Here is a 72,089-nt window from a genome sequence, read left to right as displayed (position 1 = left end):
CTCAATTCCTGTCAATTTTGCATTGAAAAGTCAAATGGCGCTCCTTCCCTTCTGAGCTCTCCCATGTGCCCAAACAGTGGTTTACTCCAACATATGGGGTATCAGCGTACTCAGGACAAATTGTACAACAACTTTTGTGGTCCAATTTCTTCTCTTACCATTGGGAAAATAAAAAATTGGGGGCGAAAAGATAATTTTTGTGAAAAAAAATGATTTTTTATTTTTACGGTTCTGCATTATAAACTTCTGTGAAGCACTTGGTGGGTCAAAGTGCTCACCACACCACTAGATAAGTTCCTTAGGGGGTCTACTTTCCAAAATGGTGTCACTTGTGGGGGCTTTCAATGTTTAGACACATCAGTGGCTCTCCAAACGCAACATGGCGTCCCATCTCAATTCCAGTCAATTTTGCATTGAAAAGTCAAATGGCGCTCCTTCGCTTCCGAGCTCTGTCATGCGCCCAAACAGTGGTTTACCTCCACATATGGGGTATCGGCGTACTCAGGACAAATTGTACAACAACGTTTGTTGTCCATTTTCTCCTGTTATCCTTGGTAAAATAAAACAAATTGGAGCTGAAGTAAATTTTTTGTGAAAAAAAGTTAAATGTTCATTTTTATTTAAACATTCCAAAAATTCCTGTGAAACACCTGAAGGGTTAATAAACTTCTTGAATGTGGTTTTGAGCACCTTGAGGGGTGCAGTTTTTAGAATGGTGTCACACTTGGTTATTTTCTATCATATAGACCCCTCAAAATGACTTCAAATGAGATGTGGTCCCTAAAATAAAATGGTGTTGGAAAAATGAGAAATTGCTGGTCAACTTTTAACCCTTATAACTCCCTAACAAAAAAAATTTTGGTTCCAAAATTGTGCTGATGTAAAGTAGACATGTGGGAAATGTTACTTATTAAGTACTAGATTGTGGCCCGATTCTAACACATCGGGTATTCTAGAATATGCATGTCCCCGTAGTATATGGACAATGATGATTCCAGAATTCGCGGCAGACTGTGCCCGTCACTGATTGGCCAAGGCCACCTTTATGACATCATCATAGCCATGGCAACCATTATGACATCTATGTCAATACTGTGCCTGTCGCTGAATCAGAAACGTAGGATTTCTACGTCCTTTATGACATCATCGTCGCTGTGCCCGTTGCTGATTGGTCGAGACCTGGCGGCCTCGACCAATCAGAGACGCGGGATTTCTACGTCGATACTGTGCCCGTCGCTGATTGGTCGATCAATCAGAGACGCGGGATTTCCAGGACAGACAGACAGACAGAAAAACCCTTAGACAATTATATATATAGATTTTGTGACATATCTCTGTGATTTAATTGCATAAAAATTCAAAGTTGGAAAATTGCGAAATTTTCAAAATTTTCGCCAAATTTCCATTTTTTCACAAATAAACACAGGTAATATCAAAGAAATTTTACCACTATCATGAAGTACAATATGTCAAGAGAAAACAATGTTAGAGTCACCGGGATCCGTTGAAGCGTTCCAGAGTTATAACCTCATAAAGGGACAGTGGTCAGAATTGTAAAAATTGGCCCAGTCCATAACGTGCAAACCACCCTTGGGGGTAAAGGGGTTAAAGTTTTTTTATCCAAATCCGGCTTTAAACCAAAATGTCTCCTATATTATGAGATATAATGAGATCTCCGATTTTTCGAATGGCTGAATGCATTATCAAAGCCATAGGACTATGTCTGAAATTTAAAATTAAACGGTGCATTTTATTCTTTGGATCTCCATTTAGTACATATGGTGGATAACCTCTCTTAGCAAAGCGATGTTTAAGTTCATCAATCTGTTATTCAAAAAAGTTGTCATTATTATTAATTTTGCACAATCGCAACATTTGGCTGTAGGGTAATCCCCTTTTAGTGTGCATTGGGTGAGCACTACTAAAATGTAACAACATATTTGTGGAAGTAGGCTTACGGTAAGATTCTGTGATGATTTTACCTTCTTTTATATTGATTTTAACATATAGAAATTCTATGCTTTTGCCCCCAAATTTTGATGTAAAACGCATTTTTTCTTTATTAACGGTATTAAGATATAATATGAAAAGTGATGAGCGAGTATGCTTGTTACTCGAGTTTTTCCGAGCATGCTCGAGTGGTCTTCGAGTATTTCAGCATGCTCGGAGATTTAGTTTATGTTGATGCAGCTGCATGATTTGCGGCTCCTAGACAGCCTGAATACATGTGGGGACTGTCTGTTTGTTAGCCAATCCCCACATGTATTCAAGCTGTCTAGCAGCCGCAAGTCATGCAGCTGCATCAACATAAACTAAATCTCCGAGCATGCTGAAATACTCGAAGACCACTCAAACATGCTCGGAGAACCTCGAATAACGAGCACATTCGCCCATTACTTGTTATGAACTCTGAAAATTGTTCTTCTGTGTCAGCCCATATCATAAATTCATGATTCACATATCTGAGGTATGTACAGATGTATTTAACCCCTTTACCCCCAAGGGTGGTTTGCACGTTAATGACCAGGCCAATTTTTACAATTCTGACCACTGTCCCTTTATGAGGTTATAACTCCGAAACGCTTCAACGGATCCTGGTGATTCTGACATTGTTTTCTCGTGACATATTGTACTTCATGATAGTGGTAAAATTTCTTTGATAGTACCTGCGTTTATTTGTGAAAAAAATGGAAATTTGGCGAAAATTTTGAAAATTTCGCAATTTTCAAACTTTGAATTTTTATGCAATTAAATCACAGAGATATGTCACACAAAATACTTAATAAGTAACATTTCCCACATGTCTCCTTTACATCAGCATAATTTTGGAACCAATTTTTTTTTTTGTTAGGGAGTTATAAGGGTTAAAAGTTGACCAGCAATTTCTCATTTTTACAACACCATTTTTTTTTAGGGACCACGTCTCATTTGAAGTCATTTTGAGGGGTCTATATGATAGAAAATGCCCAAGTGTGACACCATTCTAAAAACTGCACCCCTCAAGGTGCTCAAAACCACATTCAAGAAGTTTATTAACCCTTCAGGTGTTTAATAGGAATTTTTGGAATGTTTAAATAAAAATGAACATTTAACTTTTTTACACAAAAAATTTACTTCAGCTCCAATTTGTTTTATTTTACCAAGGGTAACAGGAGAAATTGGACCCAAAAAGTTGTTGTCCAATTTGTCCTGAGTACGCTGATACCCCATATGTGGCAGTAAACCACTGTTTGGGCGCATGGGAGAGCTCGGAAGGGAAGGAGCGCTATTTGACTTTTCAATGCAAAATTGACAGGAATTGAGATGGGACGCCATGTTGCGTTTGGAGAGCCACTGATGTGCCTAAACATTGAAACCCCCCACAAGTGACACCATTTTGGAAAGTAGACCCCCTAAGGAACTTATCTGGATGTGTGGTGAGCACTTTGACCCACCAAGGGCTTCACAGAAGTTTATAATGCAGAGCCATAAAAATAAAACAAAATTTTTTTCCCACAAAAATTATTTTTTAGCCCCCAGTTTTGTATTTTCCCTAGGGTAACAGGAGAAATTGGACCCCAAAAGTTGTTGTCCAATTTGTCCTGAGTACGCTGATACCCCATATGTGGGAGGGAACCACCGTTTGGGCGCATGGGAGGGTTCGGAAGGGAAGGAGCGCCATTTGGAATGCAGACTTAGATGGAATGGTCTGCAGGCGTCACATTGCGTTTGCAGAGCCCCTAATGTACCTAAACAGTAGAAACCCCCCACAAGTGACACCATTTTGGAAAGTAGACCCCCTAAGGAACTCATCTTGATGTGTTGTGAGAGCTTTGAACCCCCAAGTATTTCACTACAGTTTATAACGCAGAGCCATGCAAATAAAAAATTTTTTTTTTTCCACAAAAATTATATTTTAGCCCCCAGTTTTGTATTTTTCCAAGGTTAGCAGGAGAAATTGGACCCTAAATGTTGTTGTCCAATTTGTCCTGAGTACGCTGATACCCGATATGTGGGGGGGAACCACCGTTTGGGCGCATGGGAGGGCTCGGAAGGGAAGGAGCATCATTTGGAATGCAGACTTAGATGGATTGGTCTGCAGGCGTCACATTGCGTTTGCAGAGCCCCTAATGTACCTAAACAGTAGAAACCCCCCACAAGTGACCCCATATTGGAAACTAGACCCCTCAATGAACTTATCTAGATGTGTTGTGAGAACTTTGAACCCCCAAGTGTTTCACTACAGTTTATAACGCAGAGCCGTGAAAATAAAAAATCTTTTTGTTTTCCCACAAAAATTATTTTTTAGCCCCCAGTTTTGTATTTTCCCAAGGGTAACAGGAGAAATTGGTCCACAAAAGTTGTTGTCCAATTTGTCCTGAGTACGCTGATACCCCATATGTTGGGGTAAACCCCTGTTTGGGCACACAGGAGAGCTCGGAAGGGAAGGAGCACTGTTTTACTTTTTCAACGCAGAATTGGCTGGAATTGAGATCGGACGCCATGTCGTGTTTGGAGAGCCCCTGATGTGCCGAAACAGTGGAAACCCCCCAATTATAACTGAAACCCTAATCTAAACACACCCCTAACCCTAATTCCAACGGTAACCCTAACCACACCTCTAACCCTGACACACCCCTAACCCTAATCCCAACCCTATTCCCAACTGTAAATGTAATCTAAACCCTAACTTTAGCCCCAACCCTAACTGTAGCCCCAACCCTAACCCTAACCCTAGCCCTAACCCTAGCCCTAACCCTAGCCCTAACCCTAGCCCTAACCCTAGCCCTAACCCTAGCCCTAGCCCTAACCCTAGCCCTAGCCCTAACCCTAGCCCTAACCCTAGCCCTAACCCTAGCCCTAACCCTAACCCTAACCCTAACCCTAGCCCTAACCCTAGCCCTAGCCCTAGCCCTAGCCCTAACTCTAGCCCTAACCCTAGCCCTAACCCTAGCCCTAATGGGAAAATGGAAATAAATACATTTTTTTTTATTTTTCCCTAACTAAGGGGGTGATGAAGGGGGGTTTGATTTACTTTTATAGCGAGTTTTTTAGCGGATTTTTATGATTGGCAGCCGTCACACACTGAAAGACCCTTTTTATTGCAAAAAATATTTTTTGCAATACCACATTTTGAGAGCTATAATTTTTCCATATTTTGGTCCACAGAGTCATGTGAGGTCTTGTTTTTTGCGGGACGAGTTGACGTTTTTATTGAAAACATTTTTGGGCACGTGACATTTTTTTATCGCTTTTTATTTCGATTTTTGTGAGGAAGAATGACCAAAAGCCTGCTATTCATGAATTTCTATTGGGGGAGGCGTTTATACCGTTCCGCGTTTGGTAAAATTGATAAATCAGTTTTATTCTTCGGGTCAGTACGATTACAGCGATACCTCATTTATATCATTTTTTTATGGTTTGGTGCTTTTATACGATAAAAACTATTTTACAGAAAAAATAATTATTTTTGCATCGCTTTATTCTCAGGACTATAACTTTTTTATTTTTTTGCTGATGATGCTGCATGGCGGCTCTTTTTTTGCGGGACAATATGACGCTTTCAGCGGTACCATGGTTATTTATATCTGTCCTTTTGATCGCGTGTTATTCCACTTTTTGTTCGGCGGTATGATAATAAAGCGTTGTTTTTTGCCTCGTTTTTTTTTTTTTTTCTTACGGTGTTTACTGAAGGGGTTAACTAGTGGGCCAGTTTTATAGGTCGGGCCGTTACGGACGCGGCGATACTAAATATGTGTACTTTTATTGGTTTTTTTTTATTATTTAGATGAAGAAATGTATTTATGGGAATAATATTTTTTTTTTTTTTCATTATTTTGGAATATTTTTTTTTTATTTTTTTTACACATTTGGAAAATTTTTTTTTTACTTTTTTACTTTGTCCCAGGGGGGGACATCACAGATCAGTGATCTGACAGTTTGCACAGCACTCTGTCAGATCACTGATCTGATAGGAGTTCAGGCTGCTTCACAGTGCCTGCTCTGAGCAGGCTCTGTGAAGCCACCTCCCTCCCTGCAGGACCCGGATCCGTGGCCATCTTGGATCCGGGGCTCGAGCAGGGAGGGAGGTGAGGAGACCCTCGCAGCAACGCGATCACATCGCGTTGCTGCGGGGGGCTCAGGGAAGCCCGCAGGGAGCCCCCTCCCTGCGCGGTGCTTCCCTGCACCGCCGGCACATCGCGATCATCTTTGATCGCGGTGTGCCAGGGGTTAATGTGCCGGGGGCGGTCCGTGACCGCTCCTGGCACATAGTGCCGGATGTCAGCTGCGATAAGCAGCTGACACCCGGCCGCGATCGGCCGCGCTCCCCCCGTGAGCGCGGCCGATCGGCTATGACGTACTATCCCGTCCAGGGTCAGATAAGCCCAGGGCACCTCGACGGGATAGTACGTCTAAGGTCACAGAGGGGTTAAGGTAGGTGTTAGCAAGATTAGAAATATATTGGTCTTCAAAAAATGATAAAAATAGGATAGCGAAAACACATGCTGCTGGTGTGCCCTTGGCAGTCCCAACTTGTTGCAAGTACCACTTATCCATGAATTTAAAGGCATTAAGACATAGTATGAATTCTAATTAGTGATGAGTAGTGTTGAGCATTCCGATACCGCAAGTATCGGGTATCGGCCGATATTTGCAGTATCGGAATTCCGATACCGAGTTCCAATATTTTTGCGATATCGGGAATCGGTATCGGGATGAAGATTGATGTGTAAAATAAAGAATAAAAATAAAAAATATTGATACCGTTTGATACCGTGCCGCACAAGAGGTTGGTACACAAAATGAGAATGCTTGGTCTGGGGGAAAATGTGTGTAAATGGGTTAGTAACTGGCTTAGTGATAGAAAGCAGAGGGTGGTTATAAATGGTATAGTCTCTAACTGGGTCGCTGTGACCAGTGGGGTACCGCAGGGGTCAGTATTGGGACCTGTTCTCTTCAACATATTCATTAATGATCTGGTAGAAGGTTTACACAGTAAAATATCGATATTTGCAGATGATACAAAACTATGTAAAGCAGTTAATACAAGAGAAGATAGTATTCTGCTACAGATGGATCTGGATAAGTTGGAAACTTGGGCTGAAAGGTGGCAGATGAGGTTTAACAATGATAAATGTAAGGTTATACACATGGGAAGAGGGAATCAATATCACCATTACACACTGAACGGGAAACCACTGGGTAAATCTGACAGGGAGAAGGACTTGGGGATCCTAGTTAATGATAAACTTACCTGGAGCAGCCAGTGCCAGGCAGCAGCTGCCAAGGCAAACAGGATCATGGGGTGCATTAAAAGAGGTCTGGATACACATGATGAGAGCATTATACTGCCTCTGTACAAATCCCTAGTTAGACCGCACATGGAGTACTGTGTCCAGTTTTGGGCACCGGTGCTCAGGAAGGATATAATGGAACTAGAGAGAGTACAAAGGAGGGCAACAAAATTAATAAAGGGGATGGGAGAACTACAATACCCAGATAGATTAGCGAAATTAGGATTATTTAGTCTAGAAAAAAGACGACTGAGGGGCGATCTAATAACCATGTATAAGTATATAAGGGGACAATACAAATATCTCGCTGAGGATCTGGTAATACCAAGGAAGGTGACGGGCACAAGGGGGCATTCTTTGCGTCTGGAGGAGAGAAGGTTTTTCCACCAACATAGAAGAGGATTCTTTACTGTTAGGGCAGTGAGAATCTGGAATTGCTTGCCTGAGGAGGTGGTGATGGCGAACTCAGTCGAGGGGTTCAAGAGAGGCCTGGATGTCTTCCTGGAGCAGAACAATATTGTATCATACAATTATTAGGTTCTGTAGAAGGACGTAGATCTGGGTATTTATTATGATGGAATATAGGCTGAACTGGATGGACAAATGTCTTTTTTCGGCCTTACTAACTATGTTACTATGTTACTATGATATACTCACCCTCGGACGCGCCCTGGTTGTAACCGCTGCAACCGTTCTTCACGCGCTCATTCTTAGGAACGGAATCATGGCGGTTGCAGCGGTTACAACTAGGGCACGTCCGAGGGTAAGTATACCAATATTTATTTTTTTTATTCTTTATTTTACACATGAATATGGATCCCAGGGCCTGAAGGAGAGTTTCCTCTCCTTCAGACCCTGGGAACCATAGAGGATACCTTCCGATATTTGTGTCCCATTGACTTGTATTGGTATCGGATATCGGTATTGGCGATATCCGATATTTTTCGGATATCGGCCGATACCATCCGATACCGATACTTTCAAATATCGGACGGTATCGCTCAACACTAGTGATGAGCGAATATACTCGTTACTCGAGATTTCTCGAGCACTCTCGGGTGTACTCCGAATATTTTTTAGTGCTCGGAGATTTTGTTTTTCTTACCGCAGCTGAATGATTTACATCTGTTAGCCAGCATAAGTACATGTGGGGGATGCCTGGATTCTAGGGAATCCCCACATGTACTTATGCTGGCTAACAGATGTAAATCATTCAGCTGTGGCAAGAAAAACTAAATCTCCGAGCACTAAAAAATACTCGGAAGACAGTCGAGCATGCTCGGGAAATCTCGAGTAACGAGTATATTCACTCATCACTAATTCTAATGCTTCTTGTATGAAAGTTAACCAGTACAAAGTTCAGAATATACTAGATTTTTGCTATAGCATCTATACCTATTTTTAGTGGAATTCTGGTATAGAGGTTTTCCACGTCTATGGTGACTAAAGAAAAGTCATCTTGCCAGTCTATTTCTCCAATAGCTTTCAAAAAGAATCCAGAGTCTTTTATAAAAGATGGTACTTTTTCAAGGAGAGGTTTAAGTAACCAATCCAAGTATTGGGACATCGGCTCTGTTAAAGAACCAATACCCTGAATAATTGGAGGGAATTCTAGAGATTTGTGCATTTTTGGAATACTATACCAATATGGTTTGAATGGGTATTCCGTTAATAATTTTTCTGCTTTACTTTTGGATAGCATACCATTTGTCACGACACAGCTGTCAGGTGACCCGGGACCAGGGGCTTATTCCCTGTCCCTAACACTAAGGGGTGCCTTAGCTTGCCCTGCTCCCCGGGATACTTCAGATGGTGAAGATGCCGGGGCCTCCACCCTTGCCTTATCACCTGAGTTAGCCTGCCTTCTGTTCTCTTCCCCTACTGAGTGAAGAGGGGGCGCTACTGTTCTGCGTAGTACACCAATCTGACAAACAAGGCACCACAAACAAGGGTTAATAGAAAACACCAGGCATACAAAATATTCACTCACATGTAACAGAGGAATGCACTGGGGTGTGAAGGCAGGGGAATAAGCAAAAACAGAGAAGGATAAGGACTTACCACGCGTACAAACCAAGCAGCAGTCAGTAATAACTCCTCCAACTCTCCTTCTAAGGCCAGAGACAGACTGCCATATTTCTCGTGCGAGAATGACGTTGTAAAACTCTTAATGGCTGTCGGCTCTCCTGACCTCCTGACCTGAGCTTGACAGCTGCATAGTAATCCATCATGCCGTCATGCTCGGGTCAGGAGAGGTGCTGGCCAGTCCGTGAAGAGCGGTGCAATTCTAACACGAGAAATACGGCAGTGTGTCTCTGCCCTTATATGTACTCCTCTCCCTCCATTAGCCATGCAGCAAATACTTGCTCTGACAAGGATTTGTAACAGAGCCCATATTATAAAGGGGAAGGGAGTTGCTAAGCGAACTCAGCTGTGCACACAGGGATTTCCAATATGGCCAATTAACCCCTGTTCTGCCAGAAGAAATAAACACATCTAGAATGAAGAAGTGCTTCTTCTCAGCGCCGGAGTAGGAGCAATCAGACGTTGCGGTCGTCTGGCTCCACACTGTCGTGGTAACCCTGTGACAACAGTATCTACATATTTCCTTAAAAAAGATCTTAGTTTATTTTAAAATGTTGGTGTACGATTGTCATTTAAGGGCAGATATGTCTTGCAATTGTTTAGTTGCTTTAATGCATCTGCGATGTAATAGTCTCTTGTTAGTAAGACTAAATTGTCACCTTTATCTGCTCTTCTAAAAATGACATTGTTCCATTTTTTCATTTCCTAAAGTGCGTTGAATTCAACTGGATTTAAGTTTTTTTTATGGTAATTTGTAGTGAAGAGCTTCTACATCTTTTTTTTCCTAATTCTTGAATTAAGTCTATGGCATTACCAGTCAAAATAGATGACATATATGTAGAAGAGACACCTTCCATGAAAGGTGCATATTTTATTGAGGAAGTTATATTTTCAATTATCTCAGGAGGGAAAGTGTCATGATCCCAATGGCAGGGGATCACAAAAGGACAAGCACAAAAACAAAACAAGCTCTAGGGTGATGGAACCTGAGCTGACCGCGATCCTGAACCTAAACACACAACTAGCAGTAGCCGGGGAACGTGCCTACGATGATTCCTAGACGTCTCGCGCCAGCCGAAGGATTAACTTCCCCTATAAGAAGAAACACAGACCTCACTTGCCTCCAGAGAAACACCCCACAGAAATAGCAGCCCCCCACATGTAATAACGGTGAAATGAGAGGAAAGCACATACGTAGTTATGAAAATAGAATCAGCAAAAATGAGGCCCGCTAAAGCTAGATAGCAGAGGATACAAAAGTGAACTGCGCGGTCAGCGAAAAACCCTTCAAAAAACCATCCTGAAATTACTTGAACTCATGTGCCAACTCATGGAACATGAGGAGTAATTTCAGCCCACTAGAGCAACCAGCAGCAAGGAATCACATCTCTGCAAGCTGGACTAAGACAAAAATTAAGCAAAACGTGGAACAGGAAAATCAAAACTTAGCTTGTCCTGAAGATAACAGACGCAGGGAGCAGAGGTAAAAAGACACGCTGATTACATTGATAGCCGGCGAGGAAATGACAAAAAAGCCAGGTTAAATAGGGAACTCCCATAACCTGATGGAACAGGTGGACACCAGAGACCGCAGAGAACACAAGTCACCCAGTACCATCAGTAACCACCAGAGGGAGTCCAAAAACAGAACTCACAACAGTACCCCCCCCTTGAGGAGGGGTCACCGAACCCTCACGAAAACCACCAGGGCGACCAGGATGAGCCCTATGAAAAGCACGGACCAAATCGGCAGCATGAACATCAGAGGCAATCACCCAAGAATTATCCTCCTGACCATAACCCTTCCACTTGACCAAATATTGGAGTTTCCGTCTGGAAACACGAGAATCCAAGATCTTCTCCACAACATACTCCAATTCACCCTCCACCAGCACCGGAGCAGGAGACTCAAGCGAAGGAACGACAGGTACAGGGTGGAGCGCGGTAATTTGCTGATTTGGGAATGAAATAAAAAAATTATGATCATTAGATAAATTTATTTTATATTTTAATCATACTGAACAGTAATGGAATTTTTAAATTACATGGTTTTAAATAGTGTATCTGGCAAATGTCGACCTTCGCTATCCACACACTGCTGCATACGTTTTCTGAAGTTTTCATGAACTCTAACAAGCATGTCCACTGGTATTCTGCCAATTTCAGCTTCAATATTGTTCCTTAGGTCTTCCAAGGTGTTGGGACGGTTGATATACACCTTAAGGTACCGTCACACTAAACGACGCTGCAGCGATCCAGACAACGATCCGGATCGCTGCAGCGTCGCTGTTTGGTCGCTGGAGAGCTGTCACACAGACAGCTCTCCAGCGACCAACGATGCCAGTAACCAGGGTAAACATCGGGTAACTAAGCGCAGGGCCGCGCTTAGTAACCCGATGTTTACCCTGGTTACCATCCTAAAAGTAAAAAAAACAAACACTACATACTTACCTACAGCCGTCTGTCCTCCAGCGCTGTGCTCTGCACTCCTCCTGTACTGGAACAGGAACACATGGGCTACTTGCACAGTGAACAAGTCTGTAAGAACATGTTCACACACCACCAAGAAACCTGAAGACACAAAAGAGAATGGTAAAACCAAAAACACTCAGTTTGAAAAAATGTTTGCAGTAATCCGCAAGTGCTAGTAAAAGATGTAAATAACAGGGTATTTGGTTGATACGTTTTTTGCAAAAAATGTATACTAAGCTGCTCTACCAATCTTCACGGTATACCCATATCAGAGCAGTCCTAACTAATGTATGCAATCCCTATCTGATGTATTTAAAAACCTGATCATCTGTATATTACCTGTGTGAACAGGGTTCAGAGAGGAAAAATCCATGAGTGCATACAGGGCAGAACAGCTTTTGTGCAGCTAGCCCAAGAGGAGTGGTGGAACTCCCCAGTCTTGTAGACACAAGAGAACAATCACGGAAACAGGAACACATGGGCTACTTGCACAGTGAACAAGTCTGTAAGAACATGTTCACACACCACCAAGAAACCTGAAGACACAAAAGAGAATGGTAAAACCAAAAACACTCAGTTTGAAAAAATGTTTGCAGTAATCCGCAAGTGCTAGTAAAAGATGTAAATAACAGGGTATTTGGTTGATACGTTTTTTGCAAAAAATGTATACTAAGCTGCTCTACCAATCTTCACGGTATACCCATATCAGAGCAGTCCTAACTAATGTATGCAATCCCTATCTGATGTATTTAAAAACCTGATCATCTGTATATTACCTGTGTGAACAGGGTTCAGAGAGGAAAAATCCATGAGTGCATACAGGGCAGAACAGCTTTTGTGCAGCTAGCCCAAGAGGAGTGGTGGAACTCCCCAGTCTTGTAGACACAAGAGAACAATCACGGAAACAGGAACACATGGGCTACTTGCACAGTGAACAAGTCTGTAAGAACATGTTCACACACCACCAAGAAACCTGAAGACACAAAAGAGAATGGTAAAACCAAAAACACTCAGTTTGAAAAAATGTTTGCAGTAATCCGCAAGTGCTAGTAAAAGATGTAAATAACAGGGTATTTGGTTGATACGTTTTTTGCAAAAAATGTATACTAAGCTGCTCTACCAATCTTCACGGTATACCCATATCAGAGCAGTCCTAACTAATGTATGCAATCCCTATCTGATGTATTTAAAAACCTGATCATCTGTATATTACCTGTGTGAACAGGGTTCAGAGAGGAAAAATCCATGAGTGCATACAGGGCAGAACAGCTTTTGTGCAGCTAGCCCAAGAGGAGTGGTGGAACTCCCCAGTCTTGTAGACACAAGAGAACAATCACGGAAACAGGAACACATGGGCTACTTGCACAGTGAACAAGTCTGTAAGAACATGTTCACACACCACCAAGAAACCTGAAGACACAAAAGAGAATGGTAAAACCAAAAACACTCAGTTTGAAAAAATGTTTGCAGTAATCCGCAAGTGCTAGTAAAAGATGTAAATAACAGGGTATTTGGTTGATACGTTTTTTGCAAAAAATGTATACTAAGCTGCTCTACCAATCTTCACGGTATACCCATATCAGAGCAGTCCTAACTAATGTATGCAATCCCTATCTGATGTATTTAAAAACCTGATCATCTGTATATTACCTGTGTGAACAGGGTTCAGAGAGGAAAAATCCATGAGTGCATACAGGGCAGAACAGCTTTTGTGCAGCTAGCCCAAGAGGAGTGGTGGAACTCCCCAGTCTTGTAGACACAAGAGAACAATCACGGAAACAGGAACACATGGGCTACTTGCACAGTGAACAAGTCTGTAAGAACATGTTCACACACCACCAAGAAACCTGAAGACACAAAAGAGAATGGTAAAACCAAAAACACTCAGTTTGAAAAAATGTTTGCAGTAATCCGCAAGTGCTAGTAAAAGATGTAAATAACAGGGTATTTGGTTGATACGTTTTTTGCAAAAAATGTATACTAAGCTGCTCTACCAATCTTCACGGTATACCCATATCAGAGCAGTCCTAACTAATGTATGCAATCCCTATCTGATGTATTTAAAAACCTGATCATCTGTATATTACCTGTGTGAACAGGGTTCAGAGAGGAAAAATCCATGAGTGCATACAGGGCAGAACAGCTTTTGTGCAGCTAGCCCAAGAGGAGTGGTGGAACTCCCCAGTCTTGTAGACACAAGAGAACAATCACGGAAACAGGAACACATGGGCTACTTGCACAGTGAACAAGTCTGTAAGAACATGTTCACACACCACCAAGAAACCTGAAGACACAAAAGAGAATGGTAAAACCAAAAACACTCAGTTTGAAAAAATGTTTGCAGTAATCCGCAAGTGCTAGTAAAAGATGTAAATAACAGGGTATTTGGTTGATACGTTTTTTGCAAAAAATGTATACTAAGCTGCTCTACCAATCTTCACGGTATACCCATATCAGAGCAGTCCTAACTAATGTATGCAATCCCTATCTGATGTATTTAAAAACCTGATCATCTGTATATTACCTGTGTGAACAGGGTTCAGAGAGGAAAAATCCATGAGTGCATACAGGGCAGAACAGCTTTTGTGCAGCTAGCCCAAGAGGAGTGGTGGAACTCCCCAGTCTTGTAGACACAAGAGAACAATCACACAGACAGCTCTCCAGCGACCAACGATGCCAGTAACCAGGGTAAACATCGGGTAACTAAGCGCAGGGCCGCGCTTAGTAACCCGATGTTTACCCTGGTTACCATCCTAAAAGTAAAAAAAACAAACACTACATACTTACCTACAGCCGTCTGTCCTCCAGCGCTGTGCTCTGCACTCCTCCTGTACTGTCTGTGTGAGCACAGCGGCCGGAAAGCAGAGCGGTGACGTCACCGCTCTGCTTTCCGGCTGACCGACGCTTATCAACCTTTTTTGTGCGTTTAGAGCATGCTGATATAACATGAGCTGAATCACCACAATAAAAACACAATCCATTTTTCTGCCTATAATTTTGCCGTTCACTTCTGGACTGAATTCTATCACATTGCATTATCTCAGGTGCCTGTTCAGAAGACACCACCAAATGGTGCACAGGTTTGCGCTCCCGTAAACGCCGATCAATCTGAATAGCCATAGTCATGGACTCATTCAGACCTGTAGGCGCCGGGAACCCCACCATAACATCTTTAATGGCCTCAGAAAGGCCATCTCTGAATTTTGCAGCCAGAGCGCACTCATTCCACTGAGTAAGCACCGACCACTTCCGAAATTTCTGACAATATATTTCTGCTTCATCTTGCCCCTGAGAGAGAGCCAATAAAGCTTTTTCAGCCTGAATCTCTAGGTTAGGTTCCTCATAGAGCAAACCCAATGCCAGAAAAAACGCATCCACATTGAGCAACGCAGGATCCCCTGGTGCCAATGCAAATGCCCAATTCTGAGGGTCACCCCGCAGGAAAGATATAACAATCTTGACCTGCTGAGCAGGGTCTCCAGAGGAGCGAGATTTCAAGGAAAGAAACAACTTGCAATTGTTCCTAAAATTCAGAAAACTAGATCTATCTCCAGAAAAAAACTCTGGGACAGGAATTCTAGGTTCAGACACAGGCGTATGTACAACAAAATCTTGTATATTTTGAACCTTAGCAGCAAGATTATTCAGGCTGGAAGCCAAACTCTGGACGTCCATGATAAACAGCTGAGGTCAGAGCCATTCAAGGATTAAGAGGAGGAAAGAAGCAGTCAAGCTGCAATTAAGGCTAGGCAGCAAACACTGAGGAGGAGAAAAAAAAAAAAAAACTTCCTCTGACTACTTTTCCTCCTACTTCAGCCAAAACGATGACCAATTTTTTCGGGCCGGCTATACTGTCATGATCCCAATGGCAGGGGATCACAAAAGGACAAGCACAAAAGCAAAACAAGCTCTAGGGTGATGGAACCTGAGCTGACCGCGATCCTGAACCTAAACACACAACTAGCAGTAGCCGGGGAACGTGCCTACGATGATTCCTAGACGTCTCGCGCCAGCCGAAGGATTAACTTCCCCTATATATATATTACTTTGATAGCCGGCGAGGAAATGACAAAAAAGCCAGGTTAAATAGGAAACTCCCATAACCTGATGGAACAGGTGGACACCAGATACCGCAGAGAACACAAGTCACCCAGTACCATCAGTAACCACCAGAGGGAGTCCAAAAACAGAACTCACAACAGGAAAGGATGTGATAAACCCAATAATAGAGCTGCATCGTTATAGAGTGCTGTATTATTAGATCTATCTACAGTACAGACCAAAAGTTTAGACACACCTTCTCATTTAAAAATTTTTCTGTATTTTCAGGACTATGAAAATGGTATATTCACATTGAAGGCATCAAAACTATGAATTAACACATGTGGAATTATATACTTAACAAAAAAGTGTGAAACAATTGAAATTATGTCTTATATTCTAGGTTCTTCAAAGTAGCCACCTTTTGCTTTGATGACTGCTTTGCACACTCTTGGCATTATCTTGATGAGCTTCAAGCGGTAGTCACCGGGAATGGTTTTCACTTCACAGGTGTGCCCTGTCAGGTTTAATAAGTGGGATTTCTTGCCTTATAAATGGGGTTGGGACCATCAGTTGTGTTGTGCAGAAGTCTGGTGGATACACAGCTGATAGTCCTACTGAATAGACTGTTAGAATTTGTATTATGGCAAGAAAAAAGCAGCTAAGTAAAGAAAAACGAGTGGCCATCATTAGTTTAAGAAATGAAGGTCAGTCAGTCCGAAAAATTGGGAAAACTTTGAAAGTGTCCCCAAGTGCAGTGGCAAAAACCATCAAGCACTACAAAGAAACTGGCTCACATGAGGACCGCCCCAGGAAAGGAAGACCAAGAGTCACCTCTGCTTCTGAGGATAAGTTTGTCCGAGTCACCAGCCCCAGAAATCGCAGGTTAACAGCAGCTCAGATTAGAGACCAGGTCAATGCCACACAAAGTTCTAGCAGCAGACACATCTCTACAACAACTGTTAAGAGGAGACTTTTCGCAGCAGGCATTCATGGTAAAATAGCTGCTAGGAAACCTCTGCTAAGGGGAGGTAACAAGCAGAAGAGACTTGTTTCGGCTAAAGAACGCAAGGAATGGACATTAGACCAGTGGAAATCTGTGCTTTGGTCTGATGAGTCCAAATTTGAGATCTTTGGTTCCAACCATCGTGTCTTTGTGCGAAGTAAAAGGTGAACGGATGGACTCTGCATGCCTGGTTCCCACCGTGAAGCATGGAGGAGGTGTGATGGTGTGGGGGTGCTTTGCTGGTGACATTGTTATTCAAAATTGAAGGCATATTGAACCAGCATGGCTACCACAGCATCTTACAGCGGCATGCTATTCCATCTGGTTTGCGTTTAGTTGACTACCTCTTGAAGCTCATCAAGAGAACCAGAGGTGTCAAACTGCATTCCTCTAGGACCGCAAACAGGTCATGTTTTCAGGAATTCCTTGTATTGCACAAGGTGCTGGAATCATTCTGTGCAGGTGATTAAATTATCACCTGTGCAATACAAGGAAATCCTGAAAACATAACCTGTTTGCGGCCCTCGAGGAATGCAGTTTGACACCTCTGAAGAGAATGCCAAGAGTGTGCAAAGCAGTCATCAAAGCAAAAGGTGGCTACTTTGAAGAGCCTAGAATATAAGACATAATTTCAGTTGTTTCACAATTTTTTGTTAAGTATATAATTCCACATGTGTTAATTCACAGTTTTGATGCCTTCAGTGTGAATGTACAATTTTCATAGTCATGAAAATACAGAAAAATCTTTAAATGAAAAGGTGTGTCCAAACTTTTGGTCTGCACTGTATACTGAAACCCAAAGGACCTAAATGACTGGGTATTTCTCCCTGTGGGCATAAAGTAGAATTATTCATTTTTGTGTCAGCTTGTGAATTACAAAGGTGCATTTTCTAGGTTTAATTTTAATGTCTGTCAGGTCAAAAGGTTCAGGTAAATAAAAGTTGAGTCCTTTAGTTAATACTGCAATGTGGTCCCCTGATAGAACTCTGGTGGTTAGCTTCACAACCTCATTGCCTTGATTGAGGCCAGCTATTTCCTCCACGAGACTTGTTTTCGTTTTGTGCCGACTCCGGCGGTTTTTCCGCCATCTCCTTGTGCATTTCCTAAAGGGATTGGAGTGTTAGTACTTGGGGGTTTCCGTTCATTGCCGACATCTGATTTTGTCTGATCTTCTGCAATACTAAAATACTAGTCTGTAGTCCACAGTGAGTGCCGCATAAATGACTAGCATTTATATTTAAATAATATATTTGTAGTCTATGATAGGGTTGAGCGAAACGGGTCGAACATTTTCAAAAGTCGCCGACTTTTGGCTAAGTCGGGGTTTCATGAAACCCGATCCGACCCTTGTGCGGGGTCGGCCATGTGGTACGCGACTTTCGCGCCAAAGTCGCGTTTCAATGACGCGAAAAGTGCCATTTCTCAGCCAATGAAGGTAAACGCAGAGTGTGGGCAGCGTGATGACATAGGTCCTGGTCCCCACCATCTTAGAGAAGGGCATTGCAGTGATTGGCTTGCTGTCTGCGACGTCACAGGGGCTATAAAGAGGCGTTCCCGCCGACCGCCATCTTACTGCTGCTGATCTGAGCTTAGGGAGAGGTTGCTGCCGCTTTGTCAGAAGCAGGGATAGCGTTAGGCAGGGTCCATTAACCACAAAACCGCTTGTGCTGCAGCGATTTGCACTGTCCAACACCACCCTCGGTGTGCAGGGACAGTGGAAGTTTTTTTTTTTTTTTTTCCCCTCAGCGCTGTAGCTCATTGGGCTGCCCTAGAAGGCTCCCTGATAGCTGCATTGCTGTGTGTACGCCGCTGTGCAAACCAACTGCTTTTTTCAAAGCACAAATCCTCTTGTTCCTTCCTTTCTGCACAGCTATCTTTTTTGTTTGTCCACACTTTTTATTTCATTTGTGCATCAGTCCACTCCTTATTGCTGCCTGCCATACCTGGCTGAGATTACTGCAGGCAGGGAGATAGTAGCTGCCTGCCATACCTGGCTGAGATTACTGCAGGCAGGGAGATAGTAGCTGCCTGCCATACCTGGCTGAGATTACTGCAGGCAGGGAGATAGTAATTGTAGGACATTCCCTGTTTTTTTTTTTTTTTTTTTTTGGTGGGAGATTAAGATTGGCAATTTGGCATTTCTGCTAGAGTGCCATCCCTGTGTGTGCCATCTCTCTCACATAGTGGGCCATAGAAAGCCTTTTCATTTTTCTGTATTTTTTTTTGTGGGGTGTATAAATTCTCCCTGATAAAAATACAGTGGGAGATTAATATTGGCCTTTGGGCTTGTGTGCCAGTCCTGAGTGTGCCATCTCTCTCACAAATAGTGGGCCATAGAAAGCCTATTTTATTTTTTTTGGGGTTTTATAAATTCTCCCTGAAAAAAAGGGAGATTAATATTGGCCTCTGGGCTTGTGTGCCAGTCCTGAGCGTGCCATCTGTGCCAGCCCTGAGCGTGCCATCTCTCTCACAAATAGTGGGCCATAGAAAGCCTATTTAATTTTTTTTTTGGTTTTATAAATTTTCCCTGAAAAAAGGGAGATTAATATTGGCCTCTGGGCTTGTGTGCCAGTTGTGAGCGTGCCATCTGTGCCAGCCCTGAGCGTGCCATCTCTCTCACAAATAGTGGGCCATAGAAAGCCTATTTAATTTTTTTTTTTGGTTTTATAAATTCTCCCTGAAAAAAAGGGAGATTAATATTGGCCTCTGGGGTTGTGTGCCAGTTGTGAGCGTGCCATCTGTGCCAGTCCTGAGCGTGCCATCTCTCTCACAAATAGTGGGCCATAGAAAGCCTATTTAATTTTTTTTTTGGTTTTATAAATTTTCCCTGAAAAAAGGGAGATTAATATTGGCCTCTGGGCTTGTGTGCCAGTTGTGAGCGTGCCATCTGTGCCAGTCCTGAGCGTGCCATCTCTCTCACAAATAGTGGGCCATAGAAAGCCTATTTAATTTTTTTTTTGGTTTTATAAATTTTCCCTGAAAAAAGGGAGATTAATATTGGCCTCTGGGCTTGTGTGCCAGTTGTGAGCGTGCCATCTGTGCCAGTCCTGAGCGTGCCATCTCTCTCACAAATAGTGGGCCATAGAAAGCCTATTTAAATATTTTTTTGGTTTTATAAATTCTCCCAGAAAAAAAGGGAGATTAATATTGGCCTCTGGGCTTCTGTGCCAGTCCTGAGCGTGCCATCTGTGCCAGTCCTGAGCGTCTCATCTCTCTCACAAATAGTGGGCCATAGAAAGCCTATTTTTTTTTTTTTTTGGGTTTTAGAAATTCTCCCTGAAAAAAAAAGGGAGATTAATATTGCCCTTTGGGCTTGTGTGCCAGTACTAAGCGTGCCATCTCTCTCTCTCTCTCAGTCAGTGGGCCATAGAACGCCTATTTTTGGTTTTATTTGTTTTCTAAATTCTCCCTGAAAAAATCATTTTATTTTATTTGGTTTCTAAATTCTTCCTGATAAAATCATATTTTTTTTATTATTTTTTTTTCTAAAGTCTCCCTGAAAAAAAAAAAAAAAAAACAACCAAAAAAAACAGTGGGAGATTAATATTGGCCTTTCTGCTTGTGTGCCAGTCTTGACTCCTGGGTGTGCCATCTCTCTCTCTCTCTCTCTCTCTCTCTCCAATTGTGGTCCATAGAAAGCCTATATTTTTTTTCCTTGATTTGGGTTCCAAAATCTACCAGAGAAAATAACTACATCAATCATTGGTAGAAAAATATTGGCCTCTGGGCTTGTGTGCCACTCCTGACTCCTGTGTGCGTCATCTCTCAGTCAGTGGGCCATAGAACGCCTATTTTTGTTTTTATTTGTTTTATAAATTCTCCCTGAAAAAATCATTTTATTTTATTTGGTTTCTAAATTCTTCCTGATAAAATCATATTTTTTTTATTATTTTTTTTTCTAAAGTCTCCCTGAAAAAAAAAAAAAAAAAACAAACAAAAAAAACAGTGGGAGATTAATATTGGCCTTTCTGCTTGTGTGCCAGTCTTGACTCCTGGGTGTGCCATCTCTCTCTCTCTCTCTCTCTCCAATTGTGGTCCATAGAAAGCCTATATTTTTTTTCCTTGATTTGGGTTCCAAAATCTACCAGAGAAAATAACTACATCAATCATTGGTAGAAAAATATTGGCCTCTGGGCTTGTGTGCCACTCCTGACTCCTGTGTGCGTCATCTCTCAGTCAGTGGGCCATCGAACGCCTATTTTTGTTTTTATTTGTTTTATAAATTCTCCCTGAAAAAATCATTTTATTTTATTTGGTTTCTAAATTCTTCCTGATAAAATCATATTTTTTTTATTATTTTTTTTTCTAAAGTCTCCCTGAAAAAAAAAAAAAAAAAAAACAAACCCAAAAAAAAAATGGGAGATTAATATTGGCCTTTCTGCTTGTGTGCCAGTCTTGACTCCTGGGTGTGCCATCTCTCTCTCTCTCTCTCTCTCTCCAATTGTGGTCCATAGAAAGCCTATATTTTTTTTCCTTGATTTGGGTTCCAAAATCTACCAGAGAAAACAACTCCATCAATCATTGGTAGAAAAATATTGGCCTCTGGGCTTGTGTGCCACTCCTGATTCCTGTGTGCGTCATCTCTCACTCAGTGGCCCATAGAAAGCATATAGTTTGTTACATTTGTTTTCTAAATTCTCCCTGCAAAAATCTATTTTTTTTTTTTTGGGGGGTTTCTAAAGTGTTCCTGAAAAAAAAAAAAAAAAAAAAAAATAATAGTGTGACATTAATATTAACATTTGTGCTTCAGTGACAGTCCTGCGTGTGGGGCATCTCTCTAATTTGCAGCCACCAAAAACAGAGTGTGTAACATTGGGCCTGATTTTCGCTGTGGTCTCACCAACCTGTAAAGGGGTAGCTAAATCATACTGAAGTTATAGCTCACCGTGTAAGTTGTGTGACTGCAACAAATAACGTTAGTTTGGTTACGTTTTTAAAACAATGAGGAAGTCTAGTGGAAGAGGTCGTGGCCGGGGGCGTTCATTGTCAGCTGGTAATGAGGGTAGTGGTAGTGGTGGAGCATCAGGTGGTCGTGGGGGAAAAAATATTGCACCTAAGTCTGGAGCTGTGGAGCCAGGTTCGTCGTCCGGCTACACAAGGCCTCGAACGCTCCCTTTTCTGGGATTAGGAAAACCGCTTTTAAAGCCGGAGCAGCAAGAGCAAGTTTTGGCTTATCTTGCTGACTCAGCCTCTAGCTCTTTTGCCTCCTCTCGTGAAACTGGTAAAAGTAAAAGCAGCGCGTCGTTAGTGGATGTTCACGGTCAGGGACAAGTCACTTCCTTGTCCTCTTCAGCAAAAACAACAACAGAGAAGAATGCAGCAGGCGACACAACGGGTTACTCCATGGAGCTCTTTACACATACCGTCCCTGGCTTAGAAAGTGAAGCAGTTAACAGTCCATGCCCATTACAAGTTGAATCTGACATGGAGTGCACTGACGCACAGCCACAGCCAGACTACTATGCTGGTCCTTTGACTCAGACCACAACATTGCCCTCGCAGGGTGCTGATCAAGAATCAGACCCTGATGAGACTATGTTGCCCCATCACGAACGCTATACCACCGAACGACACGGTGACACAGACGAAGTTGCGCAGGAGGTACAAGAAGAGTTATTAGATGACCCAGTTCTTGACCCCGATTGGCAGCCATTGGGGGAACAGGGTGCAGGCGGCAGCAGCTCTGAAGCAGAGGAGGAGGAGGGGCCGCAGCAGGCATCAACATCGCCACAGGTTCCATCTGCCGGGCCCGTATCTTGCCCAAAACGCGTGGCAAAGCTAAAACCTGGTGGAGGACAGCGTGGCCATCCGGTTAAAGCTCAGTCTGCAATGCCTGAAAAGGTATCCGATGCTAGAAAGAGTGCAGTCTGGCATTTTTTTAAACAACATCCAATTGATCAGCGCAAAGTCATCTGTCAAAAATGTTCTACTTCCTTAAGCAGAGGTCAGAATCTGAAAAGTCTCAATACTAGTTGCATGCATAGACATTTAACCACCATGCATTTGAAAGCTTGGACTAACTACCAAACGTCCCTTAAGGTTGTTGCACCCTCGGCCAATGAAGCTAGTCATCAACGCAACATCCCTTCCGGCAGTGTAGGACCACCATTTAGCGCACCACCTGCTGTATCTGTGCAGGTATCTTTGCCAGGCCAAAGCAGTCAGGGTCAGGGAATCACCAGTTTCGTAGTAGGAAACACTGCATCTAGGGCACCGGCGGCAACAATACCATCTCCCACCGTCTCTCAGTCTGCCATGTCCACCGGCACCCCCGCTAGTTCCACGATCTCCAGCTCTCCAGTCCAGCTCACCCTACATGAGACTATGGTTAGAAAAAGGAAATACTTAGCCTCGCATCCACGGCACACTGGGTAAATGTGGTGGATTCAGGGTCCACAGGGGACAGCAAGTTTGGGACAGTTCTGCCTAGCCCACGGTCTAGTAAACAGTTGTCTGTAGCCGTTCGCACCCCCTCCTCCTCCTCCTCCTCCTCGTCCTCCTGCAGAAGCAAGAGCTCGTCCACAGACCGCAGTCGCACAAACACTCCATCCGCACCTGCCACTGTTGCACACCAGGTCTCCCATTATGGGGCAGCTACTGGCAAACGTCAGCAGGCTGTATTGGCTATGAAGTGTTTGGGCGACAATAGACACACCGCGGAAGTTCTGTCCGAGTTCTTGCAGCAAGAAACGCAGTCGTGGCTGGGCACTGTAGATCTTGAGGCAGGCAAGGTAGTGAGTGATAACGGAAGGAATTTCATGGCTGCCATCTCCCTTTCCCAACTGAAACACATTCCTTGCCTGGCTCACACCTTAAACCTGGTGGTGCAGTGCTTCCTGAAAAGTTATCCGGGGTTATCCGACCTGCTCCTCAAAGTGCGTGGACTTTGCGCACATATCCGCCGTTCGCCTGTACACTCCAGCCGTATGCAGACCTATCAGCGTTCTTTGAACCTTCCCCAGCATCGCCTAATCATAGACGTTGCAACAAGGTGGAACTCAACACTGCACATGCTTCAGAGACTGTGCGAACAGAGGCGGGCTGTTATGTTTTTGTGGGAGGATACACATACACGGGCAGGCAGTAGGATGGCAGACATGGAGTTGTCAGGTGTGCAGTGGTCGAAGATTCAAGACATGTGTCAAGTCCTTCAGTGTTTTGAGGAATGCACACGGCTGGTTAGTGCAGACAACGCCATAATAAGCATGAGCATCCCCCTAATGCGTCTGCTGATGCAAAGTTTGACGCACATAAAGGATCAGGCGTCTGCACCAGAGGAAGAGGAAAGCCTTGATGACAGTCAGCGATTGTCTGGTCAGGGCAGTGTACATGACGAGGTACCGGGCGAAGAGGAGGTGGAGGATGAGGAGGATGATGGGGATGAGTATATTTTTAATGAGGAAGCTTTCCCGGGGGCACGGGAAATTGGTGGCGTGGCAAGGCCGGGTTCTGGTTTTTTGAGGGACACAAGTGACGTAGATTTGCCTGCAACTGCCCCTCAACCAAGCACAACCGCAGATTTGACAACGGGAACTTTGGCCCACATGGCGGATTATGCCTTGCGTATCCTCAAAAGGGACACACGCATTACAAAAATGATGAACGATGACGATTACTGGTTGGCCTGCCTCCTTGATCCTCGCTATAAAGGCAAATTGCAAAATATTATGCCACATGAGAACTTGGAACTAATATTAGCAACAAAACAATCAACTCTTGTTGACCGTTTGCTTCTGGCATTCCCTGCACACAGCGCCCGTGATCGTTCTCACACGAGCTCCAGGGGCCAGCAGACCAGAGGTGTTAGAGGGGCAGAAATCAGAAGTGGCGTTGGCCAGAGGGGTTTTCTGACCAGGTTGTGGAGTGATTTTTCTATGACCGCAGACAGGACAGGTACTGCAGCATCAATTCAAAGTGACAGGAGACAACATTTGTCCAGTATGGTTACAAACTATTTTTCATCCCTTATCGACGTTCTCCCTCAACCGTCATTCCCATTTGATTACTGGGCATCCAAATTAGACACCTGGCCAGAATTGGCAGAATATGCATTGCAGGAGCTTGCTTGCCCGGCAGCTAGTGTCCTATCAGAAAGAGTATTCAGTGCTGCAGGTTCAATACTAACAGAAAAAAGGACTCGTCTGGCTACCCAAAATGTAGATGATCTAACCTTCATTAAAATGAACCACAACTGGATTTCAAAATCTTTTGCCCCACCCTGCCCGGCTGACACCTAGCTTTCCTATGAAAAGGTCTTGCCTGTGGACTATTCTGAATGACTTTTCCAATCTCGTAATTTTCTTCACCTGATTGTCCAGCATACGACATGTTTCCACCTCACGAAATGGCCAAACTCCCCACACGGGGCCGTGCTATCGCCACTTTGCGCTTGGACCCTTGAGAGTGCTGTTTGTCTGAAGAGGTGGGTGTGGCCGCTTTTGGTCGACGGCACTGCCACTGGGTCCCTCATAGTACAATAAAGTGTCTCTGGCGGTGGTGGTGCGCACCCAACGTCAGACACACCGTTGTAATATGAGGGGCCCTGTGCCTGTACCGCCGGCCACAAGACAGTTCCCCCCCCCAGCTCAAACAGTGCTCTACCACTAGCAAAATTATCTCTCACAGCTTCACCAATGTGTAGTCTAGGCGCTGACATCCTTCAATGCCTGGCACTGACAATACCATTGTTTTGACATTTTTGTTATGTTAGGCCTTCGAAGCCTGTCTGCGGTCCCTTCTTTCTACAACTACTACACTGACCAGGCCACTGCTGGCCGTGTTACCCTGGAACCAATTTAAAAGTGCCTACAGTCAGCCCAATTTTGTTATGTTAGGCCTTCGAAGACTGTCTGCCGTCACTCCTTCCACTAGACTTCCACTGACCATACACTGCTGCCCATGTACCCCTGGAACCAATTTAAAAGTGCCTACAGCCAGCCCAATTTTGTTATGTTAGGCCTTCGAAGCCTGTCTGCGGTCACTCCTTCCACTAGACTTCCACTGACCAGACCACTGCTGCCCGTGTACCCCTGCAACCAATTTAAAAGTGCCTACAGCCAGCCCAAGTTTGTTATGTTAGGCCTTCGAAGCCTGTCTGCGGTCACTCCTTCCACTAGACTTCCACTGACCAGACCACTGCTGCCCGTGTACCCCTGGAACCAATTTAAAAGTGCCTACAGCCAGCCCAAGTTTATTATGTTAGGCCTTCGAAGCCTGTCTGCGGTCACTCCTTCCACTAGACTTCCACAGACCAGACCACTGCTGCCCGTGTACCCCTGGAACCAATTTAAAAGTGCCTACAGCCAGCCCAAGTTTGTTATGTTAGGCCTTGGAAGCCTGTCTGCGGTCACTCCTTCCACTAGACTTCCACTGACCAGACCACTGCTGCCCGTGTACCCCTGGAACCAATTTAAAAGTGCCTACAGCCAGCCCAAGTTTGTTATGTTAGGCCTTCGAAGCCTGTCTGCGGTCACTCCTTCCACTAGACTTCCACAGACCAGACCACTGCTGCCCGTGTACCCCTGGAACCAATTTAAAAGTGCCTACAGCCAGCCCAAGTTTGTTATGTTAGGCCTTCGAAGCCTGTCTGCGGTCACTCCTTCCACTAGACTTCCACTGACCATACACTGCTGCCCATGTACCCCTGGAACAAATTTAAAAGTGCCTACAGCCAGCCCAAGTTTGTTATGTTAGGCCTTCGAAGCCTGTCTGCGTCCCGTTCTTTCAACTACAACTACACTGACCAGGCCACTGATGGCCGTGTTCCCCTGGAACCAATTTTAACTTGCCTACAGCCAGCCCTATGTTATTATGTTAGGCCTTCGAAGCCTGTCTGCGTCCCGTTCTTTCAACTACAACTACACTGACCAGGCCACTGATGGCCGTGTTCCCCTGGAACCAATTTTAACTTGCCTACAGCCAGCCCAATGTTAGGCCTTTGATGCCTGTCTGCCGTCACTCCTTCCACTAGGCCTCCACTGACCTGTCTATTGCTGCCCGTGTACCCCTTGAACCAACATCATTAAATATAAAAAAAATTAATTTGATTATAAAAAATAAGATCGTGTTGAGATCTCAAATGCAGACATTTTAACAATCAAAACAAACACACAACAAATATCTGGAACTGTACTACAAAGGTCCAACAGCTACAATTTCTTTCTCCTGCAAGAAGTTAACTGAAAGTTTTTTGGAGTTGTTAACACAGATATGGCATCCACCGAGTGTTGTCCTGTCGCGTCTCCTTTAAATTATTTCCAATAAGATGTTAAACTATTAATTTAATAAAATCAATAATTAAAAAAATAATTGAGTAAGTCAAAAGCACATTGCAAATAAACATTAATTACAAATCAAGAAGCATGGCGCGTCCGAGGGTGAGTAGATACCGAATAAGAATATAATCACCCTCGGACGCGCAATGCTTATTTAAAACAGCCTTCCTTCCTAAGAATCAGCCCTTCCGTGGTGTAGAGAGAGGTTGTGTTACACTCCAAGGTGTTCCCCAGGTTGCCTTTACTGAGCTTCGATCTTCCGGCTCTCGTTTAGTAGCTGTTGGAAACTACGCTGCATTAGGCCTACTAATTGTGTATGGGTGAAACAGTGGCGCATCTGCGGTCCCTCCTTCCACTAGGCCTCCACTGACCTGTCTACTGCGGCCCGTGTACCCCTTGAACCAACCTAATAAAATATTTAAAAAATTAATTTGATTATAAAAAATAAGATCGTGTTGAGATCTCAAATGCAGACATTTTAACAATCAAAACAAACACACAACAAATATCTGGAACTGTACTACAAAGGTCCAACAGCTACAATTTCTTTCTCCTGCAAGAAGTTAACTGAAAGTTTTTTGGAGTTGTTAACACAGATATGGCATCCACCGAGTGTTGTCCTGTCGCGTCTCCTTTAAATTATTTCCAATAAGATGTTAAACTATTAATTTAATAAAATCAATAATTAAAAAAATAATTGAGTAAGTCAAAAGCACATTGCAAATAAACATTAATTACAAATCAAGAAGCATGGCGCGTCCGAGGGTGAGTAGATACCGAATAAGAATATAATCACCCTCGGACGCGCAATGCTTATTTACAACAGCCTTCCTTCCTAAGAATCAGCCCTTTCGTGGTGTAGAGAGAGGTTGTGTTACACTCCAAGGTGTTCCCCGGGTTGCCTTTCATGAGCTTCGATCTTCCGGCTCTCGTTTAGTAGTTGGTGGAAACTACGCTGCATTAGGCCTACAAATTTGGTATGGGGTGTAGAGACAGGTTGTGTTACACTCCAAGGTTTTCACCAGGTTGCCTTTCCTGAGCTTCGATCTTCATGCTCTCGTTTAGTAGTTGTAGAAAAGTACGCTGCATTAGGCCTACAAAATGGGTATGGGGTGGAGAGAGATGGTGTGTTACACTCCAAGGTGTTCCCCAGGTTGCCTTTCCTGAGCTTCGATCTTCATGCTCTCGTTTAGTAGGTGTCGGAAAGTAGGCTGCATTAGGCCTAAAAAATGGGGAATGGGGTGGAGAGAGATGGTGTGTTACACTCCAAGGTGTTCCCCAGGTTTCCTTGCCATTGCTTCGGTCTTCCGACTCTCGTTTAGTAGTTGTAGAAAAGTACACTGCATTAGGCCTAAAAAATGGGTATGGGGTGGAGAGAGATGGTGTGTTACACTCCAAGGTGTTCCCCAGGTTGCCTTTCCTGAGCTTCGATCTTCATGCTCTCGTTTAGTAGGTGTCGGAAAGTAGGCTGCATTAGGCCTACAAATTGGGTATGGGGTGGAGAGAGATGGTGTGTTACACTCCAAGGTGTTCCCCAGGTTGCCTTTCCTGAGCTTCGATCTTCATGCTCTCGTTTAGTAGGTGTCGGAAAGTAGGCTGCATTAGGCCTACAAATTGGGTATGGGGTGGAGAGAGATGGTGTGTTACACTCCAAGGTGTTCCCCAGGTTTCCTTGCCATTGCTTCAGTCTTCCGACTCTCGTTTAGTAGTTGTAGAAAAGTACACAGCATTAGGCCTACAAAATGGGTATGGGGTGGAGAGAGATGGTGTGTTACACTCCAAGGTGTTCCCCAGGTTGCCTTTCCTGAGCTTCGATCTTCATGCTCTCGTTTAGTAGGTGTCGGAAAGTAGGCTGCATTAGGCCTAAAAAATGGGGAATGGGGTGGAGAGAGATGGTGTGTTACACTCCAAGGTGTTCCCCAGGTTTCCTTGCCATTGCTTCGGTCTTCCGACTCTCGTTTAGTAGTTGTAGAAAAGTACACAGCATTAGGCCTACAAAATGGGTATGGGGTGGAGAGAGATGGTGTGTTACACTCCAAGGTGTTCCCCAGGTTGCCTTTCCTGAGCTTCTATCTTCAGGCTCTCATTAAATTGTGGTTAAATGGAACAACTGCATTTGGCGTACTAGTTGGTTTGGGGCCTACTATCGGTGTCTGCCACTCCTTGCTGTTCTCCTGGTTTCCTGTCCTGAAATTCCATTTTCAGCCTCTCGTTAAGTAGTTGTTAATGTTAGACTGCATTTGGCCTACTAGTTGGGTTGGGGCCTACTATCGGTGTCTGCCACTCCTTGCTGTTCTCCTCCACTGAACAAAGCTGTGCCGCCTGTTTACTACGGTTGCCAATTTTGAACTGCATTTCGACTACTTACTGATTTGGCCCTACTCTCTGTGTCAGCCTCTCATTCCAGTTGTCCTCCACTGCAATGCCCCCTGGTTATTCCTGTGTTACCAATTTTGAACTGCATTTAGCCCACTTTCTTCTTTGGGCCTATATCTGTGTTTCCACTTCATCGTGCCCATTGCCCAGCCAGTGATAGATGAGTCTGCTGGTACATTGACCCATAACGCAACATTCCCCGTGCACGCTACACAACAACATTGTGACCCTGCTGAAAGTCAGGTTGCTCTTCCCGCATACCATACCACCTTACACGGGGACAAAGAGGAAGGTGCAGATGAAAGTGCAGGTTCCTTCATCAGGTGGGGGGAGGAATACTAGTTGGCGACGTCACTGGCACAGGGCCTCTCATAGTACGCAAAAGTGTTGCTGCCGGTGGGAGGCGCCCCCGCCGTGCAAACACACCGCTGTACTTTGAGGGGCCCTGTGCCAGTGCCAATGCCAACGAGTGGGCCCCCCCTGCTTGCTCAGGTTCACAGCACTTGCAAAGTTGAAATACTTACCTCTCCCTGCTCCACTGCCGTGACGTGGTCCAGATTTCCTGGGCCCACTAATTACTTGAACCAGCCCTACCCCCCACAACTTTAGCCAAATGACCCCCAATTTCAAATGCCTTCCAATTATTATAAGGTAAATTACGCTTGACAAGCTTCATTAAGAAGAATGGATGGTTTTGACATTAAAATGGGCACTCTAGGTGTTTTCCTGGCCCCCACTCACTGCCGACTATGCTGCCCCATTGACTTGCATTGGGTTTCGTGTTTCGGTCGATCCCGACTTTACGTCATAATCGGCCGATTTCACTCGACCCGACTTTGGACATAGTCGGGTTTCGCAAAACCCGGCTCGACTCTAAAAAGGTCAAGGTCGCTCAACTCTAGTCTATGAATGTCATTTAAATGAGGCTAATACTTCTGGTCTAACTAATGAATGCAAAATATTTTAAAGGATTACATTTGCTTGCCTGTCCCTCAGATTTTGAGTTTAGCATACAGTATCCATGTAGGGCATAGTAGCTGCTGAGCTTCTATACATAGTACTACCACTTCTTAAGCATTCATTCCCAGCACCATGGAGAGCAACACATTGTTAGTGCACATACAGAACTGTGCCATCACTCAACAATCAGGCAGTGGCAAGAGATGATTAAAAATTTGACAGATTCAACAAATTCTACCAAAACATATAAAATATCCAATACTCTTTTTAGGTATATTTTTATTTATTTTTCATTAAGTGAATGAGTCACAAACATGTTTTCAAATGATCATTAACACCACATACAAGGGACAAATACTGTCACTCTGTGAGCAGACAACATATTACCACCCCATAGTGACCGTTAATACCACATACAAGGGACAATTACCGCCACACTGTTGCCTGACTATATATTAGCTCCACATAGTGACCGAATAATACCACATACAAAGCACAATTACCACATCATGACTAGACCACATATTACCACCACATAGTGACCGAATGTAACAATACTGGTCATTAATTTAAAAAAAACACAATATTAAGTACCATTATACACAGGAGCTATGTACATACTGTCAGTGTACAGGTAATACAGTGAACACCAATGGCATTATACACAGGAGCTCTGTATATAGTGTATAGTGTACAGGTAATACATTGATCACGGTGACATTATACACAGGAGCTCTGTATATAGTGTATAGTGTACAGGTAATGCAATGATCACCATTAACATTATACACAGGAGCTCTGTGTATAGTGTACAGGTAATCCAGTCATCACCAGTGACATTATGCACAGGAGATCTGTATATAGTGTACAGTGTACAGATAATGCAGTGATCAACATTGACATTATGCACAGAAGCTCTGTTTATAGTGTCAGTGTACAGGTAATACAGTAATCACCAGTGACATTATACACAATAGCTCTGTATATAGTGTCAGTGTAAAGGTAATACAGGGATCATAAGTGACATTATGCACAGGAGTGCATACCCCGGAGGTTTCAAACTGCATTCCTCGAGGGCCGTGAACAGGTCATGTTTTCACGATTTCCTTGTATTGCACGCGTGATAATTTAGTCACCTGCACAGAATGATTCCAGCACCTTGTGCAATGCTAAGGAAATCTTGAAAACACGCATGGTTTGAGGCCCTCAAGGAATGCAGTTTGAGACCCCTGGCATACAGTAGTGTACAGGAAATACAGTGATCATATGTGACATTATACACAGGAGCTCTGTATATAGAATATAGTGTAAAGTGTAAGTATACAGGTAATACACTGACTTACCACTGACATGTCTAGTTGAAGTCCTTCATCTTTATTTTTTTCATCCAGTGCAGACCGCCATCACTTCTTCCATCCAAGACTCATCCCCGCATAAAAAAACACAGTTATCTAGAGCACCGCTTCCAGAGCACATTACCTACTTTTTCCCTTTCTTCTACACTGCACAGCTCAATACAGACGGTGCGCCCACCATTAATTCATAATTAGCTATTATGCAACCCACCATTCCAAATGTAAGTTGTAATCCACAACTGTGCCCCCACCAAATATAAATAGCCACTTTCCCCACCTAATAAATATATAAATTAATTAGCACCTGTATTCTTTTCTCCAATTCAGCCATGGAGCTCTGTGAAATTCCCAGTGACGAGGTGTGTGCCGTGCACAATACTTTATTGCACAATGGGTTCCCGTGAGCTGACGCACAAGAGGTGGGACCCGGGACCCTCCTCTGTACAGATGCTCACCAAGCCCCACTCAGCAGTAAGGGAAGTAATGTCTTGATGGCGGTCCTGGCTGGTAGACCAGAAGGCCGTCATGATGGCCTTGTGTTGTCATGATGATGATCGGGCCCACAGGATGACATCTCCTTCCTAAATGTTGTGATCAATATCAATCATGGAATTTAAGGGGCTGAACAGTGGGGGCAGTGCGGGCACCACTCCTGGCTGTGAGAGCAAGGGTAAGGCTATCACATAATCTTTGCTTATTTGTGACAGATTGGTCTAGTCATTTGGACTTAAATTAATATTTACCTTTTTGTTTGATTTTTGTGAATATGCCAAGAATTAGAAGTCTTATGTATTGTTTGTTTTTTTGCAAACACGTCGAGGACAATGTACTATATATGGTATGAGTCTACACATAGCCTCTCTATATACAGTATGAGCGTCCACACACAGCCCCCTATTTATAGCATGATGCCAAAGGTACAAGGCCTCGTCTTTTAATGCTTTAACTACGTTTCAAGAAAGAATACATTTTATCCCTGGATGTTTGTGCCGGAATTTTTCCCCGTTTTTCGTCTACTTTCCTGTGAGCACCAGTGGAAATGGCACCCTCGGGAAGAACTCCAGGCTAATTTCCAGTTGCACATTCTCAGCGTGGTAAGCTCCTTCGTCCCTCTCCATCTCCCTGCATCTCACTATGATACCAAACATAGCCCCCTATACACAATATGAGCCCACACACAGCCACTATGTACATTATGAGCCCAAGCACAGCACCCCTTATTTACAGTATGTGCCCCCACACAGCCCCCTATTTACAGTACGAGCCCCACATAGCCCCTTATATACAGTATGAGCCCCATATAGCCTACATATTTATGGTACAAGCCTCCACATAGCCCCCTATATACTGTATGAGCCCACATATAGCCTCCCTGTATACAGTATGAGCCCGCCAGTACATGGTATGAGCCCCAAACACATTCACACATAGTAAGAAATAACACAGTCATCTTATGTAATTCACTGGCACCTTGCTCTGGTCTTTGCTGTATGCTCTCATGCTGCGCATAGCAGACGTGATGCAGATAGCGGTGATTTCGGAGCAGCCTGTGTTTTGAGCCTTCCCAATGTATCGGTCTGCTGGCTGGACTGGAACAACCAGAGGTCCATATTTGACCCGTGGGCAGGACTTGGCCCAGGTCTGCTCTAAAGCATTGAACCGAGATGGAGATTGCTTGCCAGGTAAGGGTTAAGGTCTTTTTTCAAACATGACAAAGGTTTTAATGATCCAATGAGTGACTGAAATTCACTCTAGCCAGGAATCAGGATACATTGAATCAGCAATTGGTTAATTTCTATTCTTTATTCATTGAGCACTTAGATTAATAAGACACAAATTAGGTCACAGCATAAGATGCATGTTATTGTAGTCATTCAAATGCTGCGCTCTGTGTTACCTTCCTGAGACACAGTGACTATTCACTGAATATACACTGATTATCCCCATTACAGTCTATTATATTTAATCTGTGCTCTTGTCTAATGTACGTGTGTAGCCTCCAGACGATCGCCTTATATCGGGATAACAAAGCTTTTATTATCATAGGTGTCTTTTTACATCCCTTGCTGGATGACTAATTTATAAAATAGGTCAACACTCACACACAGCACCTCACACTTTTGGCCCCTGCTTCTTATCATATCTCCGCAAAAAGAGTCTTAAGATTTTTTTTAAATCTTTTTATTAATTTCAAAGTTTACTCACCAATTTGTATTTTCTGGAAGAAAAAATTTAATACGTGGATGTTTTTTCTTAAATTTTACCAAGTGCAAGAAATATGTACATTACTGTGCAAAAGTTCTGGGTAGGCGTGGTAAAAAAAAATTGCAAAATAAGAATTCATTACAAAATAGAAGTGTTTATAGTATATTCTCATGAATAAACTAAAGATAATTCTAAACCGAATCATTAGTTGGAGTGATCACCCTTCGCTTTTAAAACAGCATCAAATCTTCTGCGTACAATTGCACAAGGTCAAGGTTTTTGTAGGATTATAGTCAAGTGTATGAGTAACCAATTATATCAAACAGGTGATAATAACTATCAATCCCCCCAAAAAAAACCTCCCCTATTCCATGTGCATCACCACGTCCAACTCCACCGTTTCCTCTACTTGAAACTCTGCCTCATGGTTTTATTTTTTTATTGCTGTTAATTTTTTGTTTATTTTTTTTTCTCTGTTTTTTTAAGTAATTTCCTAAAAATAAAAAAAGGGTTGGCTCCTGCCCTTCTTCCACATACATCATCATATCTACCTTCACCTTTCCTCCATTGGACCTCTGCGCCATGGTTTAGTTTGTATTATTTTTGGTAATTTTTGGGTTAGCTATGTGATTTATATTTAAGTCATTTGTTTAAACAAAAATAATAAAAAAAAATGTAAGCTCCATGCTCTTCTTCCATGTACACCACTATGTCCACCTCCATCCCCTCCTCCACTGTGACCTCTGCGTCATGGTTGTATTTTTTTTATTTTTGTTTAATTCATTTTTGTCTCTGTTATTTTATGTCCTTTCTAGTGTTGAGCGATACCTTCCGATATCAGGAAATATTGGGATCGGATTGGATCGGCCGATATCCAAAAAATATCGGATATCGCCGATACCGATACCGGAAACCAATGCAAATCAATGGGACACAAATATCGGAATGAAAATAAGCACTTTCTTGCAAATGCAGTTCCAGAGGGGAAGAGTGTGGGCGGAGACTGCGTGTCTGTGTGGAACCGTGGGGGGTCTGTGTGGGCCTGCCGGGGGTCTGTACCGTCCTCTCAGGGGTCTGTGCGGGCCTGGCGGGGGTCTGTACGGGCCTCTTGGGGGTCTGTGCGGCCTGCCGGGGGTCTGGGCGGCCTGCCGGGGGTCTGTACGGGCTTCTCGGGGGTCTTTGCGGCCTGCCGGGGGTCTGTGCAGCCTGCCGGGGGCCTGTAGGGGCCTCTTGGGGGTCTTTGTGTTTGTATGCAGGCATCGTCGACTACAAGTCCCATCGGGCTATGACTGCTACAATGGCAGTGATTGACACATTAGCCAATGATGGGACCGTAGTAGTCCCATCATCCAGCTAATGTGTTTAATGTAAAAAAACAAAACACAAACATACATACTACATACTACAAACATACTACATACACACTACATACATACATACAACATACATACAACATACTACATACATACTACATACATACACACAACATACTACATACATACAACATACAACATACATACAACATACATACAACATACTATATACTACATACATACAACATACATGCACACAACATACATACATACATACATACAACATACTATATACATACTACATATATACAACATATTACATGCATAGTACATACATACATACAACATACCACATACATACAACATACCACATACATACAACATATGGAGTACCCTCAGACGCAGGGCCGTGGGTTACTCGGTACCGGTCCTCTCTGGCTCAGTTCTGGGGTTGTCACGGTGGCTGGACCCGGTCCGTGACCCTGCTAGGGGGCGTCCAATAAAAGAGATGATAACAGTTAGCTAAGACTTCGTGACGCCACCTGTGGTATTCGGTCAGGGTGACCGACGCTGCTTGGGGTCCACTGGGGTGATGTGATGGCGGCTAGATGATATACCTTCCCACAGGTGAAGTACTGTATGTCCCCAGGGCTTCCCAGTGGTGTTGGTGGCGATGGTGTGAGGTGCAATCAATAACGAGGACACAGGGTTGCAGTCTCTTTACCTTTTACTGAAGGCTTCAGGATCCGCAATCCAGAGCACTATTAACAGGGCTGTCTGAGACCGGCCAGTCCGAAGGCACTTCCAGAGTTCCCTTTGCAAGTGGAAATCGTTGCCTACCACTAGCGCCTGTGTGTTGTAGTGCTTCCCTGCTGAGCATTCGGGATAGTCCTCACAACTTCTGTTCTCGTTCTTTCTCGTTCTTTCTAGTTCTTTCTCTCTCCGTCCTCCAAGTTTGTTATGGCTAGGACGCACCCGTTTGACGGGAAGGCTCGGAGCTATTCTGGGACCCTAGAGACGCCCCTCTCCACGGTTGCCCCCTATGTCTGCTCAGGTGATGTAAGGTAGACAGCCAACCTATAATTAACTGTCCTGCGGTATTTGAAGTAAGGCATAGAGTCAGTTACTTCCTCGGTGTTCCGGGCACCGGCTACGCGCCTCAGTAAGATGTTGCCGTTCTCGGGGCACGACTCCTACTGGCTCTCCTTTGTGCTTGATCTCGCTTCTCACTGTCCACAATATCCTTCGCTTCATGTCCTTTCTAAGGATACCGCCGCAAGGTAGTGCAGGCGTGGTTCCGTTCTGTTCTTGTCGCTAAGTCTATGCCATGTTCCCACGCCTGACAGGGACTCCCCTGAAGTCTCCCCCACAACACCCCCTGCCACGGGATGTTGCCTGGGCAAAACCCAGTCAGCTTCTGTCCTAACTTCCTATCCAACCCCTAGTTTTACCAGTGTGAGGAGTGGCCTAATAAATAAAACCTTTTGCTCCCCCTAGTGGCCGGAGTGTGAAGTGTAATGTGTCCTGGTGATACCTGGTCAGATGAACTCCTTTAGTGCCATCAGACGTACCATCACTCCCCTTAGTGGCAGAGCGACATTACTGCAACGACCAGGTCTCTGGAGCGCTGCACTCCCCCGGTTAAATCCAGTACTCCTGGACTGGGAAAAAGAACAACAATACATGTTAGCAAAAGACATGCAAATTTTTGAAATGCAAAGAAAATATAACAATGCTTCCCTTTATGGGAGGTGAGGACGCTTGAACGTTACAAATGAAAACAAGGTTAAATATTTTAAATAACACTCTGACTATGAATTACTTCTGGTACCCTGCCGGGTATTCTACTAAGTGCAAATTCTGAACAATAATTTAACTTCTCCTTTAAGGGCGTATAGGCTGAACCCACTAAAGGCTTACTAAAAAATACCATAATGCAAACTTAACTTTTTCTTTATTTTTCTAACTTCAGAAATGCAGGACCGCCTACCTCCTTGTCTGGGCCAACTCCCATTGTTCTTCTATCAGCGCAATCAACCATCTCTCTATGGTTCTCAGGAGGACTCTCTAACCCCTACGGTGTTGTGAATTCTGCTCTTGGGCTCCCTCCGGTGGTTATGAGTGGTAGTGTTGCTGTCTTTGGATCGCAGCATTTATCAGGTGTGTCCACTTATTGCAATTTGGACTGGGCTATTTAAGTCTTGCTTGATCCTTTAGTCAGTGCCAGTTGTCCATTGTTTTTGGAGGATTCACATCCCTGACTGGTCTCTCCTGTTTGCTGTTCTTTTCAACAAAGATGAGTTCTGGCTTTGTTTTTGCTGTCCACATGCTGTGGGCCTTATAGTTCTGTGCATTTTCATGTTTTGTCTTGTCCAGCTTTGTCTGTGTAAGGATTTTTTTGCAGGCAAGCTGTATCTCTGGAGATGCAGATATACCCTCCATGTCTTTAGTCAGATGTGGAGATTTGTATTTTCTGTGGTGGATATTTTCTAGTGTTTTAATACTGACCGCATAGTACTCTGTCCTATTCTTTCTTTTTAGCTAGAAAGGCCTCCTTTTCTAAATCCTGATTTCAGTCTGCGTATGTCATTTCCCTCTCCTCTCACAGTCAATATTTGTGGGGGGCTGTCTATCCTTTGGGGATTTTCTCTGAGGCAAGATAGTTTTCCCGTTTCTATCTTTAGGGGAAGTTAGTCCTTAAGCTGTGTCGCGTTGTCTAGGGAGTGTTAGGTACATCCCACGGCTACTTCTAGTTGCGGTGCGAAGTTCAGGGTCTGCGGTCAGTACAGGTACCACCTTCTCCAGAGTACGTCACATGCTGCTCCTAAGCCACCAGATCATAACACTACGGGTTCACTGTGTTGGAATTCGGCTTACTACTTTTCCTGTCCTCAATCTCTAGTAACATTATTAACATTTTAACTTTCTTAAGGCAACATTATACTTAAGTGCAACACGTGAACATTCCCTTTAAGAGGGAACCAAGTCTCTTTGAGGTAGTGCAGATTCTCTCTATCTGCAAGTCCGTTGGAAAGTAAGAACTTCTGTGCTGTATTCAAAAACAGTCTCTTCACAAAGCCTTCTTTCTTTGTAAAACCAGTAGAGGGCACCTTTAAGAAGGTGCGAACTATTTACAAAACAGTTTGTGAACCATTCACCGTCCATGATTCAGCAGTCTTTTAAACAGTGATGAACTTGTGCAAAATAAAATGATAGGGATCCCGGGTAAACAAAGGGATCCCTTTAAGAGTTAACCCTAGACGGGTATTAGCAGCAAAACAGCAGGAAGACAAACAATTAACTATTTACAGTCGTCAGGTTTTCGAGGTTTATTTCTATAGCAGGTGACAGGACATCAGCCAGTAGTGACCACTTCCCGACCGGGGAAGGTCTGGCTCTGTGCTATCGCCCAGCGCTGTCTTAACGTCTTTGGATTGTCTCTCAGGCATCATCAAGTCAGTAGTGGTCTGGGTACAAACGGCGGTGCCGGTGGCAGATTCCGCAAGCAGGACACCACACGCCGGAGTAGTAGTGCTGGGTCCTGCGGGGTCGGGGGTCTGCGGAGTACCGTCACCAGTTGCGGTCGCGATCATAGATGGCGCGACCACAAGCGCGCATCGTTTGACTCTCTTGGCATACTACCCTCGCTCACTCCAGTGGCGGGGGTAGGTCACATGGTCCCCTCTGTACAAGTTTCGGGTAGGAGGTACACTGTGGGACTGGGGTTCTACATTACAGCTAGTCACAAAGACTTCAGTCGGCAGCCCTGGCTCCAGTATAAAGCCACAACCCCTTCTCAGGTGGAAGGCCAGCACTATCCCCTGTTTCACCAAACTCTCAGGGCAGCAGTTGATGAGGGGCATCCGTACCTTTGGTGGGGCAGTCTGTTCTGTTCGTTCACGGTCTTTCGACTGCGAAATTAAGCTTCGTCGATACTGCTCCCAGGTGAGCCCGTCGACATAAGAGCCCTCCTGTCTGGACCTGTCTGGTTGGAACCTTGGAGCATCCCATTCAAAGATGACCCCCTCGTGACTCACGTCTAACGGTTCGCCCATAGGTGTCGGTAGCGGGGGCAGTATCCCCTTCATGGCGTAAAGGGCTGCCACCACAATCTCGGTAGCGGGAGACAAGTCATAGATGGGACAGGGAGCGGTCACTGGAGCTGGATCGGTTGGTGGGGCAGGGTTGCTTTTGGTACCTGCGTCTGATTTGGTTCCACCGATGTCGATCGGCTCCGCTGACGAGGACACTGGAGTCTGCGGCGGCTCTGACCACGGTTCTCCCTGTGCGATCTTCTTGCACAGCTCCAACTTCCATTTCTTCGCCGTCGCCGATCCCACGTCCGGAATCGGGAGGTCGGGCACCTCCAGTAGCGGCAGGCTCTGACTCGCCTCCGGTGGACTGAGGGGGTCCTGGGCTACTTCGTCACGGTTCAGGCACTCGCTGGTCGCCGTCTCCACTCCTGGATCTGCGGCAGCACACACACGAGGTTTCTCCATTTTCTAGGGTTTGAGCTCCTGCATTCCTGAGCTCGTCATCCTGCAGCCGTAGTTGGAGGGGGCGGTCGCTACTTTTGGCGCCGCTTTCGCGATCTCCTCCCATGGCACGCCCTTCTTCTCCTGCGCTCCTCATGGCGCGGCAATGGCGGCGGTTTTGGCGGGAATCTTTGCGGCAATCAGCAGTGCACAGTCTTTGCAATAAATCACAGTTCAAACACAATTCAATCACAGTTCCAAGGCACACATGACCCAATTCTTCAGGCTTAAGTACGATCCTGTTCGTGACGCCAAGTTGGAGCACCCCCAGACACAGGGCCGCGGGTTATTCGGTACCGGTCCTCTCTGGCTCAGTTCTGGGGTTGTCACGGTGGCTGAACCCGGTCCGTGACCCTGCTAAGGGGCGTCCAATAAAAGAGATGATAACAGTCAGCTAAGACTTCGTGACGCCACCTGTGGTATTCGGTCAGGGTGACCGACGCTGCTTGGGGTCCACTGGGGTGATGTGATGGCAGCTAGATGATATACCTTCCCACAGGTGAAGTATGTCCCCAGGCCTTCCCAGTGGTGTTGGTGGCGATGGTGTGAGGTGCAATCAATAACGAGGACACAGGGTTGCAGTCTCTTTACCTTTTACTGAAGGCTTCAGGATCCGCAATCCAGAGCACTGTTAACAGGGCTGTCTGAGACCAGCCGGTCCGAAGGCACTTCCAGAGTTCCCTTTGCAGGTGGAAATCGTTGCCTACCACTAGCACCTGTGTGTTGTAGTGCTTCCCTGCTGAGCATTCGGGATAGTCCTCACAACTTCTGTTCTCGTTCTTTCTCGTTCTTTCTAGTTCTTTCTCGTTCTTTCTAGTTCTTTCTCTCTCCGTCCTCCAAGTTTGTTATGGCTAGGACGGACCCGTTTGACGGGAAGGCTCGGAGCTATTCTGGGACCCTAGAGACGCCCCTCTCCACGGTTGCCCCCTATGTCTGCTTAGGTGATGTAAGATAGACAGCCAACCTATAATTAACTGTCCTGCGGTATTTGAAGTAAGGCATAGAGTCAGTTACTTCCTCGGTAGGGGGACCCCACGTCATTTTTTGAGGGGGTCCCCCTATTTTAATAGCCAGTAAAGGCTACACAGACAGCTGCAGGCTAATATTCATAGCAGGTTACAAATATTGGCCCCCGGCTTTCGGCTTTCTCCATCTGGCAAGTGTGAAAGAGGCCTTAATGAGAGTTTTAATTTAAAAAAAAAAAAAGAAAACGGCGCCAGAGAGGAAACAGCTTTTTGGACGGATCCAGCAAAAAACGGATGAAACGTGTGGCCATCAGACGCAATCCAGCGCTAATACAACTCTATGAGAAAAAAACGGATCCTGCAAATGTGCTCGCAGGATGCGTGTTTTACCCATGGACTTGTATTAGCGACGGATGGCCACACGTCGTGTCCGTTGTGCAACGGATCCATCGTGTTTTGGCGGACCGTCGGCACGAAAAAACGTTTAAGTGAACGTTTTTGTCCATCGTGTCCGCCATTTTCTACCATGAATGCGCGGCCGAAACTCTGCCCGCTCCTTCCCGGACTTCAGAATGTGCAGCAGATGCATTGAAAAACTGCATCCGCTGCCCACACCGTGCACAAATTTCACAACGTGCGTCAGTACGTCGGCCCGAAGCATAGCGACGGACCCGTACCGACGCAAGTGTGAAAGAGGCCTTAATGAGCATTTAATTTTAAAAAAAAATGGTGTGGGCTCCTGTGCAATTTTCTGCCCCAGAGGGGGAAAGCCGACGGCCGGGGGCCAATATTTGTAGCCTGCTATGAATATCAGCCCGCAGCTGTCTGTGTAGCCTTTACTGGCTATTAAAATAGGGGGACCCCCCAAAAAAATGACGTGGGGTCCTCCTATATTTCATAGCCAGAAAGGCTACGCAGACAGCTGCGGGCTGATATTCATAGCCTAGAGAGAGGCCATGGATATTGCCCCCCCCCAACTACAAATACCAGTCGGCAGCCGCCCCAGAAATGGCGCATCTGTAAGATGCGCCAATTCCGGCACTTAGCCCCTCTCTTCCAACTCCTGTGTAGCAGTGTGATGTGGGGTAATGAGGGGTTGATGTCACCTTGCTATTGTAAGGTGACATTAAGCCGGGTTAATAATAGAGAGGCGTCAATAAGACGCCTATCCATTATTAATCCTAGTGCAAAGAAAGAGTTTAAAAAAATCAAGACACAGCCAGAAAAAGTATTTTAATATTCTTCATTTAACCATACTTACAATACTTCAGCGCCTGCAAAAAACGTAAAATAATAAACCGTATACTACCTGTCCACCGTAGTCCAATTAATAACGAGTGTCCAACGACGATCTCCCCTGTAGAACAGTGACATCAGGTGATGTCACTGCTCTATAGGACCTTCAGTGACACACTGACAGGAGAAAATGGTTCCTGCAGTGCATCACTGAGAGGTTGCTATAGTTCAGAGTCTCACTTTATGGCAATTGCTGCATGGGAAATTTCTCACACAGCAATGCCAAAAGTGAGACAAGGGACTATTTTTTTACAGCCGCGGAAGAATACAGTGCGGAAGGATACCTTCCTCCTGTCATTGTATTCCTGGAGCCCCTAGAGAGCGGTCGCATCAGCTGATGCTGCCATTCTCCACGGGAGATACTCGTGGGACACTCGTGGATTTCTGCAGATCAGGGAGTATATTGGTTGTTTGTTATTTAAATTTTTTTTACAGATGACACTGGCTTCGGGGAACAAAGTGACAAGTGATGGTGAATATGTACTCTATGTTATATGTACTGTATATCTGTATGTATGCATTGCGTGTAATGTATGAATGCATTGTATGTAGTATGTTTGCAGTATGTTGTATGTATGTAGTATGTATGTAGTATGTTGTATGTATGTAGTATGTATGTAGTATGTTGTATGTATGTAGTATGTATGTAGTATGTATGCATGTAGTATGTATGTAGTATGTATGTAGTATGTATGTTGTATGTATGTAGTATGTATGTTGTATGTAGGTAGTATGTTGTATGTAGTATGTACGTTTGGGCTTTTTTTTTTACATTTAACACATTAGCCGGATGATGGGACTACTACTGTCCCATGATTGGCTAATGTGTCAATCACTGTCATTGTAGCAGGCATAGCCCGATGGGACTTGTAGTCCCATCGGACGATGCCTGCACACACACACAACCCCCGGCAGGCCCGAACAGACCCCCGGCAGCCCGCACAGACCCCCAGCAGGCCCACACAGACTCCCGGCAGCCCGCGCAGACCCCTGGCAGGCCCGTACAGACCCCTGGCAGGCCCGTACAGACTCCCGGCAGGCCGCAAAGATTCCCGGCAGGCTCGTACAGACCCCCGGCAGGCCCACACAGACCCCTGGCGGGCCACACAGACCCCCAGCAGGCCTGTACAGACCCCTGGCAGGCCCGCACAGACCCCCGGCAGGCCACACATTCCCCCGGCAAGCCCGTACAGACCCCCGGCAGGCTCGCACAGACCCCCCACGGTCACACGCAGACCCCGCCCGGACACACAGACACAGTCTCTGCCCACGCACCACCCACACTCCATTATAGTGCATCATTGCACTATGGGAACTTCTGATTCCGGTATCCGATATCTTAAAAGTATCGGAACTCAGTATTGGAAATCCGATACAGCGAATATCGACTGATACCCAATATATGCAGTATCGGAATGCTTAACACTATTTTCCCTAAAAAAAAGTGGCACGGATGATGGATGGCTAGATGAGGGAGGGGCGGCTGGATGATTTATAACCAACCAAGGGAAAACAGATTATTGGGGGCTGCAGACTTCAGCTGTCTGCTTTCCTTAGATGGTTATTTGACAGTAGGGAGAAACCTACATTTTTTTCATTTTTTTCTGAGTAATACAAATAAATAAATGGAAAAAATATGTGGGTTACCCCCTATTTTTAATAACCAGTGGAGAGAAAGCCTATGGCTGGGGGCTGATGTTAATATTGTGTGAACGGGCCAATATCCATAAAAGTTCCCAGGCTAATTATATCAGCACACAGTTGTTTCCTTAGCCTTACTAGTTTTTATAGGGAAGACACCCCCCAAAAAATGATGTAGGGTCCCCCTATATTCAATAACCAGCAAAGGCTAAACAGACAGCTGCAGGCTGATATTAATAGGCTTGGAAAAGGAGCACTCCCTGATGAAGGCAGATGCCGAAACGCGCTTCGGGGTGGACGCATCCTTGGGACTGTCTTTGACTCCCCTCTCCTCCACTTAACAGGTACTACACCATGTTCCAAATTATTATGCAAATTATATTTTTCTCGGATTTTCCTAAATGATTGGTGCAAATGACAGTCAGTCTAGTAAGTCATCACCCGTTACAGTATACATCGAATTTTATTGAAGAAACCTCCCAATGATAACAGTATAATCTCTAAAATGAATAAAAACTCAAAATGCACTGTTCCAAATTATTAGGCACAGTAGAATTTCTAAACATTTCATATGTTTTAAAGGATTAACAATGCTCATTTGTGGAATTTGCCGCATTTGGAGATCGCATTCACTGAACAAAAAAGCTATTTAACTCCAAAACCTCCTAACAGGCCAAGTAACATGTTAACATAGGAACCCTTCTTTGATATCACCTTCACAATTCTTGCATCCATTGAACTTGTGAGTTTTTGGAGAGTTTCTGCTTGTATTTCTTTGCATGAAGTCAGAATAGCCTCCCAGAGCTGCTGTTTTGATGTGAACTGCCTCCCACCCTCATAGATCTTTTGCTTGATGATACTCCAAAGGTTCTCTATAGGGTTGAGGTCAGGGGAGGATGGTGGCCACACCATGAGTTTATCTCCTTTTATGCCCATAGCAGCCAATGACTCAGAGGTTTCTTTGCAGCATGAGATGGGGCATTGTCATGCATGAAGATGATTTTGCTCCTGAAGGCACGTGTCTGCTGTTTATACGATGGAAGAAAGTTATCAGTCAGAAACTCTATATACTTTGCAGAGGTCATTTTCACACCTTCAGGAACCAGCTGTTTCCCCATGATTCCGGCTCAAAACATGACTCCTCCACCTCCTTGCTGACGTTGCAGCCTTGTTGGGACATGGTGGACATCCACCAACCATCCACTTCTCCATCCATCTGGACCATCCAGGGTTGCTCGACACTCATCAGTAAACAAGACTGTTTGAAAATTAATCTTCTTGTATGTCTGGGCCCATTGCAACCATTTCTGCTTGTGAACACTGTTTAGGGGTGGCCAAATAATAGGTTTATAAACCAAAGCAAGCCTTTGAAGGATCCCACACCTTGAGGTTCGAGGGACTCCAGAGGCACCAGCAGCTTCAAATATCTGTTTGCTGGTTTGTAATGGCTTTTTAGCAGCTGCTCTCTTAATCCGAAGAACTTGCCAGGGAAAAACCTTCCTCATTATGCATTTATCAGCATGAACACGTCTGTGCTCAGATTCAGCCACAAATCTCTTAACCCCTTTCTGACATTAGACGTACTATCCCATCGAGGTGACCTGGGCCCGTATGACCATCGACAGGATAGTACGTCATATGCGACCATGTGCCAGGAGTGGTCACGGACCGCTCCCGGCACATTAACCCTCGGAACACTGCGATCAAACATGATCGCAGCGTTCCCGTGGCATAGGGAAGCCCTGAGACCCTCAGAACAACATCATGTGATCGCGTTGTTCCAGGGTCTCCTCCGTTCTCCTCCCTGCAGGCCCGGATCCAAGCCTCCTGCACTGCCTGTCAGATTGCTGATCTGACACAGTGCTCTACAAAGTGTCAGATCAGCGATCTGAAACTACATAGTGATGTCCCACCCTGGGACAATGCAAAAAAAATTGCACTGTGTAAAAATATTTTTTTTTAAATTCCTAAATAAAGAAAAAAAAATTAATAAATATTGTTCCAATAAATACATTTCTTTATGTAAATAAAAAAACAATAAAAGTACACATATTTAGTATTGCTGCGTCCATAAGGCCCGACCTATAAAACTGTCCCACTAGTTAACCCCTTCAGTGAACACCGTAAAAAAAAAAAACGAGGCAAAAAACAATGCTTTATCATCATACCGCCGAACAAAAAGTGGAATGACACGCGATCAAAGACAGATATAAATAAACATGGTACTGCTGAAAACGTCATCTTGTCCTGCAAAAAATGAGCTGCCATACAGCATCATCAGCAAAAAAATGTTTACAGCCCTCAGAATAAAGAGATGCAAAAATATTTTTTTATATAAAATAGTTTTTATTGTATAAAAGCGCCAATACATAAAAAAATATAAATGAGATATCGCTGTAATCATACTGACCCGAAGAATAAAACGGGTATGGTATAAACGCCCCCCCCCCCCAAAAGAAATTCATGAATTGCTAGTTTTTGTTCATTCTGCGTAACAAAAATCGGAATAAAAAGCGAACAAAAACTGTCATGTGACCGAAAATGGTACCAATAAAAATGTCAACTCGTCCCGCAAAAAACGAGACCTTACATGTCTCTGTGGACCAAAATATGGAAAAATTATAGCTCTCAAAATGTGGTGATGCAAAAACTATTTTTTGCAATAAAAAGTGTATTTTAGTGTGTGACAGCTGCCAAACATACATAAACATAAATCAGCTATAAAACCCGCTATAAATAGTAAATCAAATCCCCCTTTACCACCACCTTAGTTAGGTAAAAATAATAAAATAAAAAAAGTATTAATTTCCATTTTACCATTAAGGTTAGGGTTAGGGTTGGTGCTAAAGTTAGGGCTAGGGTTGGGGCTAGGGTTGGGGTTTGGATTACATTTACGGTTGAGTTACGGGTGTGTCAGGGTTAGGCGTGTGGTTAGGGTTATGGTTAGGGTTGGGATTAGGGTTAGTGGTGTGTTGGGGTCAGGGGTGTGTTGGGGTTAGGGGTGTGGTTAGGGTTGGGATTAGGGTTAGGGGTGTGTTTAGGTCAGAGGTGTGGTTAGGGTTATGGTTAGGGTTGGGATTAGGGTTAGGGGTGTGGTTAGGGTTGGGATTAGGGTTAGGGGTGTGTTGGGGTTAGGGTTGGAGGTAGAATTGGGAAGTTTCCACTGTTTAGGCACATCAGGGGCTCTGCAAACGCAACGTGATGCCTGCAGACCAATCCATCAAAGTCTGCATTCCAAAACGCCACTTCTTCCCTTCCGAGCCCCGACGTGCACCCAAACAGTGGTTCCCCCCCACATATGGGGTATCAGCATACTCAGGACAAATTGGACAACAACTTTTGCAGTCCAATTTCTCCTGTTACTATCTATTTTTAATATACTGGCAGTGCGGCACATATATAATTCCATAATTAATTATCATTATTATGTTTTTGTGTTGGCGCACAACAGTGACCACAAACTGACAAAAAACAGATGCAAGCCATGAACTAGCTACAAATATGGGGCAAAAATGTGATGACATTACCTAATGGGTGAATCTGGGAAAATTTGTTCCGGGGCCAATCCGGTCCTAGAACAAAGGGTCAATTATTCATGTTTGTTAGATAAGAAAACACAAATGAATTGCCTAATATTCTGATTTAGTAGAATTTAACACTTCTCAGTTTGATTATTGAATTATTTCTGTGCTTTCCCAATTACATCTTTAGCTTCATTTTTCATAAATTTATACATTTCCTAATCCTTGCTTTAACTGTATCACCCAAATAGTCATTGCACCATGCAGTAATGGAGGAGTCACAATGTCTCAGACTCAGAAGCACTGAAAGCTGCCAGGGCTGGAGCCGGGAACAGAATATTTCTCATAAAACACAGGTAATAAAACTTTAACCATTTCAGGGACGCAGCAGCAGGAAAAGTACCAAATATGTGTTTACAACAAGAAGGGCATTGGTCGAAACCAATAAAACTGCAGGACTTAAATGTGCAAAATTAAACTTAAAGGGATAGTCCAGTTTTAAAAATAAAGCTTTATTCAATATATAATGAACAGTTCTACAACCCTCAACAATTTGCTTTCAGTATTATTCCCTCATTGTTTTTAAGTTTTTATTGGAAGTTAAAGGGGTTGTACACTAATCAGATAACCAATTCTCAATCACTGTGTTTCCCCCCAGTAAAAGAATAACACTTGTATTCACCACCGACACTGGCGCCGTTCTAGTGGTGACGAAAGTGGCTCTCCAGAGATTCATTGCGTCAAACCAAACCTGTCATCACTGTCCCTTTGAGCAGGGGTGTCAAACTGCATTCCTCGAGGGCTGCAAACAGGTCATGTTTTCAGGATTTCCTTGTACTGCACAGGTGATAATTTAATCACCAACTCATTATGTGTGTAGGTGATTAAATTATCACAGGTGCAGTACAAGGAAATCCTGAAAACATGACCTGTTTGCAGCCCTAGAGGAATGCAGTTTGACACCCCTGCCTTTGAGTGTTCATGCCCCATGAGAGCCAGTGCAGTCACCACTGAAATGGCTCCGACATTAGAGGTGAGTATAGGTGTTGCATTGTTATGCGAATGAAGCTGAAGTACTACTTGTAGATCTGAAGCCTCTGTCACTCCAGCTCTACCAACTCCTCCTGCTTGTCTGACAGCTATTTTTCTTGAAGTCACACAGTGATGGGTAACTTAGTTTTTTGTTTTTATTTCATTTAAAGCTCCCAGGATGCAGGTAATGTCATCAGAAGTGAGGCCAGCAAAGAAATGGAATTTTATACAAGTGTCATTTAGAAAACTGCTGAGATTTTAAAGATGGTTTAATGGTTAAATAAAGACGCAGTTTACAATATTGGACAACCCCTTTTAGCAACTTTGCAAATAGAAGCACATATCTCCATTGTTTTAAAATTGAAAATCTTCAAAAGGCGTTCATTTAGCTTTTACATAAAATTTGTGTCACCTACGAAACCAAACCATATAATGCTCAACTCAAATCACATTTGGTTACCAGCTGTTAGGGGTCGAGTTCCCGCTTCTGCACAGGGGGAATCTCGAGCCACTTCCGCTGCGGTCTCCCATTCTCGTCCAGCCGCGGTGGAGCCTGCTCAGCAAGGACGTCGGTCCCAGCGTCTTGCTCATTCTCACTCTGTTCTGAGAGTTAGTGCTGCTTCTCCAATCTCTGCCATTAAAGTCAGTGCTGGTCAGCAGCGAGCGGACTTCTCTGGGACTAAGTCCTTGTCTGCATGTACTGAGCATGCCCAGCGTAAGGTCTCCCGTTGGAGATCGAGGGTCATGTGCTCAGGCTCTGCAGCACATTCCATTGGTCCTCTTGGCAGGTCCTAGAAGGGCAAAAGTGCTGTGGCCACTTCCTGTGCTGCTGCTATATAAACTGCGCATGACCGCACGGCCATGCGCTAGTATTGTCTTACAATTGCTTATGTGTGTATGTTGTGAGTGCAAGTCGTCCTTGGAAACCCCTACCCTATTGAATGTCTGTTCGCGGAGGGTGTATGGCTGCTACCTAGCGCCCGACTTAGCCTACAGCACTAAACACACATCACAGCGTCCTGTGGCTGTGCCTGCCAGTACGGCGCCGTGCGCCTGCCTTGCGCTTTCCATGCCCGAGTCTGGGTGGTTGGTGGCGTCCGTTAGTGCGGCATCGCTCGCACTCTTGTGCACATAGATTTCTTAAGGTTCTCTGCACACCCAGTTGCGGTGTTACGCCAGCAAGGGTCTAATCGGGCTCCAATCCCTTCCGGGGTTGAGTCCGCTGACCACTTGCTCGCGCACTAGTGCGGTGCTGCGGTCCTGTGAATTAGCAGGATCGCTTTCTTCACGCTGGGTGAGGTTTAACCCACGCGTGTATACTTTAGTGTACCGCCATATGGTCTGCAAATTGCTAGCAGCAGGTTCTCACCTGCACGGTGGACCCCGGACTGCGAACGCACCTTTATCATCTGTCTTGGTGCGTTCCGCCAGTCCTAACAGAATACTAGCGCCAGGGTCTGGCTAGTAAAATGGCAGACGATCAGCGTTTACAGCAGTACATCCAGCAGCTGGAGGGAAGGTTGGCGGCTCTTGAGCGTTCAACCTCAGCTGTGGATGTTACTGCTGTCGCTGTTCAGGCTGCAAGTGTGGCTGCAGCTACCTTGTCCACTGCCGCTCCTGTACCGACGCTATCTCGCCTCCCGCTACCAGAGAAATTTTCTGGTGACAGTAAGTCCTGTAGGGGTTTCGTGAGTCAGTGCTCAATACATCTCGAGCTTCTGGCCTCTCGTTTCCCTACAGAGCGGGCTAAGGTGGGCTTTATAATTTCCTTATTGTTGGACAGGGCGTTGCAGTGGGCTGTGGGAGCGTGGCGATCATGTGGTGCAGAGTGCTCCGTTATTCCTGAGCACTCTGAAACAGGTCTTTCTAGGACCTCGTGTCACCCATGACACGGCGCTCCAACTGTTGGCACTGACTCAGGGCTCGTCCTTGGTCAGCCTTTTTGCCGTCCATTTCCGCACTCTGGCATCTGAGCTGGAGTGGTCGGATAAAGCCCTTATCCCTATATTTTGGAGGGGGCTGGCTGACCACGTTAAGGATGCTCTGGCCACTAGGGAGATTCCCGCCACACTGGAGGAGTTAATAGCAGTATCTACTCGCATTGACCTCCGTTTTCACGAGCGGAGGTTAGAGCGAGCCCAGTGTAGGCAGAGGTTTCGGCTGGCTCCCACCTTCGCCAAACCTTTGGAATCTCCAGTTCAGGCTCCTGAGTTCCAGGAACCTAAGGTGGTGTCACGAGCGGGATCTAAGTCCCAGACTGCTCGTGCACTCCAGGGTTGCCATGTTTGCCAACAGTCAGGACATCTTGCCACCAGATGTCATCAGCGGTCGAGGAAACGTCAGCGTCTAGTGGTAGTAGGTGGAGGTGCACTAGACACTGCGACGTTTGCCTCCAAATTGTCCTTTAAGGGGACAATTACCTTTGGCTCATCCTCCCACTCGGTAGACCTCTGCGTGGATTCTGGGGCGGAGGGCAATTTTATGTCTTCTGCCTTCACCCAACGTCACGCAATACCCCTGGTTATGCTATCCCAACCAGTAACGGTACGAGTGGTGAATGGGTCGACACTCCCCGCACAGATAACACATCAGACCATCCCTGTTACTCTGTCCCTGTCGCCATCCCATCAGGAGATTATTTCTCTGCTCGTCATTCCTGAGGGTATTGATGAGGTCCTGTTGGGGATACCTTGGCTACGGTACCACTCTCCTCACATCGAGTGGTCCTCAGGCAGAATTCTGGGATGGGGTGAATCATGTGGGGGTAGGTGTCACCGAGAGTGCGTTCAGGTTGCTACTACTGAGGTACCCGCAGATCTATCCTCTCTCCCCAAGCAATATTGGTCTTATGCAGACGTGTTCTCCAAGAAGGCGGCGGAGACCCTTCCGCCCCATCGCCCCTATGACTGTTCTATCGATCTCTTGCCTGGTGCTGAGCCTCCCCGGGGTCGAGTCTATCCATTATCTCTCCCGGAAACGGAGGCAATGTCTCAGTACATACAAGAGAATCTGGCAAGAGGGTTCATCAGGAAGTCAGTGTCACCTGCTGGGGCAGGGTTCTTCTTCGTGCAGAAGAAGAATGGAGAACTACGTCCATGCATAGACTACAGGGGTCTTAATGCTATCACAGTTAAGAACAAGTACCCTTTGCCGTTGATATCTGAGCTTTTCGATAGGCTTCGGGGAGCTAGAGTGTTTACGAAACTAGATCTGCGGGGTGCTTACAACCTGATTCGCATCCGTGAGGGGGACGAGTGGAAAACGGCATTTAACACCAGAGATGGGCATTATGAGTATCTGGTGATGCCCTTCGGGCTCTGTAATGCACCTGCCGTTTTTCAAGACTTTGTCAACGACATCTTCCGGGATATGCTTTCCACCTCGGTTGTAGTCTATCTGGATGATATTCTCATCTTTTCTCCAGATATTGACTCCCACCGGAGAGATGTTGGCAGAGTCTTCGACCTCCTACGGGCAAACTCTCTTTACGCAAAGTTGGAGAAGTGTGTGTTTGAGCAGGAGTCCTTACCTTTCCTGGGCTATATCATCTCCGCCCAGGGATTGGCTATGGATCCTGCCAAACTACAGGCTGTGATGGACTGGCAAGAGCCCCATTCTCTTAAAGCGGTGCAGCGCTTTATGGGGTTCATAAACTATTACCGCCAGTTCATTCCCCACTTCTCAACTCTGGTAGCTCCCTTGGTAGCCCTCACCAAGAAGGGAGCGAATCCCAAATTGTGGTCGGAAGAGGTCTCCAAGGCCTTCACTTCTATTAAGTCCCACTTTGCTAGCGCTCCCATCTTACATCGTCCCGATGTGGATAAGCCATTCCTACTGGAGGTGGATGCCTCGTCCGTTGGTGCTGGAGCAGTCCTCTACCAAAAGGATGCTCAAGGTCGGAAGCATCCATGCTTCTTCTTCTCCAAGACCTTCACGCCAGCGGAGAGGAACTACTCCATCGGGGACAGGGAGTTGCTAGCAATGAAGTTGGCCTTTTCGGAGTGGAGACACCTTCTGGAAGGTGCGCGGTTTCCCTTCCAAGTTTACACGGACCACAAAAATTTGGTCTATTTGCAGACAGCCCAGCGGCTAAATTCTCGCCAGGCCAGATGGTCCCTGTTCTTCTCCCGGTTCCACTTTTCCCTTCATTATCTCGCCGGGGAGAAGAATATCCGTGCTGACGCTCTCTCGCGCTCCCTTATGTCAACTGAGGAGGAGGAAGAGGAGCCTCGGCTTATTGTCCCTTCCGAGAGCCTGAGAACCGTGGCGCCGGTTTCGCTAGAGTCTGTGCCTCCGGGCAAGACTTTTGTGCCCATTAATTTGCGACCGGAGGTTCTCTCTTGGGCTCATTCGTCCAGGGTGGGTGGACACTTTGGGACAAAGAGGACATCTGAGCTACTGGCGAGGACGTACTGGTGGCCGCATATGGTCCGGGATGTCAGGGATTATGTTCTGGCGTGTGTCTCCTGCGCCAAAAATAAATCTCCGCATCAAAGGCCAGCTGGTTTGCTCTATCCCTTGCCGGTGGCAGATAGGCCCTGGGAGATGGTCGGGATGGACTTTGTTGTGGGTTTGCCCAAGTCTCGCGGCTGTACCATCATTTGGGTCATCACCGATCATTTCTCAAAAATGGTGCATTTGGTGCCGCTGCCGCGGTTACCTTCTGCACGGGCCTTGGCAGCGTTGTTCATCAGACATATCTCCCGCCTACATGGTATGCCAGACAAAATTGTCAGTGACCGGGGTCCCCAGTTTGCGTCTCGGTTCTGGAGAGAGCTCTGTCGTCTTCTCAGTATTGAGTTGAATCTCTCTTCCGCTTATCATCCCGAGACGAATGGGTTGGTAGAGAGGGCCAACCAGACCTTGGTCACATACCTGCGACATTTTGTTTCAGCCAGGCAGGATGACTGGGCATCCTTGCTATCATGGGCAGAGTTTGCACTGAACAACGCCGTAGCCGACTCCACTGGACAAACCCCATTCCTCCTCAACTATGGTCAGCATCCACGGGTACCTGTGCCTATGCCCGTGTCTTCCGCCGACTCCAGGGTGGCAGACTGGGCTGTGGAGGCACGGGATATTTGGGACCGCACTCAGGATGCCATTCGGACCTCTAAGGAGAGAATGAGGTCCTCCGCTGATGCTCATCGGCGCCCCGCTCCGACCTTTGCTCCTGGCGACTTGGTGTGGCTCTCCGCCCGTAACATCAGGCTGCGAGTTGAGTCCACTAAATTTGCTCCTCGCTACTTGGGTCCATTCAAGGTCCTCGAGCAGGTTAATCCTGTGGTCTACCGTTTGGCCCTTCCACCACGCCTGGGTATCACCGACACCTTTCATGTGTCCCTCTTGAAACCCGTGTATATGTCCCGGTTTTCCGAGTCATCTGCTGGGACATCGGGTTCGTCTACGGACGATTATGAGGTGAACGCTATTTTGGGGTGCAAGGTGGTGCGTGGTAAAAAATTTTATTTGGTGGACTGGAAGGGTTATGGCCCCGAGGACAGGTCCTTGGAGCCTGTTGAGCACATTCGGGCTCCGCAGCTCATTGCTGCCTTCGAACGTAGCGAGGCCCAAGGAGGGGGGGGCCCTAGGAGGGGGGGTAATGTTAGGGGTCGAGTTCCCGCTTCTGCACAGGGGGAATCTCGAGCCACTTCCGCTGCGGTCTCCCATTCTCGTCCAGCCACAGTGGAGCCTGCTCAGCAAGGACGTCGGTCCCAGCGTCTTGCTCATTCTCACTCTGTTCTGAGAGTTAGTGCTGCTTCTCCAATCTCTGCCATTAAAGTCAGTGCTGGTCAGCAGCGAGCGGACTTCTCTGGGACTAAGTCCTTGTCTGCATGTACTGAGCATGCCCAGCGTAAGGTCTCCCGTTGGAGATCGAGGGTCATGTGCTCAGGCTCTGCAGCACATTCCATTGGTCCTCTTGGCAGGTCCTAGAAGGGCAAAAGTGCTGTGGCCACTTCCTGTGCTGCTATATAAACTGCGCATGACCGCACGGCCATGCGCTAGTATTGTCTTACAATTGCTTATGTGTGTATGTTGTGAGTGCAAGTCGTCCTTGGAAACCCCTACCCTATTGAATGTCTGTTCGCGGAGGGTGTATGGCTGCTACCTAGCGCTCGACTTAGCCTACAGCACTAAACACACATCACAGCGTCCTGTGGCTGTGCCTGCCAGTACGGCGCCGTGCGCCTGCCTTGCGCTTTCCATGCCCGAGTCTGGGTGGTTGGTGGCGTCCGTTAGTGCGGCATCGCTCGCACTCTTGTGCACATAGATTTCTTAAGGTTCTCTGCACACCCAGTTGCGGTGTTACGCCAGCAAGGGTCTAATCGGGCTCCAATCCCTTCCGGGGTTGAGTCCGCTGACCACTTGCTCGCGCACTAGTGCGGTGCTGCGGTCCTGTGAATTAGCAGGATCGCTTTCTTCACGCTGGGTGAGGTTTAACCCACGCGTGTATACTTTAGTGTACCGCCATATGGTCTGCAAATTGCTAGCAGCAGGTTCTCACCTGCACGGTGGACCCCGGACTGCGAACGCACCTTTATCATCTGTCTTGGTGCGTTCCGCCAGTCCTAACACCAGCGGGCTTCTTCCGCCTGAAAAAAAATAAATAAAAAAATACAATATTAAGAAATATAGGGTATATTTTCTATAGACTTCCATGCCACAGATAAATGCCAGAAAAATAAAGAAAACACCAGTATGTTTGGAACTAAGGGGTTTTTTTTGTTTGATTTTTTATTCTGTAAAAAAAATCAAATAAAACTTACTTCAATGCAAGTTTAGCATCACGCTTTCTTCAGCGTTGCTCAAGGTGTGCAGATCGGCAGTGGAGAAAATCTCTCTTAGCAGAAGACTTCATCCACTATAAGTTCACGCTCAAAACCTATAACTCTGCCCTTTCTCTGGCCAAACAATCCTACTTCACCACCCTCATCACCTCACTATCCAACAACCCAAAATGACTTTTTGAAACCTTAAACTCCCTACTGAAACCTAAAGTACAGGCCCCCATCTCCAATCTCAGTGGTGAGGATCTGGCCACTTATTTCCTAGAAAAAATCAACCACATCCACCAGGATATCTCAACCCAATCTCCTCAGTGCCTCCATCCCCTTCCCTGCCGCACCTCAAGCTCATTAGACATCTTTGAGCCTGTTTCAGAAGAAGAAGTTTCCAAGCTCCTCACTTCTGCTCGGCCTACAACCTGCAATAGTGACCCCATTCCTTCACCTCTCCTGCAGTCTCTCTCACCAGTGGTCACCACTCACCTGACTAAAATATTTAACCTCTCTCTTTCTTCAGGTATCTTTCCCTCCTCATTTAAACATGCCATCATTACCCCTTTACTTAAAAAGCCATCCCTGGACCAGAACTGCACGGCTAACTACAGACCTGTCTCAAACCTTTCCTTCATCTCTAAACTCCTGGAACGCTTGGTCTACTCCCGTCTAATCCGCTATCTCTCGGATAACTCTCTTCTCGACCCCTTACAATATGGTTTCCGCTCTTTACACTCCACTGAAACTGCCCTCACTAAAATTTCTAATGATCTAATAACAGCTAAATCCAAAGGTCATTGCTCTCTGCTGATTCTCCTGGATCTATCTGCCGCATTTGATACTGTGGATCAACAGCTCCTTCTCACCATGCTCCGCTCCATAGGCCTCAAGGACACAGCCCTCTCCTGGTTCTCTTCCTACCTCTCTGACCGCTCCTTCACTGTATCTTTTGCCGGCTCCTCTTCCTCTCCTCGTCCCCTTACTATTGGGGTTCCGCAAGGCTCAGTCCTGGGCCCCCTCCTCTTCTCTCTATACACTGCCCCTATTGGACAAACAATCAGCAGATTTGGGTTCCAGTACCATCTCTATGCTGATGACACCCAATTATACACTTCTTCCCTCGACATCACCCCTACCCTAATTCAAAATACCAAGGATTGTCTGTCTGCTGTCTCTAACATCATGTCCTCCCTCTATCTGAAACTAAATCTCTCCAAAACTGAACTTCTTTTGTTTCTCCCTTCTACTAACCTCACTCTACCCAACATCGAAATTACCCTGGAGGGTTCAATCATAACTCCCAAGCAGCATGCCCGCTGTCTTGGGGTCATATTCGACACCGACCTTTCCTTTACTCCCTATATCCGATTACTCACTCGCTCTTGTCACCTGCATCTTAAAAACATCTCCAGAATCCGACCTTTCCTCACCTTTGAAACTGGTAAGACTCTTACTGTCGCTCTTATTCATTCTCGTCTGGACTACTGCAACTCTCTTCTGATCGGTCTCCCTCTTACCAAACTTTCTCCTCTCCAATCCATCTTGAATGCGGCAGCCAGGGTCATATTTCTGTCCAGCCGCTTCACCGATGCCTCCATCTTGTGCCAGTCATTACACTGGCTAACCATTCGCTACAGGGTCCAGTATAAACTCATCTCTCTCACCCACAAAGCTCTCCACAGTTCTGCACGCCTTATATCTCCTCTCTCATCTCCATCTATCGCCCTACCCGTGCCCTCCGTTCTACAAATGACCTAAGACTAATGGAGCGCCCCCAGACACAGGGCTACGAGTTCTCGGTACCGGGCCTCTCTGGTTCGGTTCTGAGGCTGTCACGGTGGCTAGACCCGGTCCATGACCCTGCTAAGGAGCGTCCAGTAAAGGGATTTGTACAGTCTATCAATGGTTCGTGACGCCACCTGTGGTGTTCGGTCAGGGGGACCGACGCTGCTATGGGGTCCGCTGGGGTGATGGAATGGCAGCTGGATGGTGCACCTTCCCACAGGTGAAGTATGTCCCCAGGGCTTCCCAGTAAGGTGGATGGTGATGGTGTGAGGTGCAGGCAATAACGAGGACACAAGGTTGCAGTCTCTTTACCTCTTTACTGAAGGCTTCAGGATCCTCAATCCAGAGTACGTTTAACAGGGCTCTCAGAGACCGGCCGGTCCGATGGGCACATCCAGAGTTTCCCTTGCAGATGGAAATTGTTGCCTACCAATAGCGCCTGTGTGTTGTAGTCCTACTCTGCTGAGCATTCGGAATAGTCCTCACAACTGCTGTTCTCGTTCGTTCGTTCTCTACAGCTCTCTCTCTCTCTCGTTCTTTGGTTCCAGATGTTACTAGTTTCTAACGTCCCCCAGGCTTGTTATGGAAAGGACGCTGTTATGACCTGGTGGTCAGGACAATAATGGACCTGGTGGTTAAGAGCACACGGAATGACCTGATAGTTACTGATAATAAAGGACGAGCTCTGGGACGTGGGAACTCTGCTGACCACAATCCCTAATCCTATCAAAACACACTAGAAATAGCCGTGGATTGCGCCTAACGCTCCCTATGCAACTCGGCACAGCCTAAGGAACTAGCTAGCCCTGAAGATAGAAAAATAAAGCCTACCTTGCCTCAGAGAAATTCCCCAAAGGAAAAGGCAGCCCCCCACATATAATGACTGTGAGTAAAGATGAAAATACAAACACAGAGATTAAATAGATTTAGCAAAGTGAGGCCCGACTAACTGAACAGACCGAGGATAGGAAAGGTTACTTTGCGGTCAGCACAAAAACCTACAAAAAGACCACGCAGAGGGCGCAAAAAGACCCTCCGCACCGACTCACGGTGCGGAGGCGCTCCCTCTGCGTCCCAGAGCTTCCAGCAAGCAAGACAACAATAAAAAATAGCAAGCTGGACAGAAAAATAGTAAACCAAAGAAATACAAGCTGAAACTTAGCTTCTGCTGGGAAGACAGGTCACAAGAACGATCCAGGAGTGAACTAGACCAATACTGGAACATTGACAGGTGGCATGGAGTAAAGATCTAAGTGGAGTTAAATAGAACAGCCAGCTAACGAATTAACCTCGTCACCTGTGGAAGGAAACTCAGAAACACTCACCAGAGGAAGTCCATGGACAGAACCAGCCGAAGTACCATTCTTGACCACAGGAGGGAGCCCGACAACAGAATTCACAACAGTACCCCCCCCCCTTGAGGAGGGGTCACCGAACCCTCACCAGAGCCCCCAGGCTGACCAGGATGAGCCAAATGAAAGGCACGAACCAGATCGGCAGCATGAACATCAGAGGCAAAAACCCAGGAATTATCTTCCTGACCATAACCCTTCCACTTGACCAGGTACTGGAGTTTCCGTCTCGAAACACGAGAATCCAAAATCTTCTCCACCACATACTCCATCTCCCCCTCAACCAACACCGGGGCAGGAGGCTCAACGGATGGAACCACAGGCGCCACGTATCTCCGCAATAACGACCTATGGAACACATTATGGATGGCAAAAGAAGCAGGAAGGGCCAAACGAAATGACACAGGATTGAAAACCTCAGAATTCTTATACGGACCAATGAAACGAGGCTTAAACTTAGGAGAGGAAACCTTCATAGGAACATAACGAGACGACAACCAAACCAAATCCCCAACACGAAGTCGGGGACCCACACAGCGCCGGCGGTTAGCGAAACGTTGAGCCTTCTCCTGGGACAATGTCAAATTGTCCACCACATGAGTCCAAATCTGCTGCAACCTATCCACCACAGTATCTACACCAGGTCAGTCCGAAGACTCAACCTGCCCTGAAGAGAAACGAGGATGGAAACCAGAATTGCAGAAAAACGGCAAAACCAAAGTAGCCGAGCTGGCCCGATTATTAAGGGCGAACTCAGCCAACGGCAAAAAGGACACCCAATCATCCTGATCAGCAGAAACAAAGCATCTCAGATATGTTTCCAAAGTTTGAGTAGTTCGTTCGGTTTGGCCACTTGTCTGAGGACGGAAAGCCGAGGAAAAAGACAAATCAATGCCCATCCTAGCACAAAAGGATCGCCAAAACCTCGAAACAAACTGGGAACCTCTGTCAGAAACGACATTCTCCGGGATACCATGTAAACGAACCACATGCTGGAAAAATAATGGCACCAAATCAGAGGAGGAAGGCAATTTAGACAAAGGTACCAAATGGACCATCTTAGAAAAGCGATCACAAACCACCCAAATGACCGACATCTTTTGAGAGACGGGGAGATCCGAAATAAAATCCATAGAAATATGCGTCCAGGGCCTCTTCGGGACCGGCAAGGGCAAAAGCAACCCACTGGCACGAGAACAGCAGGGCTTAGCCCGAGCACAAGTCCCACAGGACTGCACAAAAGAACGCACATCCCGTGACAAAGACAGCCACCAGAAGGATCTAGCCACCAAATCTCTGGTACCAAAGATTCCAGGATGCCCAGCCAACACTGAACAATGAATCTCAGATGGACTAGTAGAGTTATCTCTATCAGGGACAAACAGTTTCTCCACTGGGCAATGGTCAGGTCTATCAGCCTGAAATTTTTGCAGCACCCGCCGCAAATCAGGGGAGATGGCAGACAAAATTACCCCCTCTTTGAGAATACCCGCCGTCTCAGGAACACCCGGAGAGTCAGGCACAAAACTCCTTGACAGGGCATCAGCCTTCACATTCTTAGAGCCCGGAAGGTACGAAACCACAAAATCAAAACGGGAGAAAAATAACGACCATCGAGCCTGTCTCGGATTCAACCGTTTGGCAGACTCAAGATAAGTCAAATTCTTGTGATCTGTCAAGACCGCCACGCGATGCTTGGCTCCTTCCAGCCAATGACGCCACTCCTCGAATGCCCACTTCATGGCCAACAACTCACGATTACCAACATCATAGTTACGCTCAGCAGGCGAAAACTTTCTAGAAAAGAAAGCACATGGCTTCATCACCGAGCCATCAGAACTTCTTTGCGACAAAACAGCCCCTGCTCCAATCTCAGAAGCATCAACCTCAACCTGAAACGGGAGCAAAACATCTGGCTGTCACAACACAGGGGCAGAAGAAAAACGACGCTTCAACTCCTGAAAAGCCTCCACAGCTGCAGAAGACCAATTGACCACATCAGCACCCTTCTTGGTCAAATCAGTCAACGGTTTAGCAACAGTAGAAAAATTAGCGATGAAGCGCCGATAAAAATTAGCAAAGCCCAGGAACTTTTGCAGGCTCTTCACAGATGTCGGCTGAGCCCAATCGTAAATGGCCTGGACTTTAACAGGGTCCATCTCGATAGTAGAAGGGGAAAAAATGAACCCCAAAAATGAAACCTTCTGAACTCCAAAGAGACACTTTGACCCCTTCACAAACAAGGAATTTGCACGAAGGACCTGGAACACCATTCTGACCTGCTTCACATGAGACTCCCAATCATCCGAAAAGACCAAGATATCATCCAAATACACAATCAGGAATTTATCCAGGTACTCTCGGAAGATGTCATGCATAAAGGACTGAAACACAGATGGAGCATTAGAAAGCCCGAATGGCATAACCAGGTATTCAAAATGGCCCTCGGGCGTATTAAATGCTGTTTTCCATTCATCGCCTTGTTTAATACGCACAAGATTATACGCCCCTCGAAGATCTATCTTGGTGAACCAACTAGCCCCTTTAATACGGGCAAACAAATCAGACAGCAACGGCAAAGGATACTGAAATTTGACTGTAATTTTATTAAGAAGGCGGTAATCAATACAAGGTCTCAAAGAACCATCCTTCTTGGCCACAAAAAAGAACCCTGCTCCTAACGGTGATGACGACGGGCGAATATGGCCTTTCTCCAAGGATTCCTTTATATAACTCCGCATAGCGGCGTGCTCTGGCACAGATAAATTGAACAATCGGCCCTTAGGAAACTTACTACCAGGAATCAAATTAATTGCACAATCGCAATCCCTATGAGGAGGTAGGGCACTGGCTTTGGGCTCATCAAATACATCCCGATAATCCGACAAAAACTCTGGAACTTCAAAAGGAGTGGAAGACGAAATAGACAAAAATGGAACATCACCATGTACCCCCTGGCAACCCCAGCTGGACACAGACATAGATTTCCAGTCCAATACTGGATTATGAACCTGTAGCCATGGCAACCCCAAAACGACCACATCATGCAGATTATGCAACACCAGAAAGCGGATATCCTCCCGATGTGCAGGAGCCATGCACATGGTCAATTGGGTCCAGTACTGAGGCTTATTCTTGGCCAAAGGCGTAGCATCAATTCCTCTCAATGGAATAGGATACTGCAAGGGCTCCAAGAAAAAACCACAGCGCCTAGCATACTCCAAGTCCATCAAATTCAGGGCAGCGCCTGAATCCACAAATGCCATAACAGAATAGGATGACAAAGAGCAAATCAGAGTAACAGACAATAGAAATTTAGACTGTACCGTACCAATAGTGCCAGACCTATCGAAACGCTTAGTGCGCTTAGGACAATCGGAGATAGCATGAGTGGAATCACCACAGTAAAAACATAGCCCATTCCGACGTCTGTGTTCTTGCTGTTCAGCTCTGGTCAAAGTCCTATCACATTGCATAGGCTCAGGCCCATGCTCAGATAGTACCGCCAAATGGTGCACAGCTTTACGCTCACGCAAGCGTCGATCGATCTGAATGGGCAAGGACATAGACTCATTCAGACCAGCAGGCATGGGAAACCCTACCATGACATCCTTAAGGGCTTCAGAGAGACCCTTTCTGAAGATTGCTGCCAGGGCACATTCATTCCACTGAGTGAGCACAGACCACTTTCTAAACTTCTGACAATATATCTCCGCTTCATCCTGACCCTGACACAGAGCCAGCAAGATTTTCTCTGCCTGATCCACTGAATTAGGTTCGTCATAAAGCAATCCAAGCGCCAGGAAAAACGCATCAACATCACGCAATGCAGGATCTCCTGGCGCAAGGGAAAATGCCCAGTCTTGAGGGTCACCACGTAACAAAGAAATAATGATCCTTACTTGTTGAACAGGGTCACCTGAGGAGCGAGGTTTCAAGGCAAGAAACAATTTACAATTATTTTTGAAATTCAAGAACTTAGATCTATCACCAAAAAACAAATCAGGAATTGGAATCCTAGGCTCTGACATCGGATTCTGAACCACAAAATCTTGAATGTTTTGTACCCTTGTAGTGAGATTATCCATCCAAGAGGACAGACCTTGAATGTCCATGTTAACACCAGTGTCCTGAACCACCCAGAAGTAAAGGGGAAAAGAGAGACAAAACACACTGCAAAGAAAAAAAATGGTCTCAGAACTTCTCTTATCCCTCTATTGAGATGCATTAGTACTTTGGGCCACCTGTACTGTCATGACCTGGTGGTCAGGACAATAATGGAGCTGGTGGTTAAGAGCACACGGAATGACCTGATAGTTACTGATAATAAAGGACGAGCTCTGGGACGTGGGAACTCTGCTGACCACAATCCCTAATCCTATCAAAACACACTAGAAATAGCCGTGGATTGCGCCTAACGCTCCCTATGCAACTCGGCACAGCCTAAGGAACTAGCTAGCCCTGAAGATAGAAAAATAAAGCCTACCTTGCCTCAGAGAAATTCCCCAAAGGAAAAGGCAGCCCCCCACATATAATGACTGTGAGTAAAGATGAAAATACAAACACAGAGATGAAATAGATTTAGCAAAGTGAGGCCCGACTAACTGAACAGACCGAGGATAGGAAAGGTTACTTTGCGGTCAGCACAAAAACCTACAAAAAGACCACGCAGAGAGCGCAAAAAGACCCTCCGCACCGACTCACGGTGCGGAGGCGCTCCCTCTGCGTCTCAGAGCTTCCAGCAAGCAAGACAACAATAAAAAATAGCAAGCTGGACAGAAAAATAGTAAACCAAAGAAATACAAGCTGAAACTTAGCTTCTGCTGGGAAGACAGGTCACAAGAACGATCCAGGAGTGAACTAGACCAATACTGGAACATTGACAGGTGGAATGGAGCAAAGATCTAAGTGGAGTTAAATAGAACAGCCAGCTAACGAATTAACCTCGTAACCTGTGGAAGGAAACTCAGAAACACCCACCAGAGGAAGTCCATGGACAGAACCAGCCGAAGTACCATTCTTGACCACAGGAGGGAGCCCGACAACAGAATTCACAACAGGACGCCACCCGTTTGACGGGAAGGCTTGGAGGTCTTCCGGGACCCTAGAGACGCCCCTCTCCCAATGTTGCCCCCTATGTCTTCGTAGGTGTAAAAGGTAGACAGCCAACCTATAATCAACTGTCCAGCGGAATTTGAAGTAAGGCTTGAAGTCAGTTACTCCTACGGTGATCCGGCCACCGACTACGCGCCTCAGTAAGATGTTGCCTTCCTCTCTCGGCACGACTCTTACTGGCTCTCCTTTGTGCTGATCTCGTTTACACTGTTCCACAATATTCTTCCCCTCTTGTCTCTCTCTTAGGATACCGCCGCAAGGTGTGCAGGCGCGGTTCCGTTACGTTCTGTTCTGTTGCTAGGCACCTGCCAGGTTCCCACGCCTGACAGGGACCCCCCTGTGCCTTCTCCCTGCAACACCCCCTGCCACGGGATGTTGCCTGGTTCCAACCCAGTCAACTTCTGACTAACTTCCTCCCCAGCCCCTAGTTTTACCAGTGTGGGGAGTGGCCCAATAAATAAAGCCTTTTGCTCCCCCTAGTGGCCGGAGTGTGAAGTGTAATGTGTTCTGGTGATACCTGGTCAGGATAACTCTTTAGTGCCATCGGACGTACCGCTACACTCCTTGGGGCCATACTGCAACGGCCAGGTCTCTGGGGCGCTGCACTAACATCCCCCGTAATCCGAACCTCGCACCTCCAAGATTTCTCTCGTGCTGCGCCAGCTCTCTGGAATGCACTTCCCCAGACGATCACACTGATACCTAGCCCCGACCTATTCAAGCGCGCTTTAAAAACCCATCTCTTCAAACAAGCCTACCACATCAACTACTCAGTAAGCTAACTTTGTCCTGTTCCCTCGTTCCAAATATCTGCATGTGAATCTGCACCCTACTATTCATCTGTCTCCACACCCTCCATGCACACGATAACTGCACTTGATACTTGACTATTGCACTTAAACACACGGGCTGATGACCGGATCATGCAGCTTTATATGAAAATCCCTATTTATTATAATTGCCAGACCTGAAATAACAAGCACTTTTCACCTATTGTGTCCCCCCATTTCCTTGTAGATTGTAAGCTTGCGAGCAGGGACCTCACCCCTAATGTCACTGTTTAAATTGTCTTAACTTGTACTGAATTTATTGTCTGTACAAGTCCCTGCTTAATTGTAAAGTGCTGCGGAATATGTTGGCGCTATATAAATAAAAATTATTATTATTATTATTATTATCAGTTTGAACGCCATAGAAATGAATATTCTGCATTCTTGAACCATTTGTTAAAAATAATATACAGCACACAGTAATGATGCCCTTTCCTTACAGGTAGAATGTCACACCTGAAATGCAAATGAAACAGTTACTGTATATAGGGGACTTAGCCCTATAAAAATCATGTAAGCAGTATATATTTAATTTCTGTAATTGCTTTTAAAACTCGTTTTATTCCATATGTTAATGAGGGGGCTTTTGTGCACCCTTGGCGTGGCCAAGAGCTCGGTGCACCTTTATTTCCCCACATTGTACGTGCACACTCCTTCATAACCAGTGTGCATGTGCAGTGCCGTAGTTAGGGTTCAGTCAGCAGGGTCAATAGGAGTCAGGGGAGCTGCTCAGTATGCAAATTGACGGGTAATAAAGGTGCACCGAGCTCTTGGTCACATCAAGGGTACACAAAAGCCACTTCATTAATATATGGAATAAGGTGAGTTTTAAAAGCAATTACAGCTATTAAATATAGGATTTTTATGGGGCTAAGTGCCCTATATAACTATATAGTTAGTTTAATTGGCATTACGGAGGTGACAAAATGCCTTTAATGGTCTTACATGATAGGTGTGCTCCTTGTTCCATACAAAGTAAATGCTAAAACAAATGTATACTGACACCATGTGGAAGTCAGTCCAATCTAGCCTTCATAAGCTGTAAATGTGTACATGGAGCTGGCTTTGAAAGCATCGCGGAAAGGATCAGGAGGTGATTTCATTATGAAGGATAATTATACTATCACACACAGGAATAAGTACATGTGCTGCATTCATCATTTAATTTTAGCTAGGTCAGCTTCATATAGATATTTTGGAATTTGCATTATGTCTACAATATACCGATCAATCGGCCAGGATCCAGTGAGACAGTCCCGAATTTAGGCAGCTGTCCTGAAAGGTCAGGGATATGTTTCGACTTCAACTTCCTCAAAACACAGATACAGTTGAACATAACGATGGTGCAATGAGCTGACAGGTCTTTACTTCATTATTACATATAGGTACAGCCTGAATCTACTCCAATGACCTTCAGGTCATGTGACCTAAGAATGACGCAAGACATGAAGGTCATGGCAGGTTTTCATACACTACCTAGATAGCAGGAGAAACCAATAACAGGGAACAGAGAGGAGCGATGTGACAGGCAAGTGCGAAGCTTATGTGGGGGCATCATCCTGCGTGGAAACAATATGGGGGTCATCATACTTTGTTGGGTGACTTTTGGGGCTGAACTTTGGGGCATCATAATGTGTGTGTGGGGTGAGGGTTCTGGAGCCATCATATTGTGTGTGGAGAGTTTTAGAGGCATCATATGATGTGGGGTCTTCAGGGACATCATACTATGTGCAGGGGAATTTATTTTGGGGGGTATCATTCTGAGTGTTGGGGAATGTATTTCTGGGGACATTATACTATGTGTGGTCGTCACTGTGGTAGTGAATGAAAGCATTACAACACTGTGTAGAGGCACTCATGTGTCTCACTAGGTGTAATATTTCCGTCTGGGCTCATATAATGGACTTTGTGAGCTTAGGGAAGTGCCGCTATGTGCACACGTTCAGGATTTTTCATGATTTTTTCGCGTTTTTTGGCCGTTTTTCACAGGAAAAGCACTTAAAAACTGCATACATAAGCATCCCATCCTTTTTAATGCATTCTGGAATTTTTGTGCACATGATGCGTCAAAAAACGCATCATGTTCATTAATTTTGCAGATTTTTCGCATTTTTGCCTCTATTTTATGCATTGGGAAGCTCCGGAAAAAAACGCACAAAAAACTCGAAAAAAGAACGTATGCGGATTTCCTGCAGAAAAAGTCTGGTTTTGTTCCGGAAAATTCTGCAGAAAATCCTGACGTGTTAAGGGTCTTGGAAAATGGCGACAAGAAGCAACATTTTTTTCTTACACATTTCCGATTTTTTTCTTTTCACCTTTTAAATAGAAAGCAAACAAGCAAACTATATTTGTTTTGTATTCGCGTACTCGTACTGACCTGTTGAACCATATTGCCAAGTCAGTTTAACCATATATTAAACACTAGATGGAGGCCCGATTCTAACGCATCCGGTATTCTAGAATATGTATGTATGTATGTAAGTCGCTGTGAGTGGTGGGTTAAATTCCATGCCAATATCGCTGATTGGTCGCGCCCGGCTGGCCGATCAGCAAAGCGTGGTTCAAATCTGGCGCCAATTCGCGGCCAGACTGCACCTATCGCTGATTGGTCGCGGCTGGCCAGGCACGACCAATGACTGAAGCGGTGTTTAAATAACACGCCAATATCGCTGATTGGTCGCGGCCGGACGTGAGCTACCAATCACTGAAGCGGTGTTTAAATCCCGCGCCAATATCGCTGATTGGTCGCGGCCGGCTGAGCACGACCAGTGACCGAAGCGGTGTTTAAATCCCGTGCCAATATCGCTGATTGGTCGCGGCCGGGCGCGACCAATCAGCGAAGCGTGGTTTAAATCCCACGTCAATTCGCGGCTAGACTGCGTCTGTCGCTGATTGGTCGCAGGATGTCGGGGGTTCGGGGTGCAGGATATAGTACAGCCACGTAGTATATAACACAGCCACGTAGTATATAGCACAGCCACATAGTATATAGCACAGCCACATAGTATATAGCAGCTACATAGTATATAGCACAGCCCGTAGTATATAGCACAGCCACGTAGTATATAGCAGCCACATAGTATATAGCAGCCACGTAGTATATAGCAGCCACCTAGTATACAGCAGCCACATAGTATATAGCACAGCCACGTAGTATACAGCAGCCACGTAGTATATAGCACAGCCACGTAGTTTATAGCACAGCCATGTAGTATATAGCAGCCACGTAGTACAGTACAGACCAAAAGTTTGGACACATCTTCTCATTTAAAGATTTTCCTGGATTTTCATGACTATGAAAATTGTTAATTCACACTGAAGGCATCAAAACTATGAATTAACACATGTGGAATTATATACTTAACAAAAAAGTGTGAAACAACTGAAAATATGTCTTATATTCTAGGTTCTTCAAAGTAGCCACCTTTTGCTTTGATGACTGCTTTGCACACTCTTGGCATTATCTTGATGGGCTTCAAGAGGTAGTCACCGGGAATGGTTTTCACTTCACCGGTGTGCCCTGTCAAGTTTAATAAGTGGGATTTCTTGCCTTATAAATGGGGTTGGGACCATCAGTTGTGTTGTGCAGAAGTCTGGTGGATACACAGCTGATAGGCCTACTGAATAGACAGTTAGCTGTTTTTTTCTTGCCATAATACAAATTCTAAGTAAAGAAAAACGAGTGGCCATCATTTCTTTAAGAAATGAAGGTCAGTCAGTCTGAAAAATTGGGAAAACTTTGAAAGTGTCCCCAAGTGCAGTTGTAAAAACCATCAAGCGCTACAAAGAAACTGGCTCACCTGAGGACCGCCCCAGGAAAGGAAGACCAAGAGTCACCTCTGCTTCTGAGGATAAGTTTATCTGAGTCACCAGCCTCAGAAATCGCAGGTTAACAGCAGCTCAGATTAGAGACCAGCTCAATGCCACACAGAGTTCTAGCAGCAGACACATCTCTACAACAACTGATAAGAGGAGACTTTGTGCAGCAGGCCTTCATAGCTACTAGGGAACCACTGCTAAGGACAGGCAAGAAGCAGAAGAGACTTGTAAAGAACACAAGGAATGGACATTAGACCAGTGGAAATCTGTGCTTTGGTCTGATGAGTCTAAATTTGAGATTTTTGGTTCCAACCACCGTGTCTTTGTGTGATGCAGAAAAGGTGAACGGATGGACTTTACATGCCTGGTTCCCACCGTGAAGAATGGAGGAGGAGGTGCGATGGTGTGGGGTGCTTTGCTGGTGACACTGTTGGGGATTTATTCAAAATTGAAGGCATACTGAACCAGCATGGCCACCACAGCATGTTGCAGCGGCATGCTATGCCATCCGGTTTGCGTTTAGTTGGGCCATCATTTATTTTTCAACAGGGCAATGACCCCAAACACACCCAGGCTGTGTAAGGGCTATTTGACCAAGAAGGAGAGTGATGGGGTGCTACGCCAGATGACCTGGCCTCCACAGTCACCAGACCTGAACCCAATCGAGATGGTTTGGGGTGAGCTGAACCGCAGAGTGAAGGCAAAAGGGCCAACAAGTGCTAAGCATCTCTGGGAACTCCTTCAAGATTGATGGAAGACCATTTCCAGTGACTACCTCTTGAAGCTCATCAAGAGAATGCCAAGAGTGTGCAAAGCAGTCATCAAAGCAAAAGGTGGCTACTTGGAAGAACCTAGAATATAAGTCATATTTTCAGTTTTTTCACACTTTTTTGTTAAGTATATAATTCCACATGTGTTAGTTCATAGTTTTGATGCCTTCAGTGTGAATGTACAATTTTCATAGTCATGAAAATACTGAAAAATCTTTAAATGAGAAGGTGTGTCCAAACTTTTGGTCTGTACTGTATATAGCAGCCACATAGTTTATAGCAGCCACATAGTATATAGCACAGCCACGTAGTATATAGCACAGCTATGTAGTATATAGCACAGCCCACATAGTATATAACACAGCCACGTAGTATATAGCACAGCCACATAGTATATAGCACAGCCACGTAGTATATAGCACAGCCCACGCAGTATATAGCACAGCCCACACAGTATATAACACAGCCACGTAGTATATAGCACAGCCACATAGTATATAGCACAGCCACGTAGTATATAGCACAGCCACATAGTATAAAGCAACCACATAGTGTGTAGCAGCCACATAGTATATAGCACAGCCATGTGGTATATAGCAGCCACGTAGTATATAGCAGCTACATAGTATATAACACAGCCCACGCAGTAAATAACACAGCCCACACAGTATATAACACTGCCTACGTAGTATATATCAGTAACGCAGCATATAACATAGCCCACGTAGTATACAGCAGTGTGGGCACCATATCTCTGTTAAGAAAAGAATTAAGATAAAAAATAGTTATATACTCACCCTCAGGCGTCCACCGATGCGCACGAGCGGCGAGGCTGCCGCCAGCTTCTGTTCCAAGTGATGCATTGCGAAATTACCCAGATGACTTAGAATAGCACCATTTTTTTTTTATTATTATTTTCAACATTATATCTTTTTACTATTGATGCTACATAGGCATCATCAAAAGTAAAAAGTTAGTCACACAGTGTTAATAGCAGCATTAACAGACTGCGTTACACCGCGTTATGCCGCGGTGTAACGCAGTCGGTTTAACGGACTGCTAAAATGCTATGTGGGCGGCGGGCGCTGACTGGGCGGGGAGTATTATGGAGGGGGCACTGACTCCAGGGGAGTAGGGAGCGGCCATTTTGCAATTGTGGAATTGCACTTTTCTTTGCAATTTCAGCGCACTCAGATTTTTTTTCCCTTTTTCCAATACACTATGTGGTAAAATGAATGGAGTCATTCAAAACTACAGCTTGTCCCACAAAAAAACAAGCCCTCAAATGGCTATATGGTCAGAAAAATAAAAAAGTTATGGCTCTTGGAAGAGCGGGAGGGGAAAAACAAAAAAGGAAAAAAAATGGAAAATGGCCACGGCGTGAAGGGGTTAATTATCCTAGTATGACTTACTCCTGGCTTTGGCTTTACAATAGAGAATTGTCCAATAGAAACTGCACCATGTGATTCTGTGCGAACATGCATAAGAATTTTAGTCTTTGATTAAATATAAGAAAAGTGGAGAACTTTGAGAGATTATACAGGTCCTTCTCAAAAAATTAGCATATAGTGTTAAATTTCATTATTTACCATAATGTAATGATTACAATTAAACTTTCATATATTATAGATTCATTATCCACCAACTGAAATTTGTCAGGTCTTTTATTGTTTTAATACTGATGATTTTGGCATACAACTCCTGATAACCCAAAAAACCTGTCTCAATAAATTAGCATATTTCACCCATCCAATCAAATAAAAGTGTTTTTTAATAACAAACAAAAAAACCATCAAATAATAATGTTCAGTTAAGCACTCAATACTTGGTCGGGAATCCTTTGGCAGAAATGACTGCTTCAATGCGGCGTGGCATGGAGGCAATCAGCCTGTGACACTGCTGAGATGTTATGGAGGCCCAGGATGCTTCAATAGCGGCCTTAAGCTCATCCAGAGTGTTGGGTCTTGCGTCTCTCAACTTTCTCTTCACAATATCCCACAGATTCTCTATGGGGTTCAGGTCAGGAGAGTTGGCAGGCCAATTGAGCACAGTAATACCATGGTCAGTAAACCATTTACCAGTGGTTTTGGCACTGTGAGCAGGTGCCAGGTCAGCATGAAGTGCTCCAAAATCTCCTGATAGCTAGCTGCATTGACCCTGCCCTTGCTGAAACACAGTGGACCAACACCAGCAGCTGACATGGCACCCCACACCATCACTGACTGTGGGTACTTGACACTGGACTTCAGGCATTTTGGCATTTCCTTCTCCCCAGTCTTCCTCCAGACTCTGGCACCTTGATTTCCGAATGACATGCAAAATTTGCTTTCATCAGAAAAAAGTACTTGGGACCACTTAGCAACAGTCCAGTGCTGCTTCTCTGTAGCCCAGGTCAGGCGCCTCTGCCGCTGTTTATGGTTCAAAAGTGGCTTTACCTGGGGAATGCGGCACCTGTAGCCCATTTCCTGCACACGCCTGTGCACGGTGGCCCTGGATGTTTCCACACCAGACTCAGTCCACTGCTTCCTCAGGTTCCCCAAGGTCTGGAATCGGTCCTTCTCCACAATCTTCCTCAGGGTCCGGTCTCCTCTTCTCGTTGTACAGCGTTTTCTGCCACATTGTTTCCTTCCAACAGACTTACCATTGAGGTGCCTTGATACAGCACTCTGGGAACAGCCTATTTGTTGAGAAATTTCTTTCTGGGTCTTACCCTCTTGCTTGAGGGTGTCAATGATGGCCTTCTTGACATCTGTCAGGTCGCTAGTCTTACCCATGATGGGGGTTTTGAGTAATGAACCAGGCAGGGAGTTTATAAAAGCCTCAGGTATCTTTTGCATGTGTTTAGAGTTAATTAGTTGATTCAGAAGATTAGGGTAATAGGTAGTTTAGAGAACCTTTTCTTGATATGCTAATTTATTGAGACAGGTTTTTTGGGTTATCAGGAGTTGTATGCCAAAATCATCAGTATTAAAACAATAAAAGACCTGACAAATTTCAGTTGGTGGATAATGAATCTATAATATATGAAAGTTTAATTGTAATCATTACATTATGGTAAATAATGAAATTTAACACTATATGCTAATTTTTTGAGAAGGACCTGTACTTTATATCTTAGCTTGGTCCGTGCCGGTGAGGAGCTGTTGCCAAAAAGCATGCACTAAACAACAAAATGACATGTATGATTAGTGTCAGACAAATTCATCCTATGTTTGTAGGTGCATGACTACATTTCAGAGAAAGGAAGGATTAGGCTGTTGGATTTTAACATGCCTAATCATTTTTTTA

This window comes from Ranitomeya imitator, chromosome 3 (assembly GCF_032444005.1).
Source record: "Ranitomeya imitator isolate aRanImi1 chromosome 3, aRanImi1.pri, whole genome shotgun sequence".
In the NCBI taxonomy this organism is placed as follows: Eukaryota; Metazoa; Chordata; class Amphibia; order Anura; family Dendrobatidae; genus Ranitomeya; species Ranitomeya imitator.
The sequence above is the reverse complement of the archived record's forward strand: the minus strand, read 5'-3'. Positions refer to the sequence as shown.